Raw genomic sequence first — 72,089 nt, forward strand, 5'->3', positions numbered from 1 at the left:
TTGCATCTGCTGGCTTCATTGGCAGAAACAGATTCACATGCCGATTGGCCTTCTCTGATCAGCCATGGTTTCTGTGGATAGATGTGTGTGTGCAAGAAACAATTACCCTGCAACCATGGTGACAGCATTATGGTCTGGGGAATGTTTTTGTGGCGTTCTCTGGACCCACTAATCCATCACACACACCCAGGGTCTTCCCTAGTGAGCATGGGATCTTCCTGCAAGATAAAGGCAGCTGGCTGATAAGAACTTTGTGCCGCTGCAGGCGCCTGGAAAAGCTGGATTCAGTCCCAGTTTCCCAGGACTGGATCCAGCTTTTCCAGGCACCCCAAGTAGAGTGACACAGAGTTCAAAAGCAGCTGACTAATAAGCGGATTGCTGAGCAAAGATGTGCTTGTGCATTTTTTACTGTAAATTTACTCATCTCTAAATGTGACATTTCACATGGCTAGGAATCAACCCTGGCACCCTAACTTCTTAGACCTGAACCAAATTGCTCATCTGTGGGTCAGCCACACTCTATGGATTCCCCCTCAGACACCCTCAAGCAGTTGTGGCATGAACTGCAGTCAACATGGCTCCAAATACCTGTGACCACCTACCACAACCTTATTGAGTCACTCCCTGCTATCAATGATATACAAATTGTGTATGATGTGACTAAGCTATGTATAAAGATTACCATTTATTAATGTTAGCCATGACATACGAAACTAGTCAACTAGGTCTCATAAATAACACCACACATTTCCAGACAATAGTGTGTCTCCTCAATAAACAGGTAACAAAACTCACAACTAAGAAGATGTAGGCATCCGATTGATTTCTTTAATTTTCCAGTTCAAGAGCATAGCAACAGAGTAGTGCAAAAATAATTCTTTGTTACAAAACATTGTAAAAACTGTACAAAAAAAGGAACAAACTTTTGTCCAGCAAATGCATCTTTTGACAATGATCATTCACAGACGACAAGAGTACATTGTTCATCTAAACCCTTGCTTATTCACACATATTGTTAGAGATGTTACATTCACTGATGACAGGCAGATTGGTAATCAAATACAGTTGGCAACACAATATCATTTGGCACCAATGTAACAATCCTCAGGATATGGTGACATTTTTCTTTTCTCTGAGTGTAATAAATAGAATGCTGAAAGTCCATGGAGTAAGGTTGTATCTACTATCTACTAGAACATGACTATGGATAGATACGTCCTGGGATTCTAAGAGAGCTCAACCCCCAGTAAAGAAAATGCAAGCCATTGCAAATCCAAGTGCTATCTGTTACATAATTTGACCTTTTTTCAATAGTGGAGACTTTTTGTCATTGGAACTCCAGCCAAGTTTAAGAGGCTGTGGCCTCTTTATAAAGCTGTACCTATAGAAAGTACACTGGGCAGCGGCTGTACCGGTGTTGCAGGTTGTGCCATTGGCGTGGAATAAAAAAAAAATTAACTTTAGAAAAGCTGAATGTTTAGAGCAACTAGAATGTTTTTGTACATGGCCAGAATTGACACGGAATGAAAGCAGATCCTATAATGTGAGTATTCAGGAAACCAGTAGTTCCTGCTTCCAACCCCTTGCTGCTCTCATCCTAACACAAGGTAATGGCAGCAAGGACAGAAGAGAGACTAGCAGCCAGAACAACAGGATAAAAATGTATTGGCACCGCCACTACATTTTCCTGCTTAAGCCAGTCTTGGCAAGAGCAGCGACTATACTTCTCTCATTTTCACATTACTCTGCCTCACAATAACAGCGGAAGAAGCACACAATAAGATGGTGAAAAGACAGGAAAGATGCTCGACTCTTTTCAGAAAAATAAAAAAAGGGGGGGGGGAACCTCAAACTGAAATATGTTCTACCAAGGAATGCCAAAAACTGCCGCCACTGGATTGTAAACAAGCAGGAGATCTTATTGGCAGAGACAGGGGGGAGTCTCCTAAAAAATATAGCATGCACACTGACTGTAAAATCGCTCAAAGAAGCATAACATTCCATTTGAATAAAGGGAAGTAAGGTATATTTAAAAAAAATAATAAAACAATAAAAAAAATAATACCCAAGTTCTACTTGGTAAGGGAAAAAAGACAATATATATGCTTTTAATTTAATTCATTAATTTAAACCTTTGACTACCACAACATCCAGCAACATACTGCTCTGCAATATACTCTAGATGCCTCTGACAGTCGAAGAAAGAAAAGGTTGCATATAATGAAGAAATAAAGGAATAAAATATTTTTAAAAAAAGTCAGACCAAATGCTTCTTGTTGGCAGTGCAATGTCATTAACAGGGAACACTCTGTTAATAGAGGGAAATCAAAAGGCCATTTGTTTTGGAGCATAATAAGTCACATTAACACATGAAAACATTCAGAAGGTCAAAATGTAATTACATCTTCAGGATATGTACTGTACAAGGTTTTCCCATCCCTCTAAAGTCTAAAGCAATGTTTGCTTGGGCTTCCATGTCTGCATTGCAGTTTTAGAATTCTCTATTTCCTTCATACATGCGTGAAAAATGGGGCTGAGTAATTACATAAGATGTATTGTTAATAAAAACTACTAGATATCTGACTTTTCTGCAAACTGTTGTTAGGAAAGATTGTCTCTGGTAACAGAGACACCGAGGTGGAACACAGGAAGTGGGGGTGGGGCTTAGTAGTGCTATGTGCAGAAGTGAAGCCTGGACTGTGTGAATGCAAACTGAGCCCATTTGCCTCCTCTGAAGGGGCCACATTGTGTCTGAAAGGTAAATCATGGCCTCCCTATTATCTTTTACCATCCATAAAGTTCAGGGCAGCTTTCCCTTGTGTTGCCTGACCTCACCAGCAGGAATTCACTGCGGAGCCAATGCATGAGCACCCTCTCCTTCCTCCACATGCAATCTAAAGTAATGTACTGTAAATCATTCCCAGCACAGTGCCAGCCTGTTCAGTCCAGTGCACATTTTCCAGAATCATGTAATGGCATAGCAAAAGGAAGTACGTGCTGTCATGCAGTGGGCCAGAGAAAGGAAGTCCAGGTGCGAGTACTGCTGGCAAACAGCCCAGCTCTGGTCCTGACCCTTCAAATAGGGAGAATGAGAAATCGCTGTGCACCATGGTGATGCCTCAATAATAACAGTGACACACTGTCACCACTCTGAAGGGTTAATTTAACAAAACCATGCCATTTAAAAAAATATATATTTTGCAAGTACAGGTACTCTTTAAATTTCCACAGACAGATTATAGAGTCGTGATAAAGTTATTTGTTACCTAAACAAATGTAACAGTATACTTTCATAACCAAGGAGCACAAGCTTCCTTTATATGAAAGGCAGCATTTCATGCACCATGCAAGGACTGAGGCTGTTTATGTATAGAAAAAAACATGCTAAATCAGTAATACAGTGACTCTAACAGAATGCATGTATAGTTTGTATCTGCAGAATTCTGCAACTTTGATTCTTTACTATAATCTCCAACTACAGTATAATGAAGTTGAGTTACCTTAAAAAATGCAATATGATCCAGTAGTATCCAGATCCATAATCTGCACAGTCAACAGGTAGCCAAGAAAACAAACCCTGTGCCATTCACTTTATGGTGGCCTACAAAGTAAACCCAACCATACTCTGCATCCTACCCTAGCCAGGGGCTATTAGAGTTCTGTTTCATGCTGCTTAGGTTTACCTTTGAAAAGGCAGAAATACCTATTTCCTACACATCATAAAAAGACCTTGATAGATACCCACTAAATATGACAGATAACTTACCAAGTAAATCTTGCCATTTACATAGAACACATTCACCAAATCTTAATTTTACATAAGTAAAACATAGGAGATTCTTGTAATATTTAATGCAGACAGGCAAAAAGATGCAACATGCTTCTGGACAAAACTCATACTAAATACACACATAATCCAGGCTATATCGTTTGTGCGTGAAAGTATCTTGTCAAGAGGCAATGGAGGGCAATCCTTATGACTGTATTCTGTAATAACCCACATTGGAAGGTCTTGATGGTTAAAGGGAACCTATAAGCTGGGATCACGGCGCCTAGCCCGCCCGACACCCCCCCCCCCCCAGCCCACCCCTGCCCGTGGAGCGCCGGATACCTACCCTTTCCTGCAAGTCCTGCTCCAGGGCCAGGTCCCGGGACGGAGATCTTGCCGTCAGAAGCCGTGCGCGCACTCAGCAGAGATGAGTCTGATGCCCATAGAGAATCTCTGTTCCATTAGTATACAGCGCGCCTTCCGGCGCCGATATCTCCGTCCGGGGACCGGTTCCAGGAGCAGGACTTGCAGAAGAGGGTAGGTATCCGGTGCTCCATCGGAGGGTCGGGCAGGCTTGGTGCCGTCATCCCGGGTTACAGGTCCTCTTTAAGCACTAACTGCAGGATTACAAAAGTTATAGATTCACCACAGCAGGATATAACAAAAAATATTTAAAAGCTTAACATTTTAGTTTCAAGAGACATCCCTCTTATACATGACAACATATATTTTAATGAAGGTCTTTTAGGATCAGGTAGAGGAAAAATGATGGAATCACTTAATGGGGAAAAATATGAAATATACTTATAATTTGCATCCTTACAAGTGCTGGAAAAAGTGAAAAATGCCAGGTGATAAGGGTATGTTCACACTGAGTAAACGTGGCGGTATTCCACGGCGGAGAGATGTGAATGTCAATTCTTTGCACGGGGAGCGGCAGGAGCGGAGGCGCACGAACCCTCTCATAGACAGGCTATGGCACAGTGAACAGAAAGGGTATAACAGGAAAAGGAAAAATATATGGGTAGACAAAGTAATTCATCAAGTGTCATGATCAAAACTCAAAGCAAGATGTCTAAACCCAGACTAGGCAATCCAAACATGCACCAAAGTTATTGAACAAACAGAGCCTCTTTAATAAGTCTGCCGAAGAGGGAAGATGGCTATCATTACCTTAAAGGGTTATCCCCATGTTAACAGGCTCATCTGTGGGGGTCTAATCGCTGAGACCCCAACAATTCCAAGAACATGGATAAAATTGTCCCTGGAATAAATAGTGTGCACTGTGCCTGCACAGTACGTGCAGGGCTGCCAAACTTTTCCAAGCAATGTCCGGCAGAACCATTAGAGAATTAACGGAGCACTGGCAATGCACACACTGTGTGCTACAGGGTCCAGCAAACAGTCCAGATCTCAATGGCACCGAAAACTTAAGGTGGAAATTATTATTAAACAAACAAACAAAGGAGCAAAGTACCAATAGTGTTGTTTGTTTGTTCATAATTTTCCCCTCTACTTGATCAGGGAAAAAAACATGCACTTTAAAGAATGTTAAGCTATTAAACACTTGTTTTGATATATCTGTGTATTTGCTATAAAGTAAACCAGTTGAGTGACATTGTCTATGATCCCATACCTTTTTCCAGAGGTTATAATGACTTCCAACCATACATAACGGTTGGACAGAGATTTTGGGATCCACAGAACGGATCCTCACTGGCACTGTAGTTTACTTACTGACATGTTAGATAGAAATGCATCAGTAATACTTAAACTGTTGCTGGCATTTAGTTTAGGCATTTTTGTAAGAAGAGTTTAATAAATTTCACGGTATCAGACAAGATATTTTTTTTTATTCAAAAGATCATGGTAATGCCAACTCCTACACTCCAACAGAACTACCCCTTTAAAAGCAGCCTTACAGCACTATCACCTTCTGCAACGAAGGGTCAGTGTGAAAAACTTCATTTACTTTTGATCATTCAGATTCCAATTGTTTACATTGTTCAGCAAATGCCTCTTTAAACATTTATTTGACTAATCTTCTGTGCTTTAGTGATGCATAAATGTTCGTACATTCTAGATTATAAAAACACTGCAGGGGGTAATGCATTAAATACACATTGTACTCAGTATGTTGGAATGTTAGATGAAGTACAGGGAACAGTCATGCTCACCTGGAGGAGTCACCGTTATGCTCTTTATAAACACCTTTGCCAACAAAGGTTATTTATCATAGGTTTTCTTTATATTTTACCATCTACTGCAGGATATAAAAGTTATTACACATTTCCATTCTCTTAAAAAGCAGGATGGCACCATGAAAGTATGCTGCTGCCAGGAGAACTGAGTTTATTCAATTCTTTCCACATTCAAAAGGCAAAAAGGCCGCCCATTGTGTCCCCCACCCCAGAGTCTTCCAACAAAACCGGATGCCAAGTCCTCTGCCAGCAGATAGGCCATGTGCTTTAGGCTACAAAGAGAAATCGGTCGTAGGCTTTCCGCCAAGATTCATAGATTACTTTCAACACTACTGGTCCTTCAGTTCTGTACAAAAAGCATTCGTGTAATTTACAAATATAAAAAGTCTGCAAGGCTGGAAAAAAAATCTTCAAATATGTATAAATAGGTTTGGGGCAGATCTTCCTATAAATACCATAATAGTTAAAAAAAAAAAAAAAATAGAAATATCCTGCTCATATAAGATATTCCACCAATTCCCCATCTGTAAGATCTTGGCCCAGGGACGGCATGGGATTTTTTTGATCCAAGGTGCTGGATTGAAAGGCTGTATCTGGGTAGAAAAGGAACGAAATTCAATTCAATACAAAAGGAACAAAAGTTATAAAATATCAATGCTATTTACAGGGGTGTTTTAACTATTTTAAATCTTGGGATATCTGGATTTGTCTTTTCTCCTCTTTGGTATTGTTACAGAAAATGGGAATAGTAGATAAGTATTTTCTAAGCAGTGTTTGAGCATACCTTTACCTTGTATTGCACCCACTAGTAGGCAATAAATGTGCGGGGATATACTTTGTTTTATTGTAAATATATCTACTGGCGCGTTCAGATTTGAAATCTTTTGAATTAATGGCTATGGAGAGCAAAAGACTTTGCATGAAGAATTACTATACAGCCTTTTTGGTAGCTGCCATAATAACAGACATCAATCATTATGGGGTTCACATTTACCTGTTTTCTCAGAGCTATACATAGGGCTCGGAGTGGCCAGCCTCCCCGGGCCTGGAGATGCACTGACTGAAGGGGCTTTGTTCTGCTCATTATTTCTATCTGTTTGTGTGCAGCAGTCTTTGCTACCAGACTTTGAATGTCCAGAAAGTTGGGGTGTGGATGGAAGTACAGGTGAAGGAGTGGATGAGATGGACTCCGAGCGATATTCTGTTCCTAGCAGAACACCTATAAAAAAAATAAACAAATAAAACACATTTTTGGGCGGAAAGTGGCCATTTGCGAAAGATTTTATTCGCAAATGGCAAATTTGCGAATAAAATATTCGCAAATAGGCACTTTCCGCCGGGTACACCGGGGGTGTGGAGGGGGCAAAACGGGGGGGGGCGGACTCAGAGTCCGCGCGATTCATCATTGTTTCGCAGAAAACCCACTCCAGCTCTCAGCTGGCGTAGGTTTTCTGCCGTGCGCATCGGCGCCCAGGGGATTTATGTAGAGGCAGTCCGCCTCTCCGCTTCTACATAAATCTCCGTAGTGCTGGAGCTGCGGGGACATTTTAAGGTCCGGCGCAGAAAATGTCGGACTCAATAAATGTCCCCCAATATGCTCAAGCAGCAGCTGGTGATACACGACAATGCAAATATTCTGTTCCTCATATAACATTATATCTTACCCAAGCTGCCCTTCCAGCTCTTGTCCTCTCGCTTTTCTTCCAGGATGGGGGTACTGCTGAGTGTAGAAGAATGAGTGAGTAGCCCAGAGCCGGCATTTGAGATAGACATAAGGGACTTTGAGGGACGCATTGAAGATTGTTGATCTGTCTTGCTGGGGTCCTTACGAGAGCGTTGCTGAAGCACCTTGATCATAGCATCCTTCTCAATTATCTGAGCATGGAGGGTCTTTATCCTGGTGTGCATAAAAAGAGACGCTTTAGGTCTTTACATTTAAACTAAACATTCCAGAGGTTAAAATACTACACTGTAAAACTGTTCATTTTAAAGGGCTTATCCAGGGCTACAAAAACATGGCTACATTCTTCCAGAGACAGCCCCTCTCTTGTCTCCAGTTCAGGTATGGTTTGCAATTAAGCTCCATTGACTTCAATAGAACAGAGTCACAAAACCCCATCCAAACTAGAGACAATATGAGGTGCTGTCTCTGAAAGAAAGTGACCATGTTTTTCTAGTGCTGGATAACCCCTTTATGGCTGTTCAAACAATGTGTGAATGGCCGTTGTTTAACACTACCTACAGCCAGAATTAATCCTCATGTTCATTAATTCCAGCAGAAGGAGGTGTTAAACAACGACCGCTCACGCAGAATGGCCATATCTTTTTCTAGAAATCTTTATTGACAGAACCAAAAGAAAATGATGCAGACTTAAAAATAAGTTGGGAAAACTTGCAACCTGTGTCAAATTCAGTGTGTGAACACACCCTTACTGTATGTGTATATTGTTTCCATAAGCAGTATTACAGTTTATTTTTGTTTAGCAAAATAGCATGTTGAGGAGAGAGCACCAGGCACCTTAGTGGTCTCTAAAAAGTCAAATGTTTGCTGAGGATAATTAAACCAAAGGATATTCAATGACTATTCCAGTATTACCAGATGTCTTCCCTGTAGACCTCACCTTCCCTCCATATCCACACATCTTCTATTAGCCAAAAGTATCTCTTCCTCTTCTTTCTGGATACGGGCCTCCAACGTGGTATCAAAGCTTGCACTGGGAGAATGGCTTATTGAGCCGGTGTCCCTGCAACAACAAGTAACAAAAACTGACGTCAACAAACGTACATAGCTTCCATTAAAGGGGTAGTGCGTCATCTTCGGGAGGCCGGCCAAACCTCTCCAGCCGTTCCCCTCTGCCAATCATGCATAACTGTGCTCAGCCAATCACAGCTAAGCAGCTAATGATGCGGCAGAGGTGGCACGGCATGAGGGATGGCTGGAGTGGTTCGGCCGGCCTCCCGAAGATGACGTCGTCGACACAAGATGGCGGCCAAGGTCGACAGCGAACACGTAAGTATAATGCGCCAACACTTCCGGGGTGGGGTGCAACAAGTATTATAAAGAGTTGTCTGGCATTTATAAACACATATATAAAACTTCACATACCCAGAGCATACACGGCTGAGTAATTAGCCTACACTAGCTGGCTCAGAACTCCCGATATGTCGTTTTACAACTTTCAGCTCTTCAAACAGCTATGTCCCTGAAATAACTAGTAAATTCCAACACACTCCTGAGAAGAATATGCCAGGAGATAAGATAAGAGGAGAATGCACACTACACCAAAGAACCTTCTATAGGGTCTTGGCCACATTTTCACTATATCAGCACAGACTGGGATTTGCAGGCTACACTGTGTGAGAATAACAACCTCCCTAATGGTAGAAACGGGAAAAGGCACAACTTAAAAAGGAGAATTTTAGATGGAAAATGCAGCTTTAGGCTAAGTTCACACAATGTATTTATTCAATTAATAACGGCCATTGTTGCAGATTGCAACACCAGCCATTATTAATGAATAAATACATAGCACTGACTTTTATGGAATCTCAGCCGGAGTGTATACACATAGTATACACTCGCGCCAGGATTCCTAGTCGCCACACTTAAAACCGACATGTCAGTTTCGTACTGCCGCTATTCATTGAATAGCAGCTGCACAAAACTGACAGTACACACAATGTGAAGTGCGGCTCAGGACGCACTTTACATTGTCTGCTATGGGTAATTGGAAAGCGGGCACACCCGAATGCGCCTGCATCCTAATTAAAAAGAAATGAAGTTCATCCGGCTGGTACTGCAGTACCGGCTGGGATAAACTTCACTGACACTGGCAGTTCTATGACAAGGCCATGTCACAGAACGGCTAGTGTCATACATAGGGCCTTTGGCACATTTTCCAGAGACTTACTTATTTCCAACTAGTCCTCCATTTCTCTTATTGCTTTCAGGTTTTCTTACTAGACCTCTGCCTTCTACCAGTTGACATCTACTAACTATTCCAGAAACTGACCAAGCACAGACACAAGCCCACGAAATCTGACTCATAGTCACCTCTGAGCAGCCACAGTAGCGGCAGCATCCAGTGCAAACTGTCTCATAACACTCTCCTCCAAGTACTTCTGCTCCCACTTGGTCATGTCTGCCTCAAGGGCCAACACTCTCTCCTCTTTCTCCCGAAGTAGCTCCATGAGGGCAGCAGCGTTATACTCAGAAACATTGGTGGACTGAGAGTTTCCCTGGCGCTGTAATAAAGGATATAAACTTTAGTATGACTTAATATTATTAAAGACATCAATTCTATTACACACGTACATTTGTTAACTCCTGACTGCAAAAAAATAGATAAATAGATAAATCAGAGTTTGGATGTACATATTATAATATAGGTCAGGATACAGGAGAGATAGTTGCATAATGTATTGGAGAGCAGAACAATGAAGCATTGATATATTGAAGAGACTCATCACATGTAAGCATACGAGATACAGTGAATCCAGCTGACAAGTCTGGTCTTCGAAGAAGCAGCTCAAGGGGAGCGGGATTAAGTTTTCTTTCTGGACACAACACACAAACAAGGCGATTGTTTTGCTCACTCTCTGCAGGAGCTGCTGACCACAGTTCACCTCTGCTAGCTTTTGCAGGACTCTTGGAAGGCTGGGGGTTTGCAATGACCTGACTGTGCAAATAATCTCAGAGTAATGTGCACACACAGCACTTTGCTTGGGCCAAAGAAAGAACTAAATTTATACTGGCTATTCCTGGGGCGTCTGTTGGTCTGCTATATGAAGGCCAATGTATATTTAATATGTATGTGGACTATGATAATACCATAATACAAAGAGGGACATTCAGAAAAGCTGGAGACCCACACACAAAAGCTGGACAGTGGCTTTAAGCATCACGTTTCTAAACACTGATAACACGGTTTTTGTGCACATGGCAGACTTGGGCTCCGCTTGTATCACACACACAAACAAGATATCCAGCATTATTTGAGCTTGCCCAAAATAGACCTCAGGTAAAAGAATATATCATCCTGCTCAGCAATTCATGCGCCATAACATGGTGCTGATAGATTAGATATGGTTATGTGACAGGTTCCCTTTAAACCCTTAAGGACCGGGCCAATTTTCACTTTTGCGTCTTTGTTGTTTCCTCCTCGCCTTCTAAGACCCATAACTCATAATGTGGGGGCTTGTTTTTTTCAGGAGGAGGTGTACTTTGTAGTGCAGCCTTTCAATCTGCCATAAAATGAATGACGGAACCCCCAAAATATTATCTATGGGATGAATTTGGGTTAAAAAAAAAAAAAAAACAGATTCCGCAAAGTTTGGGGGGGGGGGGGGGAGATCCATGTTTACGCAATGCACTTTATGGTAAAACTGACATTTTAAATTTTCTCTATAGGTCAGTCTGAACACAGCGAAATGCATGTTTACTAGGTTTTCTAATGTTTTACTATTTTTATTAGCAGTAAAACTTTTTTTTTGCAAAAAGGTATATTTAAAATGGCCCTATTGTAACTCCTATAGCGCATATATTTTTTCCCCTACGGGGTCATATGGGGCATAATTTTTTGCAACATGATGTCTATTTTTTATTAGTAAAATTTTTTTCTAGATCAGACATATTAATTGCTTTTTATTAAAAAATTTTATACATAAAATTACATTTTATAAAAAAAAAAAGCAATCCCTGCATTTTTTGTACTGCTTTTTGTTCACACCGTTCACCGTGCGGGAATAATATTGTTTTTAATTTTAATAAATCAGACAATTTTGCACACTATGATATTTAATATGTTATTTAAATTTATTATTTTTATTTGTTTTATGTATAATGTGGGAAGGGGGGGTGATTTTTACTTTTATTGGGGGAGGGGCTTCAGGACATTTTTAAAAACTTTTATTGGCTTTTTTTTACACTTTTATAGTCCCCTTAGGGAATTATTATATACATTTATTGGATTCTATACACTGATCACTGCTAATCCGTAGCATAGCAGGGATCAGTGTTATTGGCGATCCTCTGATCAGAAGAGTGAAGACCAGACTGCACGGAGGAAGGTAAGAGACCTCCAGCAGTCAGGCCATGTGATCGGGACCCCTGCAGAAATGCTGCGGTGGTCCCGATCGGTAAGTGACAGGAGATGCTCCTGTCACTTAAACTTAAATGCTGCAACGTTTAAGGGGTTAATGGCGGGCGGCCGTACGATCGCTGCAGATAGCAGCCAGTCCTCACCTGCTATTGAGCGAGCTCAGCTCCTGAGCCCGCTCCATAGCTCGGTACTCCGGCAGGGCGTACATTTACGCCATTTGCGCCAAGGCCCAGGCAGTGGGGTTTAAATGTTCTGCCCAATGTCGTTAAGGGGTTAAAGGAGAAGTCCCACCATATTGAAAAAAGTCAGACAGGCAGGGAGTATGGGAAAAAATAAACAAAAGTAAACGTACCTATCCTCATGCCCCGTAGTACCGCTCTCTGGTCCAGCTGATAGCGGCCAGTGTCCTGCAGCTCTTCTGGCTGCAATGTCAGGTACCCAGGACACCGCCTCAGTCACTGACTGGCTGAGTGGGCAACCACTCAGCTGGGTTGTGACATTGCAGCTGGAAGTGTCAGGAACGTGACATACCCAGTTTCCAGATAATTTTCAGCAGCCCAGGAGCAGCGCAATAACGGCATGGAAACTGGCGAGTTTACTTTTTCATTGTTTTGATGTTTTTCAATTTTGTGGAACTTCCCCTTTAAGTGTTTAGCTGTTCTCCAGTCCAGGACTCTACAAAAGCTGGCGAGACAATTCTCTTTAGTCTTGGGCCTATTTCTTTACTACATATCTACAGTCCTGTACAGAGCATTTTTCATCTAGTAGATTTCATTTAAAGGGGTTTTCTCACCACTAACCCCTTGCCGACCACCCACTGCCTTCTGAAGGTGGCCGGTCTTTGGTGTTGCTGCAGTAGGAGTTTTGAGTCTCTGGTGCTGCACTTATGCTAAGAACCTGATCTATCACTACAGCTCCAGTTCTTAGGCATCCTTCGGAGTACAGGCAGGATCAGAGGATCCAGCACATTACAGACAACAGCATGAAAAATCAGACAAGACCACATTTTCAATGGGAAATTTCTAACATCTTTTCCTGGAAAAAAGTTGCATAGAAAAGGGCAATAAAATCATAAAATCCCAGCTAGTGGTACCTGTTGCATTCGCAGAGATTCCAGTTCTCGTTCCAGCCTGGTGCGGAGTCTATGTTCCAGTTGTTCACGCTTCTCACAGGCAGCCTGAAGCTGAGCCAAGGCCTGCTGCATCTTTTCCACTTTATCAACATAAACTTGCTTCTTCTTCAACTAGAAAAAAAAATGGAAAGTGCAGCATTAGCAAAGCTCCCTATGTGCTGTGTGGGTCTCACCATTAAATGGCCTTCAGCCTTCCATATTCACTCAGATTTTATATAAAATCTTAGTAACCCTGTTTCAATGTTTTTGGCCCATTTCTAGCTATTCAATGTGCGCTTGTTTCCATATCACCAATATAGCTCAATTCACACCAGTGGAAACAGGCAGTGATTTATCTCCACCATATCATGGCCACATAAACACCCACAAGGAATCATCACATGACTCAGACTCCAGAAATATAGTGAATTGTTTACTTTTACTCTCCACAATCAGATGACCAGATCCATCTATATAAAAAAGCTAGTTCCGGGGTACTGCAGCTCTCCTCTAAATCTGATCCATATACCACAAATAGGTTACCTGGGGAAGGCACTACATCGTACCCACCCAGACTGTGCTGGGGCCTAGGGTGACACATGGTCTCTGGACATCACAGCACTCTGATAAGGAAGCGTAAAACCTAAAAGCTAATCACTAAAGATATACAGATATTCCAATTCCTATTAGTGGCCTAACAGATGACTTATAAGATCATATACAAGACCTGTGCAAAGCATTATACCAGTTTGACAACATTTTTAAGACATGAAAGTTTTCTTTAAAGGGTTTTTTCCACACAAACAACACAGAGAGGTGGACAGAGATGGAGAGACGATAGTGTTGTTAATGGGAAAACCCCTCTATGCTACAAATTTATAAAAAAGACCCTTTTTTGAGTCAAACGCTTCTCATTTATTTAGCATTTTCTTCTCTTACAGGAATAGATGTTTAGATGTTTAGAAGATGAATTCTGACATAAATGTAAAGCTGAATGTATAGAGTAATGGAAATCGGCAGTGGTGTTCCAACATTACACTCTGGTGCCTTTTATGGTACAGTTCTAGTATGTAAAGAATCTAGTATATCCCAAGCCCTTGCCAGGCACAGTCTCTCTTAGATTGCACTTGACAGAACTATGAGAGGAATCCCCTGTGTTAATACTCGCTGCTCAGGATACCTCTTTATGGTATAATGTTGGCCTGAGATACCAGTCCATCACAGAGTCATAATTGTCATCACATTCAGCAAAACAGAGAAGATGGCCAAGAACTTGCCACTAAACTCCTTTAACCCTTGTAAACCTTAACAATATATTATTGTGCATGTACCACATACCTCTGTATTAGCTTTGTCCTACCAAATCTTACTGCATTGCACCACACAACTAGCAGGCAGGCCATAGAAAGAACAGAAGTACTAGGCAATGCACTAATAATTTATTCTAGTCTTTAGCTTACACTGCTTTATTATATGAAGACACTTTATTACGGTTAAAATGAATTGAGTGGAAAAACAAATGTGTTCAATATCTCAGTACCCAATAATTCTATCATGCTGCTAAAGCCTAAAAAATAAGTTCAGTACTTTTTTTTTTTTATAAGCTTAGCCATAAGATTCTGTTAAAAGGGATTTGCTTAGTGTGAACATTAGAGCACACTAAGTAGCGGCAGTGTGGGTCGTTCCACCGGTCTTCCAGCCTGATCAGCAGCGTTCCTCTGTCTCTTAGGAATGTTACAAAGTGCCTGATATTCTCCAGAAAGTAAAAGAAAAAATGTTCCATCTTCATTTACTAAAAATTCCTTTCCCAGACACTGGCCAGACTCTCAGCAGGGTATATAGTATAACTAGTCTCAGTTCAGAATGTAATGGTAAATGAAGCGGTTAAAGTCAAAGCGGGCAATCTGTGCATCATTAGGAGCCAGGGGGGCTGAGAGTTTGGGGAATGTTGAGCCACTTACAGAAGCATGAGAGGTAAAACTGGGCTGGAATGTGCAGGGTGAGGAGACACAGGGTTTTTACTGACCAGTAACCAAGACTGAAAAGCTGTATGCAGAGGATTAGTGGTAGACTGGAGCCACATTTCAGGCGTACAAACCTAAAAATTGTTTACCCATGTCGTCATCATGGAGTCATGAATTAGGAATATATATATTATATATATATATATATATATATATATATATATATATATATATATATATATATACACTACCGTTCAAAAGTTTGGGGTCGCATTGAAATGTCCTTATTTTTTAAGGAAAAGCACTGTACTTTTCAATGAAGATAACTTTAAACTAGTCCTAACTTTAAACAAATACACTCTATACATTGCTAATGTGGTAAATGACTATTCTAGCTGCAAATGTCTGTTTTTTGGTGCAATATCTACATAGGTGTATAGAGGCCCATTTCCAGCAACTATCACTCCAGTGTTCTAATGGTACAATCTGTTTGCTCATTGGCTCAGAAGGCTAATTGATGATTAGAAAACCCTTGTGCAATCACGTTCACACATCTGAAAACAGTCTAGCTCGTTACAGAAGCTACAAAACTGACCTTCCTTTGAGCAGATTGTGTTTCTGGAGCATCACATTTGTGGGGTCAATTAACCGCTCAAAATGGCCAGAAAAAGAGAACTTTCATCTGAAACTCGACAGTCTATTCTTGTTCTTAGAAATGAAGGCTATTCCATGCGAGAAATTGCTAAGAAATTGAAGATTTCCTACAACGGTGTGTACTACTCCCTTCAGAGGACAGCACAAACAGGCTCTAACCAGAGTAGAAAAAGAAGTGGGAGGCCGCGTTGCACAACTAAGCAAGAAGATAAGCACATTAGAGTCTCTAGTTTGAGAAACAGACGCCTCACAGGTCCCCAACTGGCATCTTCATTAAATAGTACCTGCAAAACACCAGTGTCAACATCTACAGTGAAGAGGCGGCTGCGGGATTTGGGGCTTCAGGGCAGAGTGGCAAAGAAAAAGCCATATCTGAGACTGGTCAATAAAAGAAAAAGATTAAGATGGGCAAAAGAACACAGACATTGGACAGAGGAAGACTAGAAAAAAGTGTTGTGGACGGATGAATCCAAGTTTGAGGTGTTTGGATCACAAAGAAGAACGTTTGTAAGACGCAGAACAAATGAAAAGATGCTGCAAGAATGCCTGACGCCATCTGTTAAGCATGGTGGAGGTAATGTGATGGTCTGGGGTTGCTTTGGTGCTGGTAAGGTGGGAGATTTGTACAGGGTAAAAGGGATTCTGAATAAGGAAGGCTATCACTCTGCAACGCCATGCCATACCCAGTGGACAGCGCTTGATTGGAGCCAATTTCATCCTACAACAGGACAATGACCCTAAACACACCTCCAAATTGTGCAAGAACTATTTACAGCAGAAGCAGGCAGCTGGTATTCTATCATAGGTAATGGAGTGGCCAGCGCAGTCACCAGATCTGAACCCCATTGAGCTGTTGTGGGAGCAGCTTGACCGTATGGTACGCCAGAAGTGCCCATCCAACCAATCCAACTTGTGGGAGCTGCTTCTAGAAGCGTGGGGGGCAATTTCTCCAGCTTACCTCAACAGATTAACAGCTAGAATGCCAAAGGTGTGCAATGCTGGAATTGCTGCAAAAGGAGGATTCTCTGACGAAAGCAAAGTGTGATGTAAGAACAATGTTATTTCACATACAATTCATTATTTCTAACCTTGTCAATGTCTTGACTCTATTTTCTATTCATTTCACAATTTTTGGTGGTGAAGAAGTGTGACTTTTCATGGAAAACACAAAATTGTTTGGGTGACCCCAAACTTTTGAACGGTAGTGTATATATAAATATATATATATTTAAAAAAAATGTTGCTAAGGTCTGACCGAGTGCGAAGACATCTGCTGATCAGCATCATACAATTACCATATATAAATGGCGTGTATCCACTACACAAACTTGGCCCAAAGGCTAAAAGTGGCCACACACAGAGCCATCAGCTGAATGCCCGCATGACTGACTGCTAACTTTACAGATATCCCATATACTTACCTATTCAGCTCTACAGACATGTGCATGAATAGACAGAGGGGAGTAAGCCACAGACACCAATACTGGCTGACCTTCTCTGAATACAAAAGACTCTTAGGCCTTTTCCACACGTCTGCATAAATTCTCAGTATTTGCAGATGCATGAATACGGAGTACTTTGTAATCCTTTAATTCATATGGTGCAATTAAAACATCCTCTATTTTTGCAGATCCACAATGTAAAATAGGACTGGTTGTAGTCTGTACCATACTGCACTCCGCAAAACCATCCGCAATTCTGTGACATCACCATGTAAGCTGCTCCTGGCTGGTTGGGACCGCTAGTGACATCATTTTATACCACCCTCCCCCCCTTTTTTTTTGTGGATCCACAAAATACGGAGCACAATACTGATGCACTACAGTTGATATTTTGAGGATTGTGGAGATAAAAAAAATGCTGACCACGTGTTTCATTCTTAAAAATATACTGACGTGTTAATGTTGCCTTATTTTTTTAAATCCACCTGACTAATCATTTAGTTCATACACATTTGCTGGTCAGTAATAATCTCATGTGTATGGTCTGCTTAAGAGGACCTCTGTTCCACAAATACAAGATTATAATTTTGGGGATGCATATTCTAGACCTATATCAAACACGACAGAATGTCTATACTTACTTCTTCTTCCAGCTTCACCACCTTGGCCTGAGCATTGTTGAGGGCTTGGTCTCGGATCTCAATATGCCTTCTTTGGTCCTCATTCATGGAGCGCAAGGAGGATAACTCCATTTCCAGCTTCTCCTTTTCTCTTTGCAGGTCTTTATCTGCAAAGATAAAAATAAAAACATAAATTCTTCTGAAAGCTGAAATACCGTAGACAGATAAGAAAGCAGAAGTTATGTGCCACATGAAGACCTCCCCCACCCCCAATCTACAGCTTGTGATAAGCCCTAACATACTATTTGTGTATGGGGCTATAAAGAACATTTAAAATCACAGATGGATGAACCATAAAGTCATGTGATGCTGTATGGAAAAAGAATCAGAGCCAATGTATTATGGTGAATCATGTGACAGCCTTCTTAGGTTATCTGAATGATGTCTCTTCCCCCATAGGAAAGATGAACTTCAGATATTACAAGTGACAGCTTCCTGACCTCTAATACATAATATTCATATTATGCTACAGACAGCAGAGCGATCTTTAAATTGCCGTCATTGTTCCTACGGTCGCTCCCTCATTGCTAGTGCCAATCCTTTGACTCATGCAGTTAAAAAGTAATTATAAGCAACATCACCCACATCCCTCTATTCCCAGCTACGCACAACAAACATCTGGGCGTTGCTGGAGTGATGGGTGTATTTCTGTACAGCTCTCTAGGGCATAAATCAGTGACAGAAACACAAGTTGTTAACAGGGCAAAATGTGGGTGTAGTTTCACCAAGAAAATGCCATCATACTGCATGAAACGTACAATGAAGGTTTGTGATGACTCCAGCATCCAGTATGGGCTATTCAAATTCAACATACTAATAGTATTTGATCAGTTTGCAAGGAAAAAGTAAAAGATGTAAGAAGTGTGGACAGTGTAGGGTTTAGTTCTGTGTCATGGTTTTGTTTTTTTTTAGCATTGTGAGACAATATCCCCACATCTAAGGAAAAGGTTTCACCATCCTTAAAAATAGGGATTCTTTACTGTAAGAGCAGTAAGACGTGTGTGTGTGTGTGAGCGGGCACTCTAGTCACTGGATGTGCAAACACGGGCTATGCAGGCAGAACCCACAGTCCATCACGCCATCGGGGGTGCTCTGCTGCAGTCACAATTCATCAGTCCAAACAGAAGAAGTAAGCGGCACTCACCCATAGGTTCTAGATGCTTTATTTCAACAAAGGCAGGTCACAGACAAATACATTGCAATCCACAAGAAGAGCTACGAATCATTTGGAATTGATTTGTAGCTCTTCTTGTGGATAGCACTGTATTTGTCTGTGACCTGCTTTTGTTAAAATAAAGCATCTAGAACCTATGAGTGAGTGCCGCTACTTACTTCTTCTGTTTGGACATTTTTCAAGCAATGTGAGCAGTAATTTGAACAAGCAATTTGAGAGGATACGGCATTTACTCCGATATTCATACTTGTAGCTGAGAAAAAAAACTGTCCCCCTGCTGTGGGGCAATTGCCATCTGACTTACAAGGGTTTTTGGCCTTCCTCTGGATCAACAAAGTAGCGTCTAATATCTTGTAAGCCACACACTGATTGATCAAGTTCATGGATGTTTATTTACACGAATCAAAGAATATATTAGTTATATTTTAGTTAGTTATTTTACCTGTGCCATTTATACGTTACAGGGGACAAACTGTTATAAATATGATGTTATACGCAGGATTCTGAGAAGGAAGCCTCAGTTTTCAACAAATGCCAATTTCATCGAAGAGTATTTTTTTTCATTGCAATGCGTTGTACGAGATTTTAGACAGATGGACAAGAGAAAGTCATAGAGAAAGGAATTACAAGGAAGCATGACACTGAGGTAACCATTAAAATAATTTCAGATGAGATTATGACAGAACGAGACTGGGGAAACTACAGACATTGCTAAATTGTAAGTGACTGGTAACAATAACTAATGAGAAGTTCTGGTAACAAGAGTCCCTGCAGCCATTACCACCCAGTCACCGACCAGTAAAGCTGCATTCCTGAACCAAGGCCGTGGGAGGAAGGTGAATCAGGGCAAAGGTTTACACGTGAACAAGGCTCCAGCAAAGCCTGCCACTTGTAATGAGCTCTAAGAGAGGCTTTCATCTCTGTGCATCTACGGAAAATGTAACACTGAGACAACTAATTGCTGTCTATACTGGCTTATAGGAGCGGCTGTGGGAAAACGGGGTAACGTACCCTCCACCTGCCAACCTGACGGTAAGGACTAAGGATAAAATAAAAAAGGTACATTACTAGATTATAGGGACTGTGTCATGAAGACAACCCTCCTTTCTATGAAAACTGGAGGATCACCATGTGTCCAGCTTCTCTAACCATATCTGACCACACATTTCCCCACTACATTATGTGGCGGTTGTTTGATGAACCCATCCATACAATATATTGATGACCATTCATTTAAAGTAAGAACCGCTCTTATTCTAATCACATGGTTAAATACTAGATAGAAGATACTACCACAAAATCAGCGCTGACTTGGATGTATTTGTTTTTCAGCACAGCTGCCCTGTGTGCACCCTTCAGTACAGGAGCTCTGACGCCTGCTACTCTATGGGTTACTCTCCTGGCTCTCGTCAAATTCTATGTGCCCAGTTGATGGCCACTTTATAGTAAAATAGTAAAAAAGTGTACAGTATTAGTAAGTGTACTCACTGCCCTTACTGACTGCAGCTCCCTGTGTACCTCATAGAGCTAAAATCAGACTCAGAAAGACGTCCATTTACCGCTGCAACCATAAATATGCCAGCGTTATAACAGGGAAATTTAGTCACTACACCTCCATAATAAAGTGGTGAAGGGTGAAGAGCCATGCGGTGAACTCACCTGAAGGCAACCAGGGAGTAAACCAATGTCCAAAAGCAAAGCATGTTCCAGCACTTGAATCTTTAAAATCCAATTCTTTCTTTAAGAAATCCAATGTAAAAAACAGCGTTTTCTGTTAGATCTGTTTCAGCTTCACTGTAGTTTATAGCCAAAACCACTAGCAAAAAATATTTTTATTTTTTATAAAATGTTTTATACATTGGATTTCATAAAGAAAGAATTTATTTAAAAAATTTAAATGCTGGAACACACTTTTCTTTTGGACATTTAAATCAGACTCCCCTCCTCCAGAATATGCCATCTTGCTGGCAATTCTGTCCTTAGAATGGTCGAGCATGGAGGAGCATGTGACCATGTCCCTTTCTCTGTGTCCTCTGTAGGCATATTAAAGGCTCAGTGGAGGAGAGGCATGGTCACATGCTCCTCCATCCTCAGCCATTTTATGGACAGACCAGGACTTACAACATGTCCCTAAAAGGTTGTTCTGCTGTTTATCCAGGTTTAATGACTAATTGTGGTTCACTGAATAATGACTGCTGAAGAAGTTGAAGAACCAGGAACATGGGCTACAAGCCTCCTGTTTGGTCAGGTCAAGGCAAATAATGTTGTTTAATGGGTAAGACAACTTTCTCCACATCTACATCTGAATAAAGGATATGGCCACATCCATCTCATACTGTTGGCTTCGTCATACAAGTGGGTAGCTTATTTACACATGACATACCCTTTGTAATTGAAAACTAAATGTATAATGGAAGGTTGGGTACTCTTCAGGCTTGTCTAAGTGCCCTAGAGATATAACTCAGGATGTGCTACCATTACGGGGTTTCAGGTGTGGCTCTGCTACATGTCTTAATGGTCCCATTAGACAGCCCGATATGGGGCAGTCTACGGAAGCAAATGAGTTCTGATCGGTGAGATAGGCGCTTGTTTGCAGTGCCTTCAGAAGGCACCATTAATAACACTGCCAGGCCGTGCTGACGATCCTGCTTTTGTTTGTGCAGCCATTTAAATATATTGCTGTCAGCCACACATCCCCTGTTTACACAGAGGGATGTTTGGCCAATAGCAACAGATATTACTGCGCCATAAAAGAAGTGATCAGCCAAGGATCAGGAACTTTCCCGCTTCTTGGTCGATCGCTGACATTTTTTACACAGGCCGATTAGCGGCGTTTCTAACAACATGTAAAAGGGCCTTAACACCATTGTACAGCAAACATCTCGCCACTTACCAGCACTCAAAAGCAAACAAGTACACTGGGTATTACAGAAAGGTAACACCCACAGAAATTTAGTTTTAAAAGAGAAATGAGGCGACTCCCACAGAAAATATGGTCTGGCTGGTGAACGCCTACAGAAAATATGTAAACACCTTTAATTTGCGCAAACAATTAGCTGTGCTTTAAAACAAGATCGTCTGCTTTACTGTAGCTGGAAATTCTTGTAATTTTTTTCAAAAGCTTGGCTACATACAAGGAACCACATAATATCATCCCTCCTTCCAAAGGCTGGGAAAATAAGAGATGAAAGCCTCCAACATCAAACACAAGGGATCCAGATGAAGTAAAGAAGGAAAATACACATCAGACCGCAGATTAAGACATCAATACAAGGAATTTTAGAGTCCTTTGTTTCTACAAATTATTAAACACAATGACATTTAACCCAAACCTCCACAAAACACTCATTTAATGTAAGGGAAAATCCCCCTCCCCTCGGCCAGCTACAAATCATTATCCACGCTCTTCATTTTACTTGTATTGTTTAAAAGGGAAGGAATCGATTTACACCAGAGCATGGCTGAACCCTATGGCTGCTTTCTTCTTACATCTTACTTCACATCACTTGAGGGCACAAGATCATGAATACGCACGTGTGTAGCAAGAGCCATGCCAAAGGGCTTTTCCCAAACTTGCTTTCCATAGTATAATATAAAGGGGCTCTTTAAATCAATCAGTGGCATTGATGAATGTTGCCCCATATTACAAACAGGCCAGGAAGGATTCTCCTGTATATCAATAGGTACATTCCTAATATTTTTTGTCTCCAGGATTTCTTTTTGGTGTATAAGGTCATTACATTTATAATGGAATAAGAATGAACAGCTTCTCTATACACCCAAAGTGGACAGTATAAGAGATAAGCTATATTCCCACAGCCATATTGCATCTGCTCCTGGACACCTAATCTAAACCTTGATGCAGAAGGCAATAAGAGATTGGCAGAAACGAGCAATTTAGTATCATGGCAAGTTCTGCTGCCTTTTCTTTATGAAATGGCTTGACATGTCATAAAGATGTAAAAAGTTTTGACCTGTGGGGGTCAGACATTAAGACCCCCCACTAAAATGAACAGCCCTCCCTGCAAGGGATGAATTCTAAAAAAAAAAAAATCTATGGAGCCTGTCTTCTCCCTGTTTATTCTAGTGATGAGTGCAAGTCTCAGCACCCAGAGCCCAACTGACATGTCTCTATGAAATATCAGAAATATTTTTTAATTGGTGTGAACAGTACCCAGTACTACATTAAATTAGCAGCTTCCTCCCCTAGTAAAGCGGTTTGCCTGGGTTTTAGGAGCCGGACCAGCAGTGGTCAGCCTGTCTGGTGAGGCAACCAATTTGGCAAATATATGAACAATCCAAATAATAGCAAGGTATTATCAGGCAGCGACATTTCCACTGAAGCCCTGTGGTTTGTAAGTGTAGGTAACCACACAAAGATTTGGTTAATTTGGTTTGTTCAGAACTCAGCAGTGTTTGGACTTCCCATAGACAGCAAATCGAGCAGTGTATAAGCATGCATGCTTGCTGCTCCATTCACTTTAAGGCCCTATTCCACGGAACGATTATCGGCCGTATTCGATGCAACGATCAGCCGACATCGTTCATGTCGGCTGATCGTTGCAGTCGCTTGTTTTTCAACATGTTGAAAAACAAGCGACTGATATAGCACCGATCTGCTGCCGTCGCTCCGTTGAATAGGAGCATCGGCAGCAGACGCTGCTATATCCTATGGGCTGCCCGGACGATCAGCGATCACCCGGGCAGCCCCCCCACCGCCCCTCCCGCACTCACCCGCTGCTGCCACGTAGAATAGCGGCGGCAACCAGCGCTCGTTTGCTCTTCTAGACGGCCCGTGGAATAGGGCCTTTAGGGGTCCCTCACCAATCACCTATTTATTCCCTATCCTGAGAGTAGGGGATAATGTTTAATTTTTGGATGACACCCTTTAACTCGAGGCAAAACATAGACACCAAATAATAACAGAAGAGAACTCACTCTGTGCTAGGAGCTGGGATATGGTCTTCCTGTTGTCTTCTGACCCCTCAATCTCCTTTGCTGCAAGTTGTTTGTTTGCAGTTTCCATTCGTTCTTAAAAACAGAAGAGGAAAAAGGATATATTTATTGACTAATACAGTAAACTATCTATATTATCAAGAAAATAGACCTTTTCAAATTTCCTAAGTTCAGCATATTAGTGAATTATAACAGACTTAGTACCACCCATCCGGCATCGTGCATCATTATTATTTATTATTACACATTTTATATATCTATATCTATCCATCATTACAATATATATATATATATATATATATAATGTGTAATAATGATGGGTTTGCTATATCCTAAAAAATCATGCCACAATACTTTACATACAATGCTGAATGCTGCTGACCTAGTACATATGCATATAAGCATTCCAAGGTGTTCATGTCTTGTAGCAGACAAAAGAGATAAACTCCATTCCCCTAAAATATCAAGTATCTGCTTGTTATTACACTGCATGCTTTGGACGGCCATTGTGCTACATAATACTCAATGAATAGGATGCACAGATTAAGGCTATGTTCACATTACATTGTGCCGATTGCAACAACGGCCGTACTTTTGGCACGGTGGAACAATGCTTTACTTTCAATGGGATCCCAGCCGGGATCCCATACGGGGCCGCAAATAACTGACATGTCAGTTTTCTGCGGCCGGAATTCAGTGAATTCCGGCCGCAGAAAGCCCTGTCAGTTCACACAGTGAAGCGAGCGGCTATGTGCTATGGGAAGCTCTGATGCGGGCACGCGCTAATACGCCCGCATCAGAGCTCTGCGGCCCGTACTTAAGTACCGGAACGGCCGGTCTCTTACGTAGTGTGAACATAGCCTAAAAGCAGATTACTCTTAATTTCTGCAGGAGTAATGACAATAATGCAAAAAAAAAAAAAAAAGTATTTCTAAAGGAAGGGCCTCTAATACAAGAAACACACAAACAATTTGTGGAGATTGCTGAAACGATTGCTAAATAGTCATGCGAATAAATCCTCCTCATAATATCACTTCCGAAAGGAAATCATTCAGTTACCAACATTCCCACAGCCCGAGAGGTAAAGTGGTAATGCAAGCTTCTCATGTATCAGATGTCAGTATGGAGTATCTTATATATATATATATATATATATATATATATATATATATATATATATATATATATATATATATATATATATATATATATATATATATATATATATAGTTAGTGTGTGTGTGTGTGTGTGTGTGTGTGTGTGTGTGTGTGTGTGTATGCATGAACTTCTTTTCGAGTGATCACAGATGAGTAACTACTGTAATAGTTTGTAATAAGACAAATCCACATGGAAGTCTCCTTTTCTACAAAGCATTACAGAAATAGAAGTGTCTGATCGGCGGGGATAGAACCGCTAGTGCCACGAGCCATGTACAGATTTATAGTAAGGTTGTAGACTTTGATATTTGATCTTTGGAGTGGATCAATTATTCCTGTGTTTGAGCCTTTAATAAAAGGGACTGTCTGGATCATCTATTTTTATGTGTTATAGACTTTCTATGGATCTGTACACTGCTGGAGCCAAGTGATAATAAGTAAATTGGCCTAGTGCTCAGATGTGCTCTTCTGCCATCAGTGATAGTTTCACACCTAGAACCCCACCAAAGACATAATAGAAGTTTTTTCTTTAAGGGTCTGTTCACACGCACAGACTCGCTGCGTAATATTTGCACAGAACTTGCGAAAGTAGCTGCGTTTTTTGTGGTGTTGAACTTGCCTATGAAAATCAAAACTCGCATGTAAAAATCGCACCAAACACGCAGCGAGAATACACATACATTGACTTGATAGCAATCAGTATCACTGTGGATTTATGTGCGAGAAACTAGCAGCGATAAATACGCAGCGAGTCTGTATATGTGAACAGACCCTAAAGGGGTATTTCCACTCAAACATAATTTTTGATATGTTGCTGCCCATGGTGTGACTAACAATTCCTTCCGTACTAGTTGTTATCTATTCAGTCTCTTTCTCCCAGTTCTGAGCTGCTGCTTTCTGCTAAAAAAACGGGGTGTAAGCTTTTCTCTCTGTCTCCCTCTCCTCCCCCCTCCCTTCTGAGACAGCTTCTGTAAGCAAGTCCTTGACTGGCTTCACCTGCAACATTATAGCTTCTTTGTAATGCTGGGAGGATTAATCACAGTGAGTTCATTAGCATCTTGACCTCAGAATAACACTCCCGGCATTACAAAGAAGCTTCAAAGTTGCAGATATAGCCAGTCAGGGATTTGTTTACATCAGCCATCTCAGAAGAGAGGGGGAGAAAGAGAAAAGGGCTCACACTCAGATTTTTGTGTTTTCAGCAAAAGCAGCAGCTCAGAACTGGGGGAAGAAGACTAAATACATAACAACAAGTATTGAATTAATTATTAGTCTAACCATGGGCAGCAACAGATCAAAAGTTATGTTTGAGTGGAATACCCCTTTAAGTGACAGGTAGGGCTGGGCTATTTCATTAATTCGCCCTTAGGGGGCCTGACAATAAGATAAAAAAAAAAAAAAACACTCCTGTGCCGTCCAATGTAAAGGACGGCAGTGCAGAAGCGATGAAGCAGAGTGGCCTGAATACTATTTTGAGGCACATAGGAGGAGATTTAAATTATGACTTGCCCATAATGTTAAACAATACATGTATAATTTTTGGCCATACACATATCTAATTGGAGTGGTTTGATCGAAATTACCCAATCTCTTAGGAGCATTGTTTCGTTTTTTCACTTAAACAATACCTGCCACTAGTGCTGCTAGCACTACCGTGCTACCGTACTACCGTGACAGCACTACCGTGCTCCTAAGAGATTGGGTTATTTTCCACCAATCCACTTTAATAAAAAGTATTAGATCTGTATGAAAACATAGGAATGCTTTGATTTTCACACTGTACCTCTAAGGTCCCGGTTAAAGTCATGAATCCTTCGGATCTCGCCTTCTAGTTTTGTTCTCATAGCTTTCTCCAATGTCTCTCTCTTGGATGAAGATTTTACAAGATTTTCATATGCTTCAGAGACTCTCTGGATTTCCATCTCCATCTAAAAATGTGCCAAGAGAACGTCATGAGGAGCATGGCCAACTCTACACTCCCTCTGTAATGACACACTGCACCTGTTTCCTCCCTTCCCAAATGGGGAGATTTCAGTCTTATAATGATATAAAAGAAAATAAGCATATGCCCAACAAAATACTGCAGCTGCTTTGTAATACATTGTGTAATACATTTTCTAAGAAAAAAAAAGGTGGATAGAAGATATGGTAAAATAATGGACCCATTTTATCAAACAGATTTTAAAAATACATCTTAATTACTTTTTGAAATCTTGCCACTTTGTCGTAGCATCCTTCTAGCTCCTGGCGCAGAGACCGGTTTTCTTCAGAAAGAACAGCGACCATCTGCTGTGCCCGGGAAACAATGGCAAATGGGTCACCCTGCATCTGGGAATACGGGGAGGGTAATGGAGGAGGTCTTGCCATGTCCATTTGTGGTGGCTGCTGTTGCTGCTGCTGACTATAGTATGTCTGAGGCATGCGGTAAAAATCTCCATGGTGGAACTGACTGGATATTTGATGTGGCCGCGGCGTCCCAGAGAAGAATTCTCCATGGCTTGGCGAGGGAAGCTGGTGTTGAGACGGTGACATACCAGATGGTGGAGGGGACTGTATGAGGGTCATAGATCCCAAGGATGTAAGAGAAGAGGTGGGGCTGTGGTAGTGTGGGGATCGCTGCTGAAAATGTTGCTGCACATCCTGATTTTGCCTAAAAAATTCAAAAGATACAAAAAATTATAATATGTTCCCTTTTACTGATGTAAATTATGGTACCAATAATATAAAAAATACTATTGTCAGTGAAATGATGAAAGCAAGAAAATATTGTACCCTATCCACCAAATGCATCCAACAGAGGGACGGCAATAGCTTTAAAAGTGCCTTCTACCATTGCGCAATCATTCCCATCACTAAAGCACAAACAATCCACATAAACTGAACATTCATGGTATATACTTCTAACAGTACATAATGGATGCTTGTCCAACACACGGCACAAAATAATATACTGTGGTCACACAATGCCTCCCCTACTAATGATATTTCAGATGAAACAAGGAATAAAAATTATAATATGACCATGCATTCATAATAACACTACTACATGCAATAACATTTTTCATGTGTGTCATGTTATCAGGAGAACACCCTTAGGACTCTTTTACATTTGCATAGTATGTGTGCTTGCATAAAGGTTACAGACTAGAGTCAATACTACCAGTCTGGCAACCCAAACAGTAAGCGTATGTTCACACTGAGCAAATTCTGCAGAATTCCACGGCAGAGAATCCTGCCTGCCTCAGTGTCAAAGGGGTCTCTATGGGAGGGCCTGCGCACTTCTGCCCTCTGCCCAAAGAATTGACATGTTTCTTGTTCCCTTATGTGTTAAGGCAGTCTAGTGACCAAAAGCTAGTTACCACTGTATAGTAAATCTGTTGGATGGTTTTATAACAGTGCTAAATAGATAAGGTGTATAGTCATCATCTTATTATATGCTGTTCACTGAAAAAAATGGCCTCTATGTAATATATATAGACTATGTGGCCGAAGGCGAAATACCTAACTTGCCCCAAGGTAAAAGGCTCAATCCATTATAGCGCACAGCACTTTGATAGCTGCTCGCTTCTCAGGCTCACAGAGGGGGCTTTAAAGAGATTATACCTTCTAAGATATCCATATCGCCTAAAAGAACATATAAAAAGGTGGTCTTCATGTGATGTCCACCATAAACTGTTAGGAAACATTGCACAAAGCATTCGTTTTGTCATGTTAAAGTAACGGGAGCAAATTCTAGGAATCTGCCAGTAAACCCAATGCTGAACCCAAGTAACTGGGCGCTTCCTCCTACCTCTAGGGTGCACAACGTACGGAGCACTAACATAAGTCACATACACACATGACCGACACAGTACACAGCTCACCAACCATTACCAATGCAGAAATAGCCGCACGGAAGGAAGAAAACAAAACAGGGCACATTCATTCACACTCTATTTAGACAGCCTAAAGCTAGACTGGGCACGGAGAAGATATGCCACACTGTGGCTTTACTTTAAGGTGTATGGGGGGGATGGGGGGGGGTTGGTTTGACTTTAATATTTTGTGCCAAAATTATTGAGCAAGTCATTAATAAATCAGAATTTTAACATTTTTTTGTACAAGTTAAACCAGAAATTTGGCATATTTTGTTTAATATACATTGTCCTTTTTGGATGGCTGTCTTTTAATAATGTTCATGATCATTATTTTTGGCTGTAACCACTTTATACGGGACCCCCTAGGGCTCCTTCCAACTACAACTACACTGATATGCAGAACCATCGGGGCATGGTCAAGTTGCACTCATCTCTAATATTAGAAGGTATACTCCAGCCCAACTTACTTCCTGAGCAGCTCTGCTGCCGGAATGTGGCGTCACAGCGCGGCTGTGTTCCGTGACGTCAGCTGCCGTGGGAATCTTTTCCTCGATGTGCCGTATTGTCACGATAAGTAAAAAGTACAGCACAAAAGCATGTGAAGATGAGGGCAGCACACAAGTGTCTGAAGCGAGAGTATGGCTTTTGAAAATGAGGGGACACATCGAGAAGCCAACGTCCTATCGCTGGAATGCAGCCGTGACAGGAGTAAGATGGGCCGGAGAATCCTTTTAATCTCCTGAGACTCATTCACACTTTCTTAAAGTGAATGTACCATCAGGTACATATCTTCTGTTTTTTTACATTAACGGATAGTCGCCAGCGTGTGGATGCCTGCAGTGCAGCCCTTTTTTTGAAGAAGCTCTATTGATTCTAATGAAGCTGCATTACAGAGGTGAGATCATCACAATTAATGTAAAAAAAAACAGGAAGCGATGTACCTGATGGTACATTCCCTTTAAGGTCCCCATACACCTTAGATGTGGCTTACCCCTCCTCTCCTCATAGAGAATACAGGAACACTTGGCCGTGCTGAACAGGTGGTGGACGGGAGAGATAAATAACGACCAAACAATCATTCAGCCGTCAGTTACTGAAAGTTTATGGGGTCCTACAGACTCATAAATCACATCCCCTCAGCCTGATTCACATACTTTTTTAAAATAATGATCCTTTCTTACTATGCCATTAGGAAAACTAGGTCTAAACTGATGCATTGCGTGAAATTGAACATATTTCGAGTGTACAAGCATTTCTGAAACTACACTGTTTAAGAGATACAGACTTACTAATCCCCCATGTGCCCATTTTGTTTATATATCCGTTGGTTGTTACCCACTAAGGCCCAGTTCACACAGAGCAAGAGGGGCGGAATTTCCCTGCGGAATTGTCCACCGCAGAATGCCAACAGCCTCCGTGTCATAATGACACTTTATGGAGGCTTGCGTGCTGCATCGCTAAGAGTCTCTTTGCGCTGAAGAATGAACATGTTCATTCTTCAGCGCCGAGAGATGCAGCGGTCGAGCCTCCCATAGAGTGCCATTATGACACGGAGGCTGTCGGCATTCTGCTGTGGACAATTCCGCCGCGGAATTCCGCCCCTCTTGCTCTGTGTGAACGGGGCCTAAGGTTGGCCACACATGCTCAGTTCAACTGCAATCTCAAGGAAGTACAAGCAGTTGGTCTTCATTGCACATTCAAGCAAGAGGGATTGTGGGAAAGTGTGTCACAATTCAGAGAGGAAACCAGAGAGTGGTCAGATAAATAGGAGAGAAGAACAGTATAGGGAAGTTACTATGCTCAAAACAGAACATTATACATATACACATAAGGTATACGCCTGAGCTACAACCCTTTATGTAGAGGCTAAAATAACACAAAAATAAATATTACTTCCAAAACAAAATGTATAACGTATGTATATACGTAATGTATACACACACACACTGTCCAAGTTCTAGAAATAAAAATTAAAAAACGCACATGAAAAGCAGGCACAAAGCCCAAGTATACAGCAATCTCACAAGTTATCCAGCTCTCTCCAGATTACTTGGCGGTCCCTCCCTTCTTCATCCTACAGACGTGACGGCTCATTTTTCTGCAAGTCCCAAAGCATATTCCAATCTCTACAGTGGAGCAGGCCAGGCTGTAGTGAGGCAATGTTTCCAAGTAGGCCTTGTAATGTAAAGCCTTATGGAGGACACTTGTGCGATGTTGGAAGCCTTGTGATGTTGTGTGTGAGTGAAGCTGCTGGGACCAGTCAGTATCACAGCTTCTGCCCACATCCAGAAGGTGGATCTATACATGTGTCATTACCAGGAATGTAGGTCACATCCCTCACACTCTCTATTCACAGGTATAATTTATCAGCCATCAAGAATGTAAAGGACTGGTTTCCCTACCTCATTTCACTACCTCCTTCTTCTGCACTAATTCAGACACATGCTTATTAAGAGATTAAACTCCGGTACAAACTATGTCACTGGCTATGGCAGTATGGTATCATATTTGACTAACAAAAGTGTCAGCATCTGAGCAATGCACATGCACACAAAATAAAGGAGAAACTGTCACACTGACATTATATGGGTATGTACACCAAAACATGTGTCCATCTACAATATAAGAGGAAAAAATTAAAGACGTTTTCATGAAGTCTTTATTAAAAATATACTACCATTTTCGGTCTGCAGCACCCATGCAGTCCAATGCGTCTCAATGGTTACAGGCTAAAAGAAAACCCAGTGCTTTCTGATTCTGCAGTCATATTCCCTTCTCGCTGGGACAGATGGTGAAGAAGTATTATTACAGACCTAATACCCCCGTACACGTTAAGATAAAACATGAAATCTGTATGGTTGGCCAACCTCTTTTTAAACACAAGGCAATAACACAAAAACTGACTGCAAGGGCATACTTACCATTTATGTGATACTAAAATAATGGCAAGTGTATTACAGATTCTCCTAAAAATTCCTTGTTGACGGCACAGACATATAAAAGTGAACATTTGGAGTCAATTATTAAGAGTCAATTAAATAGTTGCACAATACATGGCTCCCTAACCTCATGAAATTATTGAAGTTGCTCCCTTAATGCAACTTTCCCAGCAGGAATGCCAACAGAATACAAGCAAGTGTATATGACGTTCTGTGCAGTGCTTACAGAATAGGAGAGATATGGTAAAGCTTGTGGAGGGGTTGACCGTAATGTCTGCACAACTACTGCCATCACTGCGATAGGTGCCATTGGTAGGGAGATTTGGTAAAAGGGGGTGCATATAGACAGCTATCAATCACTGTGTAGGGCCGCCCCCACTTGACTATTTAGCCCAGAAGGAGCAGAGTTACAGCGTTACAGGAATAAATGACAAATGGTCCTGGAACTTTTCCCCCCAAAAAACTAAAAATTAATTGGCTCAGCTTCTCCTCCTCTATAATGTGATGCCTGCAGAATGGACTGAATTTTTAATGTGCCAAGTTACCTTTCATAGTAGCTATGATATAAGGGTGTTAGAACACAGAGTGCATCACAGCTTACTGTGTATTGGGCTGTGTCCATGCTGACCCATGTCCACCACTGAAAAGACATCTATAATACACAATAATATCTGAAATAGACCATGAAGCAACGGAACAAGGTGTCTTGTAGGGTAGCTTCACACATACCTTTAATCACCACCACCACCACATCCCGCTACCCGCAGCTCCGGCCCAAAGCATACATTACCTGCTCGGTGCCGCAGCTGTGTGAAACTCCCGGCTCCCCTCACTCCCTATCAGCCAATCAGTGCACGGCAGCCCTGATTGGCTGATGGGGTGCAAAGGGAGCCGGGAGCTTCACTGCAGCCGCGGCACAGAGCACATAATGTATGCCTGGGGCCGAGGTTGCGGGCGGCGGGATGCAGAGGGTTAAAGGGGCCGGATTACATATCTGCAGTGGAATGGATATGTAACCCTCATAGACCTTCACAGTACATGGATCAGCAGCAGATTCGCTGCAAACTGGCAGCGTGAAATCCGCTGCGGATCCAGTACGTGTGAAGGCACCCTAACAACATGTGGATGGCTGTGTGTGTGCGTGTGTGTGTGTACACTGCATAACTGGGCAAGAGATAGCACTAGAATACATTGTGGAAGGAAGGCAAGTAAACTTCCTTATAACGTAAAGTATTCCCTTATAACAAAGTTCTCCTTCAGCAGGATAAGGTGCCCTCCTGCATTGCAAAAATTGCCCAGGAATAGTTTAAGGAACATGACAAACCTAAAGGGAATCTGCCATTGGGTTTTTGCTGCTTTAAATAAGCACAGCAAAAAGGTTGTGATAGAAAAGCTAATTCAACTGCACAGTACAATGTAAGTGATACATCACTCTGTTCAGCTTCTCCGTCACTATTTTATTCTACATTGACATAGGACGGCATAAACCTGCTGACAGAGTCCCTTAAAGGTTGATAACACCATGATTTGACAGGTGAGAATTGTTTCGGCGGCACCAGGAGGACCAACACAATATTAGCCAGAAGGTTTTAAATTTTAAGGCAGCAGTGGACTGCGGGACTTCAAAAGACAAACATTCTGAATTTCCAAAATGCCCATATGACTCCAAACATGGAGGTGTTAGACTTCTGAAACAGTTCCCAAACAAGTAGAGAGGAAACAAGGAAACAGCAGCCTACCTGGATGAGCCATACTCTGGAGGAGGCTGGTAACGGAGCATTGGGCCATCTGAGCGATTCTGCTGGCTGCCTCTAGGATCCCCATAATGATGCCCCATCTCCTTGGCTTTGCCTTGAGAAGGTAGAGTGGAAATGTTTTTGAATGGGTAATCTGGAGGCGGTCCCCTGAGTTCCATCTTTTGTCCACCACTTTGTGATTGATTCTTATATACTTCATTTGATCCAGAGGTTTTGTAGAAGTCTCCTGGCTGTGGTGAAAGAGGAGCACTTGTAACAGGGGCATGGGCTTTTACACCACTAGTAGCCAGTGAAAGCTGCATGAGTCGTTCACTAAGGGACCGTACATGACCCTGTTTTAGGTCCTTTAGGCCATCATCCTGATGAACTTTGCCTGTATTAACCCTCTGAACTGTGGGGCGACCCTCTGTCCTCATTTTCTGATTGCTCACACCAGTTACGTAGAAAGCTGCTCCAACACTAGTATGAGGTTGTCCACGGAAGTACTGAGATTGCACCTTGGCCTCCTCATAAGTAGGAAGCTCTTCACTGTTCTGAGCTCTTAACGGTATCTGCTTCTCCATCATATTCTCCACCTGGATCTCCTGCCCTTGCGGCTCCTGGCGGGCAGCATGAGGAACTAGCTGGGAGTCTTGAGGATTCAGTCCCTCGTTCTGAGACACCTGCCCGCCACCATAGGGGGGCACGTTCCCAGTAGCTTGTTGATGCAAGGCCAGCAAGTTACGGTTGTCATTAGGATTCCCGTAACGTAGCTGCTCCTGCAGCAGTCTTTGCAACACTGTGGTGGCTGCTTGCTCTTCTGAAGTCCTCATCTCCAACAGCGTCACCTCAAAACTGGAATCCAAGTGACCTGCAACAGCAGCAATTGTGCATTAGTTATGTAAACCATCTGACATTAATAGATCTTAAAGTGTTGCTGTCGTTATAACTTTCCAAATCTAAATCAACAGTAGATGTGATGTAAAGCAAGTTTGCAATTTACATTCATTATTTTTTTTTAGTTATCATGGAAAACACAGCACTTCCTGTTTTATGACTTTTTTTTTTTTTAAACAGGAAACAGTCAGAAAACAGGGAGTCTTGTGACTGATGGACACATTGAGCCGTGACTCTCTGTACTGGCCGGAATTCCTGTGTTTAGTCTGTTTTTTTCAACGCGCACAAGTCAGAAAAATCTGCCTACAGGAGACTGGACCGGGATTTCTGGTAAGTTCGGCTTTGTTTTACACCATGATAACATAAAAAAAAAAATAATGTATGTATATTGCAAACTTGCTTTATTACACATGTACTGTTGATTTAGATTTTGAAAGTTATAATGACAGCGACACTTTAAAACCTGTAACCAAACTAAAATCTGTGCAATAACCTGCTTTAGCAAGAGCCTGTTCCATGCCAGAGATAGACTTAATCTGCAGTGCAGAAGTATAAGTGTGACTAGTAGTAAAAGCTAACAATGTGCAAAAACCAGTGGTAACTAACATGATGATTTGTTTTTCAGTAGGATAACAGAAAATAAAGTTCATATTTTTTTTGGATGGGGTTCACCAAATCTTCATTTCTAAATCTATAAACCTCAATTTGCAAATAAGTAATTTTACCTATTTCTGTCTGGTGAGAGTTGCTGCCCACCAACGCTGTGACGTGTTCCTTCTCATGAGGAGGCTTGTGGACCTATGAGGAATATTCTGCTGTCTGTCACCTTCTGCAGTCTGAAAATACATGTAAAAGTCATATTAAATATAATTTAGCTACATGAAGTCAATATGATCTACAAATAAATGTAGCCATGAAGCCAATAAGTTTAATAAAACTGTACCGTTACAGCATTCCTCTATCAGAAATACTACGGGTGATCCAAGATTGTGGGGAACGCCCTGAATATTGACCACCAGGCTGCACATTTACAGTCTATACGTGGTTGATGGCAATATAATTAGCCTATATTTTGTGGAGGTGTCTGAAGCAAAGTGTTTTCTGGCATTTAGCAGCCATAAAGCTGAAAAATAGTACATATGGTACAGCAAGACCATACAATACATTGACAGTGCACAACCACTGCAGGCTCCATATAGGAGCAAGACCCAGATTGCAGTTACCAGAACAAAATCCCCTTCATTTGCTGACATACCCGATATATTTAGTTATGGAAATGCACCAACACAACAGCAGTTTTTGTAAAAAGTAAAGCACCACCAGACACCTAAATAACAATAACCCCATAAAGGGATAGGTTGGATCATAAAACTAACAACAGCAAACACCCACTTCACATTCTTTGTAGATGACAAGCTAGACGGCTGTAAGGAAGTGACAGACAGGTGAGGAAAAAGACAGCAACTTTAAGCAGGTAGAATGGCCCAAGCAAGTGATCGAATACATCCTGCTGAACACATAAAAAAGTCACAACAAATAATTATGTACGTGTGTATGTATATATTATTTTTATTTTTTTTAGATACAGACACATAGCAAAGCAATTAGGGAAAGTTCACTTTAAATACAGATTATGCATCCAAATCAACACAGATCTGTATTAAAAGCATCTCCCATTGACTTCAATGGGAAGTCCCAGGCTATGCTGAAATAACTGTATTATCTCTTTTCTACACATTTCATAATGGATTCTGAAATTAAGGAAGCTTTAAAATCCGATTGCATTTCAGATACAGATTTTGAAGCAGAATTTTCCACCTCCTATGTGATTTTATCATAAGCAAATTACTGTAAAACGCAACAAAAACACGAATGTGATAACACAACCTTGGAGGTCCAGGTTACCATTCAACAACAATCTTGGTGGGGACTCTTGGCGCACATTCATAGACAGCAGACGCCCTCAGACAATTGTTACATTATAGAGGAATGGACAGTTCCGTTCGGCATTTGAAATTGTTGCCCTTTCATTACACACTTCATGTGGCAAAGTCTAGCTAAATAGTGTTTACGCCAAAGGCCACTACCCTAGGATATGGTTAGTAGCATGTACCATAACAGATACTATACAGTATACCTATAAACAATCACTAAGAGAAATATATATGCCTGCTCTGTAAGGCTGCGTTTACACGAGAGATTCATCTGACAGCTCATTAAAGCCAAAGCCAGGAAGCTTTGGCTTCAATATTCTGTCAGATAAATCTCTCTGTGTAAACACACCATAAGTACGTGTGTATCACAAATGTGACGAGCCCTTCATTGTTTGACTTTGAAGATCTGGTAATATGAATGTATTGGATAAGGATTCCCTTTGAAGTTCACTTTTGGGGTTGCAGGACATTTGGCTGGTCACTGACAGATCTCTGCATCCTGACACTACAATCTGAGGGCACAAATAGAGTCATTTCAAAGCAACACTTTGCAATTTCCTTTACTCAGATTACATTAGAAAATGGCAAAAACCCCATCAGGTTTAACCTCTCACCTCCCTGTCTGACAAGACAAGGTGTGTTGTTTAATATCACATGACCTTTACCCAGATTGTAATGCAAACACTATAAACTACAGGACTGTGCAGGCAGAGATACAAGTGCGGCTCTATGGGGGGGACTTCTTCCCATTTGTAGCAGTGTATTATAAGGAATGTGCACATATGTCTCTGCTCTAGTCCCTTGGGACCATAGAGAAAGAATGAATAGTCCATTCTGCTGAGGCTCAGGGGCTGCCTAAAGCCGGTCATTACCTGTAACATTATACAACAATAACCAATTGGGATTTCATCTGCACCGACGGTAATCTGTATAGTGTGATATTGGAGCGTTTCGGAGACAGATCACATCAGGTTCCAGTATGACTTCTCATGTAATCAAACAATAAAAAAAATAAAAAATAAAAAAACCACATAGTAAGCGTACACTCATAACATAGAAATTTATTACTAGGGACTAAGGAGTGTTATAAAGACCAAGCATCAATATTCATGGGTTAGCATGGGTATAACCCAGTAATAGAAATGATGGACTGTGAAAACGTCCATCAACGTATGAAAGCTAGCAAGGATCTGTCTCTTCCTCTAGTTCAAGCGATATTGTTTTCCATTACACGTCAGAGCCTGCATGATGTTCCTGGCTGTAGGCAGCTCTGGCACCTGTTAGGTAAGGATGTTTTACTTACCCCTACCTAAAAAAAGGAGGGTCTTACAACATACCTGACGCTTACTAGATTGCTTCATGCTAAGGTTGGGATCACATGCCTGGCCGGAACTGAAGCAATGGAGGCAGGCTGCCTCTCTGTGACTTGGCTCCATTAGAATCAATGGAGCCATGCCATAAAGGGGTAGGAGTCTCCTCTCACTGGGGGTGGGGGCCACCCTTCAGTGTTTCAGCCAGGGCCAGTGCCCGGTAATAGACCAGAGCCATGCATGGGAACCAAGCCACGGTTCAAAAAAAAGTACTGCGGCACCAGCTTCCCCGTGCCAGAGTTATTCTATTGATATGCTACACCTTAAGCAAATGTACCTTATGGTACATTTGCTTTAAGGCCCTATTAAATGTAGCGATTATAACATGAAGATACGCTAGAATGATCGATCGCTAGCAAAAACTAGTAATTTAGTAGCAAACAATTCTGACATTGCTGTTGTGAACGATCGTTTTTGTGTTGTTATATGGTTGCTAATTGTTCCCACACAGCATGTTTTATCTGCGAAGGACTTACTAGACAAACAGATATGTAAACGATCGGCAAAATACCAATGATAATTTTTCGACGTGTTGAAAGACTATTAAAGATTTTCCGTTTGTCATTTGTCGTGGTATTACATGGACAGATAATTGCTCTTCTTCAGTCGTTATAGCACATTTTTAAACAATAATCGCTCTGTGTAATTGGGCCTTTATGCTGTGTTCCCGATTTGCAGTTCTCAGATGCGTTCTTGCAACAGAATAATGGAAATTTATGTATCTCAGGGTCAGAGTTTGTCCCACTTCAACTTCAGTTTTCACCATTTCCATTTAACAGATCCGTTAAAAAAAGTACGACAATGCAGATGGGAATCCAGCCTAACCTCTGTGATGATAAATTATATCATCTCCTTCTAGCAACCTGACTGTAAAATAAAGATTCACCTTGTAATACTTTAGGACTAACACAGAACCCAGGAGATTATATAACCAAGCACTACATGTCCTCCACCTGAAAATGTGGTCAAAAAACATCACAGGAAGCAATTGGTAAAAGAGGACATTTCTGAAAGCTTGTGGCCGCTCAGGAGTGTTTCCTCAGCAAGGTTTGCCTGTATACACAAGATATTCAGCTGTAAAATGGGAGATTACAAACTGCAGGAAATCAGACTGGATTGTGAACTTCCTTCCAGATCTTGTTCCTTGTAGAGCGGGGCTAATGGCAGCTATTAACTCATTGTTACTATGTTGTCATACCTGGAACAATGGATGTTCAGACAACTATACATTTCTGCATTTAAGTTCCTTGCATTCTGCTGGCATTTTTTTTTTTATTTATAATCTCCATTAATTTGGTTAAAACAACTAGTAGCTAAATAAGTCACCCAAAATCCATAAAATAACAAAAATTATATACTTACCTGTCTAAGCCGGAACAGAAGTTGGGGTAGCCCAGTCTCTGTTTACCTGTAGCGTTATTTGAACTGTTCGCGTTCGGCAGCGTTCTCAGAACCTAAACACTCGCCCCTTGAATTCCCGTGTCTGGAAAAATTACATGCCGCCCTAGGGAGTCCTGGAAAACATGGATACAGCCATAGGTTGTTCCGAACAGTTGACCACATGTCATACTACTGGCATCACCGCTCAATAGAAGCCTCAGTGGTACGACACATCACCACTAGGGCCACCAACTGGCTGCAAGTAATGGAACACACTAATGCTGTGTTTACATGGAGGGATAATTCGCCCAAACGAACGATTAATGATTTCGAAGTAACAATGTGTTTTTTATAACGATTAGCATTTAGATGAAACGATATATCGTTCGGAAAATCCGTTAATTCGATCGTTTAAGCCTACCTCACACACAGTGAAAGACTGTTTACACTAAGCGATCTGCGAATTTTCAGTTAACAACCAACGATGATTTGAGAACTTGTTAAAAGATCACAATGAACGATTTGTCATTTGTCGCTTGATCGTCTGTTGTGTTTACACAAACCAATTATTGCTCAAATGCGATCGTTATTGCGAAAATTCAAACGATAATCGCTCTGTGTAAACGCACCATTAGGTTATGCCGTCAACTTCTGACAGATGGAGACCTGCCTAACAAGACTGCAATCCTGAGAAGAAAGGGGCTGAAATGCTAGGGTGGGCCGGAACATTGATGTGCTGGAATAAAATGATATCCCACCACTTTCTGAGGTAATAAAATGCTTAGAACAGTAGCATTCTCCAACCTTAGACATGGGATCTATAGCAACTGAGATCAGAGAAGGTCTCACTGTCTCATTCACGTCACATCTGAGCTTTTTCTACAGTCTTTTGCAATTCCATTTTCTGGGCACTCCATGGTATATATTTTAATAGCTTATTATGTGTATTGTAACATATACATGTGGTGCAGTGCCGACATTAGATGTGAACGCCTCCTAAAAGTGCATGAACCAGAGGAAGCGACCCAGGAAAAGAAAGTGAATATAAACAGTTAAACTAAAACCTGCACATCATACAGGTAAAGCGGGTAAACTGTGTGCTTCAGTAAACATATTCCGGAGCTGCCTGCATTCTTCTGCAATGTAGGGTGTGGTGAGAAGCAGGTGTATGGACCCGAGCCAAGAGCTGACGATCCATACCAAACGGGCTGAGTCACATGAGCAGAGTCAGGAACAACCCTCACCGACAGGAAGACAATTCAACATTTTCCCATAGCCCTAAACCAGGGATAGGGAAGCTTCAGTCCTCTAGTTGTTGCAAAACTTCGGCTGTCCAGGCATGATGGGAATTGTAGTTTTGCAACAGCTGGAGGGCCAAAGGTTGTCATAGCGACCATAGCAAAATGATAGAATCGGATTGTTGGAACCAGTTGCTGTTGGTAACTACACCTGTCTTCTTGTTCTATTGTAAAACTGACAGTTGCTATGGAATCAAGGCCTGTGTTACTATAGTAACAGGACAATCTTTACCTTAACAGTTTTCGGGGGCCTGGAATACTTTGAAGAGACAATATTATCAGATGGGGATAAAACGTTGCCTATAGACTTGGGATTTGTAGGTAAATGGTCCTAACACCAGCAGCAGTGCGGTCCCTGGGGTCCGAGCTCTTGAATGACATCTTGGGTCCGGCTGTCAGATCTTCAGGGGACCAGCTGGGAAGGTGAATTGGCTGATACAAGTGTATTACCAGTTTGCATGTGCTTGCAAACAAAGCAATAATAATAATAAAAGAAAGGCTACATAAGTAAACTGCATTTTTGTCATCTTTATATTATAGCCACATCAAAGCGGTGATAAAATTGCTAAACGTGAAGGTAGACATCTATTTTCTGGCTTATTTCCTTTACTCCCACAGGAAATAAGCTTCAAACAGCAATTTCTGTAAAGGCCCCTACAATTCCATTACTTCCGATACTGACAGAATGGGACGGCATCTAGAGAGACGTTACAGAGAAATAGTATACAGTCTCAGTATAAGGGAGGTATACAGCAATAGACTAAAACAGTATCCCAATGTGCCACTTCTTTCTGTCACATCCAAGACAAAAAAAAACAAAACCTCAGTATGCCTATATAAGAGACCAGAGGCACACAGCAATACAGTATAGGCCCATAGACTTCTATTACTTGCTGCTCAATGACACATATGTACAACTCATAGCTACTGCATGAAGTCCAGTGAGCGCTGCGCTAAGACTATAAACCACAGCCTTATGCACACTACCATATTATGACACTATTGTAATACTGCACCCAGAGAAACCATATGGCCCCCGGTTTTTATAATGGAAGTGTAAATCAAGGTTTGCAGCACGCAAAATCCCTTCTACAGTACTGCAGATAGGAATATTTGCAGTGGCTGCATGTCCTAGGAAGCATACGCACGATCCAATAAAACACAATGCAAATCACACCGTCAAGTTTTAACTTGGCCTAAAAGCAAAAGCTTGCTTTAAATGGCCCATATCATTTTAAACTGGCTTGCAAACCACATTTAACAAAAATGAAAAGTACTGGCTGCTAATTTTTTCTGAAATCTGCTGCTTTGTAACAGTGAGGACAGAACACAGGACGTGGGGGCACTTAGCTACACTGCTAAGTGCAGCGAACAGAGAGACATTCCACAATGTGAAAGGTAAATCAAGGCTTCCCTGTGATCTGACCACTCACTGCAGTCTGTGCAGCTGTCGTTTGTGTAAATACCACTATATGTATACAATGCTGCCTCCTGAATGTAATCTTCCTTCCCCCACGCCCTTAGCAGCAGTTTTTATTGCTTAGTGTATCCCCTGCGCTGCTGTAATTTTTTTTTTCTGCAAACATAGCAAAGCCAGTGCATTAGTAACCCCTTTTCCCTCCCACATACCATCTATAGTAGCACACCATGCAAGTCATCCCCCAGCATAGCACAAACCTATTTATAGTGCACTTTCTTCAGGATTATGCCAAGGAAATGCAGAAAGGACATCTAGATAGTAAGGCTGGGTTCACACTATGTTTTTGCAATCCAATGAAAAACTGATAGAAAAAAAACGGATGCAAGTGTGTGCATCCGTTTTGATCCGTTTTTCCACTGACTTCTATTATTAAAAGAAAAACAGATCTGTTTGTTTTTTTTATGGACACAAAAACGTGGTCGACCTCATTTTTGTGTCAGTTAAAAAAAATGGATCTGTTTTGATCTGTTTTTTTTTTTTTTTTATAATGGAAGTCAATGCAAAAACAGATCAAAACGGATGCACACACTTGCATCCATTTTTTCTATCTGTTTTTCATCCATTTTTTGCAAAAAACTGATTGCAAAAACGTAGTGTGAACCTAATAGTGTTGATAAACAACCCCACTCTGGCCCAGCCCTGTGAAATGGACTGTATGAGAAACTGCTGTGGACCATGAAGGGGACTCTCAGGTGCTTGAATATACCAACAACAGGTCATTTTAATGCTTGTTACTACTACAAAGACAGACCTCACATTATTCCACACTAGAAGCTGTCTTTTTAGGAAGATCATACATGTCTGAGCTATACTAATACAAGGATTCTTACAACATACCAGTCACACACACTGATGGAGCCTTCCTGATACAGGGTATTTTTACTGGGGATAGAAATCTGTTTGCAGCAGATTCCAGAGGGACAGAGAATAATATAAAACCGCGGAATGTAGAACAAAGGCCAGAACTGGGCGGAAATCTGAGTCATTTCAATGCTCTGCATACACTTAACAAGAGGACACTGATCAAAGGACAACTGATACTTCTGATTCTCCAAGGCCTCAGCAAACCTCCTAGAGGTACGGCCATTCAGGAGGAAGACAAAAAGCTACAGCTACCTTTGTACTCCAGGTAGATGTCAGTTAACCCACCTGCTGCCAGAGGCAGGCACAGGACCAGCTGCCACAAGAAGGATGGAGAGATCAATTCACACACAGAACGCATCATATACTATACGCTTGTTGCTACTATCCACTGACCATCTAAAATCACAGCAAGAACGGCCACCAAAGCTTTCTGACCTGGAAGCATTGTGATGTTATTGCATATTGTTTTGTGATACACGTACAGATGGAAATATTCTCATTTCATCGGATCACATAGCAGTTCTGTATTACATTTGGCCAAAAATTGGGGAGATTCTATCATTTAGCTTGATGCCATAGAAGAAACAACAATGGCCCATACTAAAGATTTGGTATTACAACTCTGCCCTATTCAATACAATTAAACTGAGCTGCAATATCACTTATGTCCTGCTAATCTGCTAATGTAAACTAGTAAAAAATTAGGGAGTATTTGTAAGTAGGGGATTATATTAATAGATCAGACTATAAATTGTTACATGGAGTGCATATAGGTCTGCATAAGAGCTATTTCCTCAAAATGATAACTGCAATGCAGCACTATATATTGTAAAATTATTCTACAATCACACAGGGTAATGCTCATCTAAAAAAAAAAAAAAAAAAAAAAAAAAAAAAAAACAGCCTACATTTATACATGTATACTAGCTGAACAGTATGGCAATGTACACCACAGCGTACCCATGCCACATCCATTCAGTTTAATGGTTTGATTGATGTCTACTAGTCACTACATCTGGTCCATCTCAGAGGATATCCTGTTTGTTTGGGCTCTGACATAATACTACATAGTTGCATGTCAATTAATAACAAGTATTAATTTATTGTTATAGTAGATAAATTGATAGCTAAAAATTGATTTTGCATTATACAAGATTCTTTTCGGAATACAAGTTAGCTTAAAAAAAAAAAAAAAAAATTATATCTTTATATTATTGGGGCCGGTGTGAAAAAAAAATGAAAAAAAAGTGATACTCACCTACCCCATTCCCCTGTAGTTGCCGTTCTGTGTGTCAGCTCTTTTACCTGGCGAATCACTGGCCATATATTTAACCCGCCTCAGTCAGTGATTAGAAGTCCTTATAGGTATGGTGTGCCACTCGAACCAGAATGAAGCAGTGATAAGCAGGGACCAGAAGCACTGGGGCAGTAGCTCCAGGAAATCAGGATAAGCGAGTATCACATCTTTTTTATTTTTACACCTTCAACGGCCATATATTTAAAAAAATTAAAAACACGCCATGTTTCAACAAAGTCTATATTATGGTGTTATATGCACTGAGGCACCATTTGGCAACACAAAGTGCCTCATAGTACCGAGCTGCAGAGACTGCCTCGTGCAGGAGGCCTTCCATCCACCGTGACAGCTTATAGAGATTCCACTCATGTTTTGCTGTTGTTCTTACAGTGAACCCTATCTATGTAACCAGAGTCAGCAATTGTTTCCAAACTGATTTTCTTCTGATTAAATACAGATGGGTGTTGGGAAAGTAGTGGTCATGTAGAATGGGAAGGAAGGAAGGGGGGGTAAGGTAAGCTACAACCATTCCTGCGAAGCACACAAATACAAAAACCTTGTGCAGCTCCATCCCCCACTAGGATGCCTCCCCCTGCATGAGCACAGTGATGCTGATGTAACAGCTTGGAGCGGCTGCCTCCTGGCTGATGAGAATCATGTGAGGCTCCACAATTCATTGCAGAAGAGCTCTGCAGCCAACGCTCTGCAAGTCATTAGACATGCTAAGAAATGTTACATCAGCAATCCGCACATTGTGCGCTCTAATCGATAATGGCGGGTCTATAATACAGGACCAGCAAAGTCCCCTCCCCACAGGATCTATGAAACGCTGTGTACTTTGCCCTAGTAAGCAGAGAATTGGGAGAGGTTCCATTTCCTCTGTCTGCTCCTCGCAGGTCTGATGTCATTGTATTCGGCAAGAATTTTCACTTACAATGCCCCCCCCCTCCCTTTTATTGACTGGCAGATAAGCACTGAGTGCATTCATTTCAATAATGCTACAGATTGTTCAGCTTTTATCTCCACAGCAACTTAAGTCATAAAAGTATAACATGCTGCTATAAAGTTTACCCAAGTTCTTGGCAGAGGTGTTAATATTTGTATAGACAAATACTATAACAATATGACTGAGCTATGTAACAGTAAGAATGGTAAAAGTAGTAAGACAGCGATGAAAGTTACAAGACGTTATGCCAAGCACCACTACAGTAATCTGTATCTACAAGTAATACTCTGATAATAGGGAGAAAACTGACCAAATCATTACTTTCTTATACAGGACATTCTGCCACGTGTTCAAAGCAATGGGGTGTCTATGGAGCTATAAGCAACCAGTTCTGCTGCAGATACATGCAGATGGAGAAGCTGGGATTAGGCATGACCACACATTCAGGCTGGGTATACGCACACAGAGTAAATGTTCCGCCCGTCACATAGTCTCCATTTTATACATGGGCAGATTCTGTCATCCGCCCAAAGACAGAGACCGGAATCCACTTGACCATAGGATAGAGTCTATGGGATGGGCAGAGAGCCAAGCGACATTTACTTGCATGGTGTGCATATACCCTTACACAGTGAAAATTAATGTAAAATGGGTTATCACCTTTAGTGTTATGGTGGTTTTACACGGAACGATGTATCGTTCGAATTTGCCCGATAACGGTCGAATTCGAACGATAATCGTACGTGTAAACGCAGCGAACGATCAAGCGACGAGCGAGAAATCGTTCATTTTGATCTTTCAACAACTTCTCAAATCGTCATTGATCGTTCGCAAAAAATTCGCAGATTGTTCAGTGTAAACAGTCTTTCAACGATTTCCCCTATGTGTGAGATAGGCTTAAGCGATCGCAAAACGAATATTCCGTACGATGTATCGTTCCGTGTAAACGCCGATCGTTATAAAAAAAAAAAATCGTTCATTCAAAATCGTTAATCGTGCGATTGGGCGAATTATCGCTCCGTGTAAAACCACCATTAGGGCCCTATTCCACCGGACGATTATCGTTTGCATAATCATTAACGATTAACGATCTCAAACAACTGCTATTGCGAAAGACCTGAAAACGTTCACTCATTTCCATGGAACGATAATTGTTACTTATGATCGTAATTGCGATAGTTTTTTCTTTGCTATTTATCCGCTATTACGTTCGTATCTATTGCGAACGACCGAACGATGTCTTATTCAGTGCGAACGATTTGCGAACATTTTGCGAACGAACAACGATAAAAATAGGTCCAGGTCTTATACAGCAATCAACAATTTCTCGTTCGGTCGTTAATCGTTAACTGCATTTCAACAGAACGATTATCGTTTAGATTCGAACGATTTAACGATAATTTGAATGATAATCGTCCGGTGGAATAGGGCCCTTAGCCAGGGGCGTCAAACTCACGGCGCTCCGACTGTTGCAAAACTGCAAATCCCATCATACCTGGACAGCCAAAACTAAAGCTTTGGCTATCCAGGCATGATGGGAATTGTAGTTTTGCAACAGTTGGAGGACCACAAGTTTGACACCTGAGCTCTATGCTGTTCATAAGACTGCATGTCTACATACTGTGGATATCAACACATTGTATTTTGGGGTTTTTTATTAATTAATCAACATGTATTTTAACTCTAAGGGCACATTGAAACTAAGTATTTTATGCATTTTGGGACAAAGAATATATTAAAATATACAAAAAAACACACCAACAACTGTTCACTGTACAGTATACTGCAATGTACACTGAACTGCAGCACATATTGTTCTCACCACTTCAGGTACAAAGGAATAGGCGACAAAAACACATCAGAAATGCAATGTGGCTATTCTGCATCCATGACCACAAGTAAAAGAGGAAAGTATGTGACAAAAATCTGACATTGGGGCATATTTTCACCTGCATATTTTTCTGCTATTGGAAAAAATACATCATGTAGACATGCAAGCCATACGCACGCAGTGGCCAATGGACTCAGTGGCCAGTACGTTGCGCTGCTATTGGCTACTGCACATGGGCATCATGACTTTTCTGCATCTAGCAATCACAAGGGCTCATACACACGCTCATGGTGGCACCATATTATCACCTAGACATTATTTCTGTACTACTGCATTATAAGGTGTGCTAAAATAAGAAAAGACGCTATACTCCCCAGTTTTTTTCTTACCGAGTCCAATGACACCACTCAGGCCCTTCCTGCTATTCCGTGATAGCAGCAGAACAACAAAAATAATGTCAATGCCGGCTCCCCTGCATGACGAACACTGATGGCAGCTGGTGAACCCCATGCCGCATTTTACAGGAGAAAATAGCGCAGCATGCAGAGCTATTGTGTCCAGGATTTTTAAGAGAATCTGTGACAGAGGCTCCTTACACAACCTCCAACGCACATGTGAATAAAGCCGCACCTGGCTAGAAAGTTTCCATCACTGTTTCCCACCAGTACCAAAGCACTGAAAATAAAAGAAACACGTCAGGCTATAGCACTGCAAATATGGTGGACGTGTTCAGGAAAGTCTTAGCGAACAGCAGCCAAAATCTACACAGGAGCACAGAGATTGATTCTTTTAGGCACATTCACACCTGCAGTTTTGATCCCTCTTCTGCCACTGTGGAAGCAGTTTAAGAAAACCACCATTGTGATGTAATGCTTTGCCTCAATACCACCGCATTTCTGCACAGTGACAATGTACATTCAATGAAAAACCATTCTCAGATACAAGACAATAAGAGGCATGGATGACCGCCAAGGAAACAAGGACTTCTTATTCATATTTCTTATGCAAATACAGAAGACTTGGCTGTTCTAACCAATGGAGGATTGAAGACAAGTTCACACTTGGTGGTATTGATACAAAAGTCTGAATCTATAGTTTTCACATACTAACCCAGCAATCTGCAGTGCTATGTATTAGGAGTGATAGCAATGAAAGGGTTAGTATCTCTGTAACCAGGAAGCCTGGCAGCGTTCTGGAGAAAGGCCACTGAAACGGAAACACTGCACTCGGTGGCCAGGGACAGACAAGGAAAGATCAGCAAAAAAAAAAAGAAAAAAGGTTGCAGGAAATCGGTCAGCATGTAGGAATTTGCGTGTCCTGCTTACCCTTTATAATCATTTACACACCAACATCTCCTAGACTTCAGCCTCCAAAACATCTGAACCTACTACAATGGTGAGACAGAGGCTACCGCCAAGAACACAGCGTGGTGGTATGATGCGGCATCTGTGCAACTGACACAACCGTCCCGATAAGCAATGGGTCACGTGTCTGCTCTGTCAGGTCAAGGAGCTGAATTGTATTTTTTTGCACCTAAGGAAAAGGCATCAAATCACCTCTGCCCAGAAAATCCTTTTTAGGGTACAAACACACACACCGTATACGCAGCAAATATGCAGCAGATTTGATGCTGCGTTCAGTTATTTAGATCTAATCTGCTGCGTATTTGCTGCGCATCGCAGCAGTAAATACGCTGCGTATACGGTGTGTGTGTGTGTGTGTGTGTTTGTACCCTTAGGGTGCGTTCACACGTACAGGATCCGCAACAGATTTGCTACCGTATTCAGTTAGTTACATTGATACCTGCAGGGGCGTAACTAGAAATGGCTGGGCCCCATAGCAAACTTTTGATTGCCCCCCCCCCGACTGACCACTAAACGGTCAAGTGAAGTCATAACTACATAACTGCTAGCTCTGGTCAGGAGTGCTTGCAGTTAAAGGGACATTTGCAAAACCCAGGAGACCAGCAGGGCCACCCCGTGCTGCAAATGATAATGGCTCAGGGGGCCCAGTGTATTGCAGGAGCAGGCCATGGGGCCCCCTGATGCGGCAGGCCCCATAGCAGCCGCCATGGCTGCTATAGTGGTAGTTACGCCCCTGGATACCTGTGCCATTATATCTGCTGCGGATCCTGTACGTGTCAACGCACCCTAAGTCAGGTTAACACAGTTTTTTGGCACTGAACTGCAAAGCATCTTTTTGAGCGTGAAATTCAAATATACTAGAATAAGCGACAATGTCACTTATTTTAGGTGATTCAATGACGGCTAATTATATACACGACAGATGTCTGAGGCTACCCTCAGAAATTCTGCCAAGTATTGTATTGTGTATACACCATATGAACAAACCCTTAAAGCGACTTTGTACCCACAATCTGCCTCCCTAAACCACTTGTACCTTCGGATAGCTGCTTTTAATCCAAGATCTGTCCTGGGGTCCATTTGGCAGGTGATGCAGTTATCGTCCTAAAAACAACTTTTAGGGTGCATTCACATGCACAGGATCCGCAGCAAATTTGATGCTGTGTTCAGTTATTTAGATCAAATATGCTGCAGATCCGCTGCAATACGGTGTTTATGAAGCTTCCCTTAAACTTGCAGCTCTGTGTCAAATTGGCGTGGCCTAGAGTGTGTATGCCCTAGGATTGCACTGCCCCTCCATCCCTCCTCATCACTAGGAACACCCCCGGGCAGGATTTTTCCTATTCATCACCTATCTGCACACTGCACAGATGCCCTAAAGTGACTGTACCCCCAGGCCCAGGCTGAAGCACTGGAGGCGGGCCGACCCACCCTTAGTGGGAGGAAGCCAGTGACCCTCTATGATAGGGTTTCATTGATTCTAATGGAGTCATGTCATGGAGGGGCTGGAGTTTCCTCCCACTAAGGGTGGGTTGGCCCGCCTCCAGTGCTTTAGCCTGGGCCTGGTGGTACAGTCACTTTAACAATCTGGCTCATGTGCAGTGTTCACACAGGTGATGAATAGCAGAAATTGTTCTAGGGACATTCCTAATGATGAAGAGGGTGGGAAGGAGGGAGGGGCGTTGCAATCCTAGGACATGGGTACTCTAGGCCACGCCAATTTGACACAGGGCTGCAAGTTTAAAAAAGTTATTTTTTAGGACAATAACTGCATCAACTGCCGAACGGACCCCGGGACAGGTCTTGGATTAAAAGCAGCTATCCGAAGGTACAAGTGGTTTGAGGGGGGTGTCAAATTTTGGGTACAGAGTCGCTGTTTTAAAGAAAATAAGATTGTGAGAATAAGGCTGGGGTTACAGAGCTGTATCATTGTGCTCACATTGAGGCAAGCAACATAACAAACACACAACACAGCCATCTACAAAAATTCCTGTTTTTGGTCTCAAGATGCGTGCAGCTATGCCATCAATGACTGCAATATAAGCCAACATTCAACTTGCTTACTTTTTTTTTTTTTTTAACATCCAGACTGCAAATCTAACATTCTCACATGACAGCAAATTGATCATGCAACTTAATGTCACCATGCAACCCTTGCCTGCATGGGATCTATTACATTATGCATATAGAAGGCAGCAGAACTGCCCAGAACAGCAGGTCTAACAGATGCTTGGAATCCAGTTAGTCTTTTCCTATAATAAAAGGAAAATGAAGACTGGACTGATGAGAATGAAGTTTTCTGCTATGTCCAGGTAAATAAGTCTCCAGCTCTTCTCATCTGCACAGATTACTCAATATAAAACGCATTGCACATAGGAAAAACATGAGAAAACAATGGCCACATTACAATGATAGACTCACTGGAGCGTGAGCCTGTCCCAAGGAGTAATCCATCTTAGCTGAAATCAATACACTGGTGCTCAATGTCAGCCAACAATATACAAAAAACTATGTATAACAACGCACCATCTAAGGGAGGAATAAAGAACAACTGAGAATGTTCTCCCATCAGGCAATGTGGAAATGACACACAACACCACATAATAATAATCATACACCACAAAGCGTAATTGTAATAATAATCAATCCTGTAAGGTACGTGTTTCCATAGGAACCTCATCTAAGCTATGTACACTTGTGTGACCCACTCCTAGATGCCTCCTCCACAGTTTTGCAGTTGCAGGAGAATTATAAAAAAAAAAAAAAAAAAAAAAACTCACAGAGGCCTTGGCCAACAGGGTCAAATATTCCCTTTAATCTACAGCCTCTTTCACATTTGATAGGCTTTAATCCTCTGACCCGGTAACCCTGCATTCCTCCGTATCTCTGTCACAAACGGACCATTCACAGGAGGAAACTGCGGCTCTATTATACAACAGCTACTGCCCCACCACAATCCCATAGCTGTTCCTAAATATGTGCAATGTTACCTACATCTGTTCACACAGCCCGAGCCCCTTAGATGAGCACAGGTGCTGGTCCTGGCAGAAGCATGGAGGGGATGATCCACTAACCTGCAGATGCAGAGAGCGCCGTCCATTCAGCCTGCCTATGCCGCACCTACATACCAGTAACGCTCATATATATGTGATCGCATTATAAAGGACATGCAGAAAACAGCAGACGCAGCAATCTTAGGCATCAGTCACGCTGCGGTTTCTGTCGGGTGTACCAGCAAGGAGTTCCATGTTTGCCATGATCTACCCAATGGACTTTAACTGACTGAACATGGTCTTCTAGTTGGCTACATTGGGTCCTTTAAAATCAATGGGCCCAATTTGCACAAAGCCACACGATCAACAACTGTATCCTGCTTCCTGGAGAAGGTGGATGCTGCCCGAGTATTCCAGGCAGTCCTCGGGCTGCATTCACTTTCCCCAGGCAGCGGGATTCAAATGCTGATCGATCAGGTCATTTCAGGTCAGCAAGTTCGCTTATTGCTAACGCTGGGTACATACTAGGTTTTTCCTATCCCTTTAACGTATCCGTTTTTATCTGATTACGTTTAACGTACAGGAAATGTGGTCAACCCTATATTTGTGTATGCATCCGTTTTGATCCATTTTTTTTATAATGGAAGTCAATGGAAAAATGGATCCAAAAGGATGGCACACAATTGCATCTGTTTTTTTTTTTCATAAAATGTATACGTTAAACGGATAGGAAAAACACAGTGTGAACCCAGCCTAAATAGTACATGGAAAAACACAGCAAAATGCTGCATGTGATCCCAGCCTAGTACTGGTCTTTCATCTATAGGTTCTACTTTATATGGATCAGCAACCAAAGCACCAGATACCCTGGCTGTAGGTGTATAGGAGAATTCCTGCACGGTGTACACAGGCATGCTGACGGTTACATCCTATGTGTAAATAAGCAGCTCCGGCCATGGTCCGAATACTCATCAGGAATAATGGGCCGAGCACCAGAGAAAGGACACAGCAGCCGGCAGATGGTCATCAGCTATGCAGCACTGCTCCAGGACAAATGACAGAAGGACACAGAGCGTCCTGCTCCTGCCAGGGAACTCCGTCACATCTGCCTGAAGCTCTGTGCTCCAGGACTGAATGCAGCAAAAGAGAAGAACCTGAACGCAGCTCCACACATAGCGCTAGAGGAACCATATTGTCTTTATAAGTATCGATAAAAACACCACAAAGACAGTGTAAAGACTTAGGGTCCTATTACACTGAGCGATTTTTAACAATTAACGACTAACGATAAACGTTCGCAAACAAGATTGTTTATTGTTAACCTGAAATCGTTCACCACATTACACAGAACGATAATCGTTAGTTACGATTGTTACTACGATCGTTATTGCGATCGTTACTATGATCGTTTACTCCGTCTGATCCCAGAAAAACAATGAACAATGTGCAATTACACTGACCAATTAGTCAAAAAATGCGGAACGATTTTTCGCACGATAATCGTCCTGTGTAATGGTGCGTTTACACGTAACGATAATTGGCCCGATTGTATGATTAACGATGTCAGAGTAATGATTTTTTTTTCATAACGAGCAGCATTTAGACGGTCCGATATATCGTACGGAAAATTCGTTTTGCGAACACTTAAGCCTATCTCACACATTGGTTAAATCGGCGAACGACTGTTCACACGGAACGATTTGCGAATTTTTTGTGAACAACGATTTGATAACATGTTGAAAGATCAAAAAGAGCGATGTATCATTCGTCATTTGATCGTTTGCTGCGTTTACACGTACGATTATCGTTCGAATTCGATCGTTATCGCGCAAATTCGTACGATAATCGTTACGCGTAAACGCACCATAATAGGGCCCTATTACACGGGACGATTATCGTGTGGAAAATCTCCATATTGTTTAAATTTTAACGATAATCATCCTGTGTAATTGCAGGAAATTATCAAAAAAAGTTTGTGTCATTGATTTAGATCTAACGCTAAAATCATCGTTAATCGCTCGCTAATTATTCGGTCTAATTCCACATTTGTCCGCTGTAACGATTGTGACTAACGACCATCATTCTGTGTAATATGGTGAGCGATTTCAGGGTTAACGATAAACAATCTTGTTTGCCATCGTTTATCGTTAGTCGTTAAAAAACGATTCGTCTTATAGGATCCTAAAATGCCTCAGAACACACAAGGAGCAGAAACAACTTTGTCAGATGAGATAATAGATTGCAGCATCATAATAATCAACAAACATAAGAACGTTCCGACTAGGCATACACAGTGACGCACAACAGTCGTGGTGTCGCACAGCAGTGAGTCACATGTTAGCTCAGTGATCAAAATATTATATTATAAAATACAACTTTCTGTCACATAGGAAAAGTCCTAATGAGCAAATAAAAGAACAGAGAAGAGAGCGAGTGCTGCGGCCATCTTTGCGGTGCGTCTGTACAGTTGCTTAGTGACTGGGCTCGTGTATCCGTGCTCGGCTCCCTGGACATTGTACAGCAGGGGGAGGAGAGGGAATGTGGTACTGCGGTTTCCTGGAGACAGGAATCTCCTGCTCCCACCCCAGGTCTCCAGCCACGTAGGAGCCCTCCCTGCCAAACTCCACTCCTCCCTTCCTCTCTTCCCTGGAAAGACTGGCCAGAGGTGACTGACAAGGGGAGGAAAGTGAGAGGAGGGACGCTGCAAAGAACAGGTGGTGGATGTCACACGGAGACAGGTGTGCTGCACTAGAGAGCATCCTGCCAGTGCCCAGACTATGTGCCATCCTGCCAGTGCCCACACTATGTGCCATACAGCCAGTGCTCACACTATGTGCCATGCTGCCAGTGCCCACACTATGTGCCACCCTGCCAGTGCCCACACTATGTGCCATACAGCCAGTGCTCACACTATGTGCCATGCTGCCAGTGCCCACACTATGTGCCATCCTGCCAGTGCCCACACTATGTGCCATCCATCCAGCCAGTGCCCACACTATGTGCCATCCTGCCAGTGCCCACACTATGTGCCATCCTGCCAGTGCCCACACTATGTGCCATCCAGCCAGTGCCCACACTATGTGCCACCCTGCCAGTGCCCACACTATGTGCCACCCTGCCAGTGCCCACACTATGTGCCATCCTGCCAGTGCCCACACTATGTGCCACCCTGCCCGTGCCCACACTATGTGCCACCCTGCCAGTGCCCACACTATGTGCCACCCTGCCAGTGCCCACACTATGTGCCATCCTGCCAGTGCTCACACTATGTGCCATGCTGCCAGTGCCCACACTGTGCCACCCTGCCATTGCCCACACTATGTGCCATCCTGCCAGTGCTCACACTATGTGCCATGCTGCCAGTGCTCACACTATGTGCCATCCTGCCAGTGCCCACACTATGTGCCATCCTGCACATGCCCACACTATGTGCCATGCTGCCAGTGCCCACACTATGTGCCATGCTGCCAGTGCCCACACTATGTGCCAGAGCCGAAACATCAGTGCTGTGTGAACTGGGCACAAAGTCACAATACAACCAATGGAGAAAGTTGTTGATTCATGGCACATCATAGAGAGGTGCCCTGTCCTGCTACAGAGCGGTCGGGCCAATTAGATTGTCAGCTCTATGGGTGACATAGAGGAAATAAACACATAAAGCACAGGTGATCAGTACAATGGACACACTGGATATTATAATAGGGGGAGATTTATCAAACATGGTGTAAAGTGAAACTGGCTCAGTTGCCCCTAGCAACCAATCAGATTCCACCTTTCATTCCTCACAGACTCTTTGGAAAATGAAAGGTGGAATCTGATTGGTTGCTAGGGGCAACTGAGCCAGTTTTACTTTACACCATGTTTGATAAATCTCCCCCATAAAGCACAGGGGATCAGTACAATGGACACACTGGATATTATGTGTCTACACCGAGGATCTCCAATCATTGACTCTAGCGGCTGAAAAACTACAACTTCCAGCGTGCCACTATGAGGTCATGCTGGGAGTTGTAGTTTTACAACAGCTACAACTTGGGAAACTAAGCAGAGGTCCAAAACTACAGCTTCTATCCTGCCTGCTTCTGTGCATGTTGGGAGTTGTAGTTTGGAGACTGGTTTATGAACGCAAAACTACAACTCCCAGCATGCCCTGACAGATAAGAGAGCTGTAGTTATGCTTTTATGCTTATGTTCACACACCAAAACAATCCTTCAAACACATGCTGTATTTTTGTCACTCACAACTGTCCATTCACTTAAATTGCTGAAAACTCAAAAAAATATAATACAATTCCATTCACTTTAATAGGATTTCTCTCCTACACCCAAACCGCAGCATGTGAACATTCATCACCTGCCTCCAGCGGGTACCGCAGCATGTGAACATCACCTGCCTCCAGCGGGTACCGCAGCATGTGAACATCACCTGCCTCCAGCGGGTACCGCAGCATGTGAACATCACCTGCCTCCAGCGGGTACCGCACCTCAATCCATCGCAAGAATAAAAAAAAGTTAGTAGCCTATGCCTAGATGTTCCCACAATCCCAATAGTAAGGGATACTGAGCCGCCAGCAGGAGGGTGACAGAAGTACACTGGTGTGAACAGTGCCCATGTCGCACACATGACATCCCGGCAGCACACATGTCACAGGAGCGGTACCGCAGCCCCGGCCGTCACTAGTTCAGCTCACACAGCACTGACACCCAGCACAGAGGCGGAGGGTGACGTCCCCGGTGCCAGCACAGCTCATACTGACCATATGGCCGCCGTGTCCCCGCAGTCCCGGTGTAGCGGCCGCTCTAAGGACTCGTACAGACTCCGCGTCCCCACAGCTCAGCCCCAAGTCACTCTACACGACTTACTGGCCGGGAAAACGCTCAGCTCAGGCTCTAGCCCCGCCTCCACACCTTCATTGGACGATTAACACACCACCTAGTCTCTCATTGGAGGAGAGAGTTGTCGGTCACGGGCACACAGGCGTCTATTGTGCTCCCAAGGTTTATTCAGGGCAAGGTTTAGTAACTCTTGCAGCGCTGTAGAAAATGCAGGAACAGGCTCCGCAGAGTATCGTGATGTGTGCAGTGAGTGTGAGTGTGAGTGTGTGTGTGAGTGTGCAGGCTGTGAGGGGAATTAGTAAAAGTGCAAGGGAACGAGTAGTCGCCAATAGCAACCAATCAGGTCTTTGTTTTCACTTTAGAAAAGAATACGTTGCTATGGGCAACAGCTGCACTTCTCTCTTCCAAGTCTTCTAAAGTTTCTTTTATTCAATATTTACATCTGTATGATAAGAGTAATATTAGAAAGATTAGTTTGGATATTATTAATAACTGTATATTAAGACAAAGAGGGGGACTTCTTTGTTTCTCTTTATTGCCAATAGCAACCAATCACAGCTCTGCTTTCATTTTGCCAGACCAACATAAAAAATAAAAGCTCTGAGAGTTCTCATAGAGTTCTGATCGGTTGCTGTGGGCAACGGAGAGAGTGTACCCCCGAAACGTACATATAAAGGGGAAACAGTAGTAGGAGCAGTGGCAGCAGACCGCCACTATCCCCTAAGGGCTGCCCAGACGATCTAGCGATCACCCAGGCAGCCCCTTACCACCACCACCTCTCCGCGGCCTCCTCTGCACTTACCTCCTCGCCTCTATTTCGCCCTGTGTAATAGCGGCTTAAGCCTATGCTCCTAATATGGAAGCCCTAATATCACTGCACTCGTCTAATAAACACAATGAAGTCACCTTAGGGCTTGTCCCCATATGTCTGGCAATCTGGTGACGCTTCCCCTCCAGCTCAGTAGAAAAACAGCAAAGGGAAACTGATGCCAGAATGATCCCATTGTTGTCTATGGGGTTGTCCCTGGCATTCGGCGTACCATATGTGACACAGGACTTGTCCAGACACCAGGTAGGAGAATGTGTCTTCCAGTGCTTTTCTATTCAGCACTGATCTTTTTGCGTTTTCATCAAAATTTAAAAAATTTCCATCATGCCCGACCCCCTATGGCCACCAACATCATTAATATAAGGTATATGGGGGCCTTAAAGGGAACCAATCAGCTGATATGGTTCCCAGCAGTACAGTATAGATCTACTGTGCAGCTCGTAGAGCATACCAGCCGCAGCTGCAGCAGTAGCTTTACAAAGGGGAAAAAGATGTTCTGTTAGACCGCACAAGGCCAGGAGGGGGGCAGCAACTAGTCATTTGGGTAAGGAGCCGTCTGTGACTAGTCACGGCTCTCTGCCTGTCAGCAAGCAATGCGGGGATGATTGACAGGCAAAGACACCCATTAGTGGCACTGCTCGCTGACAGATGACTAGTTGCCGCCCACCCAGATGACTATTTGCATTTTTTCCAATGAACTTTAAGGTTGCTTGCATCGATTTTCCTGACCGATCCCCCTAATAAAGTTACTGACTGAGTACAGTGAAGGAGAAGACGACCATTTGGTTTCTCCCAGATAATCCATCTGATCCGGCAGAGTCATGGGAAGAGAAACCTTTTTTTATGATTTTCAGTAAGTACATAATGGAATAACATAGGCAATGGAATGTAGTTACAACATGGCTCATAAATATTCCTATTCAATAACTAGACCTCCTTAGGTCTATAAAACCGAGACCTATAAAGTAGTATTTACTACTCTGCATATGTACATACTCAATGTAAGTTCACCTTAGACATCCATTATTATTTGGTCTTTATTATAGTATTATGTGGAAGGTTATCCTGCATTATGTAGATGTAATGGGGTAATAACCATAAGTGCAGACACTGCAATATAAACTAGGTTCTAATACCCTCAGGGTAGGGTCTCATGGGGCGCAGAGATACGTCCGCAATGCAGTTAAGGACCATGCAGTCATGCTATTCTGTGCAGTTTTCTATTAAACATTAATGGTTGCATAGTTTTTATAGCTTTTTCCTGCAGTATCTTGCGGCCATTGATGAGGAGACATTTTTTCCACACAATTTTGTAGGAACATAACTACGCAGCTATTAGCTGCCTTGCTTCAGCACTGACTCACAATGAGGTTTTTCCACAATTAAAACTTATCCCCTATCCTTAGAACAGAGTGGTGGTTACCTACACTCACCGGCCACTTTATTAGGTACACCATGCTAGTAACGGGTTGGACCCCCTTTTGCCTTCAGAACTGCCTCAATTCTTCGTGGCATAGATACAACAAGGTGCTGGAAGCATTCCTCAGAGATTTTGGTCCATATTGACATGATGGCCTCACACAGTTGCCGCAGATTTGTATGCTGCACATCCATGATGCGAATCTCCCGTTCCACCACATCCCAAAGATGCTCTATTGGATTGAGATCTGGTGACTGTGGAGGCCATTTGAGTACAGTGAACTCATTGTCATGTTCAAGAAACCAGTCTGAGATGATTCTAGCTTTATGACATGGCGCATTATCCTGCTGAAAGTAGCCATCAGATGTTGGGTACATTGTGGTCATAAAGGGATGGACATGGTCAGCAACAATACTCAGGTAGGCTGTGGCGTTGCAACGATGCTCAATTGGTACCAAGGGGCCCAAAGAGTGCCAAGAAAATATTCCCCACACCATGACACCACCACCACCAGCCTGAACCGTTGATACAAGGCAGGATGGATCCATGCTTTCATGTTGTTGACACCAAATTCTGACCCTACCATCCGAATGTCGCAGCAGAAATCGAGACTCATCAGACCAGGCAACGTTTTTCCAATCTTCTACTGTCCAATTTCGATGAGCTTGTGCAAATTGTAGCCTCAGTTTCCTGTTCTTAGCTGAAAGGAGTGGCACCCGGTGTGGTCTTCTGCTGCTGTAGCCCATCTGCCTCAAAGTTGGACGTACTGTGCGTTCAGAGATGCTCTTCTGCCTACCTTGGTTGTAACGGTTGGCTATTTGAGTCACTGTTGCCTTTCTATCAGCTCAAACCAGTCTGCCCATTCTCCTCTGACCTCTGGCATCAACAAGGCATTTCCGCCCACAGAACTGCCGCTCACTGGATGTTTTTTCTTTTTCGGACCATTCTCTGTAAACCCTAGAGATGGTTGTGCGTGAAAATCCCAGTAGATCAGCAGTTTCTGAAATACTCAGACCAGCCCTTCTGGCACCAACAACCATGCCACGTTCAAAGGCACTCAAATCACCTTTCTTCCCCATACTGATGCTCCGTTTGAACTGCAGGAAATTGTCTTGACCATGTCTACATGCCTAAATGCACTGAGTTGCCGCCATGTGATTGGCTGATTAGAAATTAAGTGGTAACATGCAGTTGGACAGGTGTACCTAATAAAGTGGCCGGTGAGTGTATATGCTCCATTCATTCTCTATGGCAGCTGCCAGGGATAGCCAGGTACAGCGATCAAATATCTCTGACCATGTGCCACTTCATTCTGACTGTAGATTTGGGTCTGTGGGCTCACAGGGGGTCCCAGCAGTTAGACCCACCACCTGAGACTAATGGCACTTTTACACGGTGCGATAATTCGCCCGATCTCACGATTAACGATTTTGAATGAACAATGTTTTTTTTATAACGATCAGCGTTTAGATGGAACGATACAACGTACGGAAAATTCGCTATGCGATCGTTTTGCGATCATTTAAGCCTATCTCACACATAGGGGAAATCGTTGAAGTTTACACTGAACGATCTGCGAATTTTTTGCGAACGATCAACGATGATTTAAGAACATGTTGAAAGATCAAAATGAACGATTTCTCACTCGTTGTTTGATCGTTTGCAGCGTTTACACGTATGACTATCGTTCGAATTCGACCATTATTGTGCAAAAACGAACGATAATCATCCCGTGTAAAAGGACCATAAGAAATAACTTTTAATTGTGGAACAACCCCTTTAAGTTATGACCATTTAAACATGCTGTTTGCTTTGCCATTGGATAGTGTAAGGATTCACGCCCACAACGCCTTTTTTTCCGTAATTTTCCGTCCCTCTTTATGAATGGCCGTCATTTTGGGGCAGGAATATGTCCGCATTATGCGCATTACAGTGGTAATTTGCACAATGCGGACGTACTTTGGCACCAAAATGATGGCCGTCTAAAATGGCAGCCGTAAAACAACTAAAAAAAAGAGGCATCGTGGGAGCATAGCCTTATTTTGCCAAATATATTCCATTTCTTTTATATAAAAATGTATTAGGTATATATATAAGTATTTTCAGATGGAAGACTTTCCGGATGCAACTATAACACATGGTATGACTATAATATGAGAAGGTCTGTCAGCCCATATGACAGGATGTGCAGTCTAATAGCATTGATCTGCTAATTGCATTTATAGGCGCTCCCAAAGCTGATCTGAGGATATGAGATTAGTATGTAGGCATGTCAGTCATTTGGACTGCAGATGGTGATTTTTCATGTATTATCCAATAATGGTAGAAATGTTGGTGAGCAGGTTTTCAGCTTTAGATTAAAAAAAAAATATATATGCATAGCAGGAATGTAAAATGCATTGATACCAGACATTCTTTTGTTACTATAAGTAAAATGGGAAATTTATTGCACAAAAATGACATGTTTCTGTTTTCTGGAACTACCCCTTCCTCAGGTTAGTCCACACGCATTGATTCCGACCCAGAAAGGCGCCTGCCAACTTCATTTTACTTACTTCATAATACTCTGTATTATCCTAACAGGTCATCAGGAAAGCAAAAGGGAGCCCAAACTCCACCTTGCTGTACTATTGGAAGCATTTCACATAATAAAACTAGTAAAATATATACTGATTGTATACTATACACGGCGCCGTATCAATTTGGCTGTTAGTACGCTGCTATATTGATGCGAAGTGGGGATACCCGTAGTTCCCCGTATTTATAATTATTACTACTTCACATAATAAAACTATATAATTCATTAGCTATTTAAATAATTCTATTATATATTCTAAAAGGTTCAGCAAGGTTCAGCCAATAATATAAGATTACTTTCAGATCAGCTGGAGCCAAGAAGCTACGATGCATCAGAAAAAATGCTAATTCTTGGTCTCCTTTATTTTTACAAGCAGCATGCAGCACTAGCACTGCTGCAATACAAAAAGGTGGGGGAGGGGGATGACTGAAATAAGCCTATTATGAAAAGATTACAACGGGTACGTCCTGCAACTGCGAGTAGACTACAAATGTTCCTAGAACAACTTCTATTGAGTATGCAGCATTGTGCTCTGTGAAAACTGCTGTGGTTGAAGGTGAAGTTAAAGGCATTGTCTTAATAGGACAATCCTTAGGCTGTGTTCACACATTGCAGTTTTATTGTGTTACTACATCATTTAATTGCGGTACTGAATTTTAAGTTGCAGTACTGTATAATTTCGTTGCATTACTGAAAAAAAACCCTCAGGGTGCCTTCACACCTACCGTATCGCAGTAGAAAATCCGCTGCGGATCCGCAGCAGATTTAACTAAATTAATGAACACAGCATTAAATACGCACTGTCAAATCCGCTGCGGATCCGCAGCAGATTTGTAAGTGCGGTTTTGATGCTGTGTTCATTCATTTAGTTAAATCTGCTGCGGATCCGCAGCGGATTTTCTGCTGCGATACGGTAGGTGTGAAGGCACCCTCAAAGTGTATTTACCTATAAGCCATATTAGGGTATTTGGGCCCCTGAATGGAACCTTCTCTATAAGCCAAAAAAGAAAGTCCCTGAAAAGTAGTGTATCTTGTTCTGGCATACTGCAGCCTTCCACATAATACATAGACAGCTTTTCTTGGTAGAAAAAGGTTGTCTGGCAAAATTATATATTTTAATGGGGAATTTCAGGGATCCCATAAAAAATAAACTGCATTAAAAAAGCGTATAGGTTCACTCCCACCGATTGTTTGACACTTTTCTCACTTGCCCACGCTGCTCCTAGCCCCAGATTCAAACTTTTATAAATGATCCCAGGACATCGCACCTCAGAACCAACTGCCAGGTACCCGCCCCTGTCTTGTAGTATCTGCCCACCATCTGCATCTACTTTAGAATGCGTGCACACTACGGAATCCGCGCGTATGACCCGCGGCGGATTCTGTCGCTCATACCCACACGAGGCGGCGCGCATCTCCGACCGTGCCATAGACACTATTCTATGCACGGGCAGATTCCGCATTCCGCCGGAAGGCCCCATTCACAAAGAGCAAGAGGGGCGGAATTCCGCCGCCCTCCGTGTCATAATGACACTCTATGGGAGGCACACACACGCCACAACGCTGAGCGCCTCTCAGCACTGAAGAATGAACATGTCCATTCTTCAGTGCAGTGAGATGCAGCGGGCGCGCCTCCCATTGAGTGTCATTATGACACGGAAGCTAGCGGCATTCCCTGGCACACAATTCCGCCCCTCTTGCTCTGTGTGAAAGGGGCCAAAGAACTTACATATCAATTCTTTTGGCGGAATGCGGAATCTGCCTGTGCATAGAATAGCGTCTATGGCACGGGTGGAGATGCGTGCCGCGGCGTGTGGGTGCGAGCAACGGAATCCGCTGTGGGTCAAACGCACAGACTCTGTAGTGTGCACGCACCCTTACACAGTAAACACAGTATCTAATGTCTTTCTGTCTACATCGATAGATTAGAGAAAGATTCAATAACAACTTCATATCCCTATACTACTCAGGAAAGGCTGTTGTTTCCCCGCCCATGGAGAGGCGTGAGGTCAGTGGTGGGTAGAGTTACAGATGAAGTGTTACAGCTTGCCTGCCAACAGAAAAGACAGAGATCATGTGACCTAGGTCTCATAAGGAAGGGGGAAGACAGAGGAGTGAAGACAAAGTGGACCAGGAAGAGAGAATGTTCAGCAGCTTCAGAGTGTTAGGATTTTCCGCAGACAAACGGAGCAATTTGACATCCCGCTGCGACTATATAAGCAGACGGCCCCGTTAACCCCCCGACCCCCCCTGCTGCGAGTATGTCTGCCCATAGACATTACAGGGGAGGGATCCACAGCGGATCTCGCTGCGAATTTGCGGATCCATCGTGTGTGTTTGGACCCTTAAGAACTTTACAGCTCTCCTAACATGTCACATGGATTCACATAGTGTAACTAATCACAGGACCAGGTAGGGGGTCAAAGACATTCCTAGCTTTAGAGTTGCATAAAGCAATTTGCATATTTTTTCATCTATGCAAATATGCAGCAAGTGCCCACAGGTGGGGCTGATCATCCCAAATGGCCAGCTTTTCTGCTATTTGCATATCTCTAAAAAGCAGAAATACCTATTTTTTGTGGTCTACTGTTCTTTTAAGTACGGCAATATGAAAGTATATGTTCAGAAACAGACCGGATATAGTAGGTAGCATTTTATTAATTCGCTCCATGTCTACCACAAATATACAGCTCTTTTGGGTTGTGGACCTAGCCTTATGCTGCGTTTACATGGAACGATTATCGTGCAAATTTGCACGATAATGATCGCATTCGAACAATAATGGTACGTGTAGAACGATCAAGCGAACGATCAAGCGACAAGCGAGAAATCGTTCATTTTGATCGCAAAACGATTTTTCCATACGATATATCGTTCCGTCTAAACACTGATCGTTATTAAAAAAAATTGTTACTTCGAAATCGTTAATCTTACGATCGCGTGAATTATCGCTCCGTGTAAATGCAGCATTAAGTGCAGTGGGAAGGAGGGACCTAAATACTGATGGTCCATCCTTACATATCAATGTTTGTTCAATCGATGTCCAACTCCTCAGAACCTCAATCAGCAGACTGAAAGGGTCGTGGCTGGGAATAGGCATTACACTGTGTAATTCCTGGTACACGACCTAAGGGGTAATGTATAATGCAGGGAATGTCACTTAGGAATGGCAACTTACTGGGCATAACACAGTATATCACTATTACCCAAAGTAATCGTACAGGTTGTATTGCAGCCCTAGAACCATGTACAATCTGGATACGACCCATGGTTTTGCAATGCAGTTCTAAACTAAGGAAATATATCAAATGAAAACGTAGCTACTTTGGTTGTGAACCTAGCCTAATATTGATATTTTTATGGTTAATCATTTATTTGAACAATACTACAGAACTGTTCCAGTTGTCCCCTATCTCCTCGGTGATCGCAGTCCATCTGGCCGGCATTAGAGGGTATGTTAGAGTTGTGTACACATTATAATTCCGCTTTTGCTGTGTTTGTACAAACTTAACAGAGGGGCGGGATCCTTCTCCATAACTATGACATCAATCAGCAACATGTTTAGTTACTTGGAGAGTCTCTTTCATCAGCTGCATACATGTTGGGACTGTGTAATCGCTGGATAGAGAGTTGTTGAGAGTGAGTTCTAGTATGTGTTTACAAAAGAGAATGGCATTCAGGTGAAAAGAAACTAATACGTTTGAGGTCCCATCATTTTGTCACAAGGTTCTTTCTAAAATGACAATGAGACTATAGCCAGAGCAATTGTCTGCATTTTTACCAGCAATACACACTGGGAAAAAAGTTTTAAATAACAAACACAGCAGAACTGTAGCTTAAAAAACATAAACAAAAACTAGTAATATATTTATTATGTATTGTTTGTTATGTATTTTAGACCCTTTTTTCTCAACTAGCAGCCTAGAAAACTGAAAGCACAGATATGTATACGTCCGTGCTGTCAGTTTCCAGATCACAAGCAGCAGTCTATACATACCGGCCACGCTGCTTATTATCCGGTATCTGGCTCCGGCTGTATCTTCAGGCCCTGTCTTCTCTAGCTGACACTTATTCTGGAGGAGGCGGCAGCCTGACGATACAGCCGGAGGACGAAGAACCAGATGCCGCATCACAAGCAATGTGGCTGATAAGTATACACCGCTTATGATCTGGAAATTGACAGCACAGATATATACATATCTGTGCTGTCAGTTTCTTTTCATTTTTTTGCGGCCACACAAACCCCTTCTTACACAGGGAGGTGTGTAGCTGAAAAAGAAAAATGTTTGAGCATGAACAAAAGATGCGATCAGCCGATAATCAGGCATTTGCCCAGTCTTCGGCTGATCGCTGCTCCTTTTACAGGCCAATCATCGGTTGCAGGAGTGTCTCTAGCGATGCTCCTGGCCAAAAGGACCATTACTTTGCAACACATTTTACACACCTGCCTAAAACTTTTGAACAGTACTATATATTTATGGTAGTATAGACACAAATGGCTAGAGCTTTATCTAAAGGGGTTGTCCAGCGAAAAACTTTTTCTTTCAAATCAACTGGTATCAAAAAGTTATATAGATTTGTAATTTACTTCTATTAAAAAAATCTCAAGTCTTCCTATACTTATTAGCTCCTGTATGTCATGCAGGAAATATTTTATTTTTAGTCTGACACAGTGCTCTCTGCTGACATCTCTGGCCAAGACAGGAACTCTGTCTCGATTTTCTATGAATCCCTATAGAAAAACTCTCCTGCTCTGGACAGTTCCTGTCTCGGCCAGAGATGTCAGCAGAGAGCACTGTGTCAGGCTGAAAATAAAACAACACTTCCTGCAGGACATACAGGAGCTAATAAGCAGGCCCGGACTGGTAATCTGGCAAGCCGGGCAAATGCCCTCTGGGCTGGCCAGATTACCAGTCCGTGGGCCGCTGGGCTGCATCATAAAAAAAATGTTATTTAAAAAAAAAAAAAAATCACGGGGGCGGCCTGTTTCTCTTCCCGGTCCACCTCTACGCTCTCCGGTCACCGCAGCCCGCTCGGCCCGCCTCCTGTCACCGGAGCACAGCCTCTGCCCGCTCCGGTCACCGCAGCCCGCTCGGCCCACCCCTGACGTGCTTCTCTAATCCAATCAACGTGGAGCAGCGTGGGGCCGCTGCGGTGCACGTAACGCGCGCTCCACGGCCGGCCGCAGCGGAGGCAGGCCGAGCGGACTGCGGTGACCGGAGCGGGCAGAGGCTGTGCTCCGGTGACAGGAGGCGGGCAGAGCGGGCTGCAGTGACAGGAGGTAACAGGAGCGGCTGCGGTGACCGGGGGCCATCTATAACAGAGGGGGGAGAAGAGAGAGGGGGGCCATCTATAACAGAGGGGGGAGAATAGAGAGGGGGGCCATCTCTAACAGAGGGGGGAGAAGAGAGAGGGGGGCCATCTATAACAGAGGGGGCCATCTATAAAGGGGGGGGGGGGGGGCGAGTGAGGGAGCCATCTATAAAGGAGGGGGGATAAGAGAGAGGGGGGCCATCTATAAAGGAGGGGGGAGAAGAGAGGGGGGCCATCTATAACAGAGGGGGGATAAGAGAGAGGGGGGCCATCTATAACAGAGGGGGGAGAAGAGAGAGGGGGGCCATCTATAACAGAGGGGGCCATCTATAAAGGAGGGGGGGACAAGTGAGGGAGCCATCTATAAAGAAGGGGGGAGAAGAGAGAGGGGGGCCATCTATAACGGAGGGGGCCATCTATAAAGGAGGGGGGAGAAGAGAGAGGGGGGCCATCTATAAAGGAGGGGGAGAAGAAAGAGGGGGGCCATCTATAACAGAGGGGGGCATCTATAAAGGAGGGGGGAGAAGAGTGAGGGGGCCATCTATAAAGGAGGGGGGAGAAGAGTGAGGAGGACATCTATAAAGGAGGGGGGAGAAGAGAGAGGGGGGCCATCTATAACAGAGAGGGGAGAAGAGAGAGGGGGGCCATCTATAACAGAGGGGGCCATCTATAAAGGAGGGGGGGCGAGTGAGGGAGCCATCTATAAAGGAGGGGGGATAAGAGAGAGGGGGGCCATCTATAAAGGAGGGGGGAGAAGAAAGGGGGGGCATCTATAACAGAGGGGGGAGAAGAGAGAGGGGGGCCATCTATAACAGAGGGGGCCATCTATAAAGGAGGGGGGGGACGAGTGAGGGAGCCATCTATAAAGAAGGGGGGAGAAGAGAGAGGGGGGCCATCTATAACAGAGGGGGCCATCTATAAAGGAGGGGGGAGAAGAGAGAGGGGGCCATCTATAAAGGAGGGGGGAGAGGAAAGAGGGGGGCCATCTATAAAGGAGGGGGGAGAAGAGTGAGGGGGCCATCTATAAAGGAGGGGGGAGAAGAGTGAGGGGGACATCTATAAAGGAGGGGGGAGAAGAGAGAGGGGGGCCATCTATAAAGGAGGGGGGAGAAGAGAGAGTGGAGCCATCTATAACAGAGGGGGCCATCTATAAAGGAGGGGGGAGAAGAGAGAGGGGGCCATTTATAACAGAGGGGGCCATCTATAAAGGAGGGGGGAGAAGAGAGAGGGGGCCATCTATAAGGGAGGGGGGAGAGAGAGGGGGCCATCTATAAGAGAGGGGGATAAGAGAGAGGGGGCCATCTATAAGAGGGCTACATAGAGGGATGCATATACAATAAGGGGGTCACATAGAGTCAGCCTACCCACTAAATGAGGGTGTAAAGGGGCCAATACAGATGTGCAGTTATTATAGAGATGAGGATGGTGTCAGAGTGAGGAGCCTAATATGTCTGTCTGGCAGATTCTGTGGATTCGTGGCTTGGAGAAGTTTTCATAACGACCCAGGACGGATGGAGAAGAAAATGAAAAGGGAAGAACTCTGATCAGAGAAGACGTCCCCTGTGAGTCACTTGATGTTACTGCACTGTAATGTATATGGTGTACAGAACCTGTGTAGAGCTGCGTCCACCTCTATATGATTGTATGAGATGATAGTGATCTGTGTACAGGGGATGTTATTTAGTAGCAGTGGTGGTATTAGTCAGTATGTGATAGTATTAGTATGCGGTGGTATTAGCCAGTATGTGATGGTATTAGTCAGTATACGGTGGTATTAGTAAGTATGCAGTGACATTAGTCAGTATGCGGTGACATTAGGTATGGAGGTGTCAGTCAGTATGCGGTGGTATTAGTCAGTATGTGGTGGTATTAGTATGTGGTGGTATTAGTTAGTATGCGGTGGTATTAGTTAGTATGCGGTGACATTAGTCAGTATGCGGTGGGATTAGTCAGTATGTGGAGGTGTCAGTCAGTATGCGGTGGTATTAGTCAGTATGTGGTGGTATTAGTCAGTATGCGGTGACATTAGTCAGTATGCGGTGGGATTAGTCAGTATGCGGTTGTATTAGTGAGTATGTGGAGGTGTCAGTCAGTATGCGGTGGGATTAGTCAGTATGTGGTGGTATTAGTCAGTATGTGGTGGTATTAGTCAGTATGCGGTGACATTAGTCAGTATGCGGTGGGATTAGTCAGTATGCGGTTGTATTAGTGAGTATGTGGTGGTATTAGTCAGTATGCGATGGTATTAGTCAGTATGCGGTGGTATTAGTCAGTATGTGGTGGCATTAGTCAGTATGCGGTGGTATTAGTCAGTCTCTGTACACTGTGTAGTGGTGACGACCTGTAACTGCAGCACCGTTACATAGTACAGAGACAGAAGCTTCTGACCCCATTTACTGTGTTATTATCTGTAATTCCAGTCATGGCCGTGATGATACAACATGTGGCCGCGCTGCACTCACATCATCCCATAACTTATCACCGCATGGCGTGTGGGCCTGTGTGCTCGGAAATGCCAGGGCTGATTTTTAGTCCCAGTCCGGCCCTGCTAATAAGTATGGGAAGACTTGAGATTTTTCAATAGAAGTAAATTACAAATCTATATAACTTTCTGGCACCAGTTGATTTGAAAGAAAAAGATTTTGGTTGGACAACCCCTTTAAAATACTGCGTATTTGTAACTTCTGACATTTAACATAGGTTGCTATAAAAGTAGATACTTAGCAGTGACCGCTGTTAAAGTGCCAATTTCCTTCCTGTACTGAGCATCCTGCCCACTTCCCTCCTGTCCACATTCTTAACCCTGTACTTAGGACAAAGCATTTGGAAATGTAAATGTAGGCTTCTTGGAAGAGAGGCATATGCAAGTGTCAAGGGACGGGGCAGCAGCCAGCTTGTAAAACTGATGCTGTTTTTTGTTATCCAGGAACTAAAGGAAAAAGATTCTGTAGCGTAACATTTGGGACAAATACTGTATCACTGCAGATAACCTTTCTTACACGGAAAACTGACACTAATTTGATTAATGCCAGTGACGTTTTCCTCAGGGACCCTACAGACCTATAAAACAGACATAAGATGCGTGCCAGGTCTGACCTGTCGTACATGTGCTTGGTTGTCTTCAGACAATTTCTGGCTCTAGACAATCATAAATATGTCTCAGACACACCTTTACACACCTCTTTTAAAAGACAATAGTCACGTTTTCAAGTTATTTAAAAAATCTTTAAAAAGAAAAAAATCCTGCAGATGTTTGTCGCGTACATCACTGGGAACAATTTCTTTCCATTGGTTTTTCAATTGAGACATTGATTAATTTACTTCAGCATCTGCTGCTAGGAAACCGTCCCTGGACACTGCGGACAACATTTCCAGCTAAATTGATGATTTAGACTGTTTTGTGTGTTTCATTCTTTTATTAGATTTGTAGAATTTATATTTGTAGACTTATCACTAAGGGTCCTATTACACAACGCGATTTTTAGTTTAAACCCATTACTGGTAAACGGTTGCAAACGAGACCTGAAATCATTCACCATTAATACACAGAACAATAGTCGTTAGTCACAATCACAATTACAATCGTAATTGCAATCGTATGTATACTGTAGTATACAATGTTCATAATTACAGACAAACGATGTGTACATGCGCCGAAAGATTTGCAAACGATTAGCGAATGATTAACAATGATTTTATGGTCAGCTTAAAAGATGTGATCTACAACACACCAATTTTTTGTTACTTGTTTGGTCATTGCCTGCATACACATAAAAACATTATTGCTTAAATTCGAACTATATAACGATTTTTCGCACGATAATTTTTTTGTGTAATAGGTAGAGATGAGCGAACCTGCCGAGGTTCATATGAACCTGAACTATCGGCTTCTGACTGCCACTGTCTGCCCGCTCCGTGGAGAGGATGGATACAGCTGGAGGACCGCCTGGAAAACTGGGATACAGCCTATGGCTATGGCTGTATCCCAGTTTTCCAGGCGGTCCTCAGGCTGTATCCACCCTCTCCACGGAGCGGGCAGACAGCAGCAGTCAGAAGCCGAGAGTTCAGGTTCATATGAACCCTAACCTCGGCAGGTTCGCTCATCTCTAGTAATAGGGCCCTAAGAGGAATGACTTGTGCCACTGTTAGCTCATAACATATTGCCTGCATTGATACTTAGTGCCATTTTTTAGTGGTGCAAATTTTGGTGCATGCAATATTGGCAAGGCCACGGTCTCCCACTGACCTAAAGACTTACCATAATATATGCCTATTATTGGCATGAATTATACTGCAAAACTGAACCTGCTCATAGCACTGGAGCTGGTATCCGGCAGCTCTGGTCACAACCACTTCTGGGTAGGGATCTGGAACGTGACGTGTTAGGCCCACTCAACCAGTCAGCCACCGAGGAGGGACTCCGCTATGGCCACTGACTGCCTGACTGGGTCTGGCACTTCACATCCCAGGTCTCCATTCAGACCCAGAAGCAAGCATGACTGCAGCTGCGTAATACCGACACCAGCGCTGGAGCAAGGGAGATGAGGGCATGGTACTTCTTTCATCCTTCCCCCTTCAACACTTCACCCTAGCCCTCAGTTCTCCTTTGAAAAAAAAACTATACAAATTTGGTATTGCTGTAATCCCAGTGAAACAGAGAATATAACATATTTATTATGTTATTTTTACTGCATGCTAAATAGCATAAGTTTAATATAAAAAAAAAATAATAATAATTTTTCATGATATTTGGATGTTTTTCACAAAAAAACACACAAGATAGTGACCAAATTTTGTCACTAACTTAAAGTACAATATGTTGTGAAAAAAATGTTTCAGAATTGCTAGATATGTTATAGCATCACAAAGCTATAACCGCAGAGAGAGAGGTCAGATTTAGAAAAATGACTGCTCAATAAGGCTCAAACTAGCTGTAGCACAAAGGGGTTAAATGGGTGTTCCCATCTGAAAGGTGCATCCGGCTCTCCTTGGCAAGGATTTCGGAGTCCACCTTCAAGATCAAGGGGTGCCCCAGTGGTTGGACCCTTTATGAACTCTCAGCTATGCCATATCCATATCCATGTGCATAGGGCATGATTACCCCAGCTGGGTATAAGCGTTTTATCCTTTCTCCTAAGACTTATGTTATGTTAAAGAAAACTCCAAGGCATTACTCTAAATTGTTATGTGAATGGAGAAGCCAAAACTGGTGCATGTATACTTATGTACTGTAAAGGGAAGAGTGGGTTTGCACATCATTCCCTATTAAAGGAGTTTTCCAGGATAAGTAAAATATGACGTCTTTTTTCCAGAAACAACATCACTCTTCAGTGGCTTTTGATATTGCAGTGGTATTGCAGCTCAGTTCCATTTATGTGAATGGAACTGAATGCAATACCACACACAACCTGGAGACATGGGTGGTATGTCTTTTCTAACTTTTGATAACCGTCATTACTTTCTGGTTTCCCTGGTAGACGCTGAAGAAAATCGGGAAATATTTGCAGGCAATGAATGGTTTCAGGAATTCCCCTGAATTTTAAACAGAGGAGGAAGCTGGCAGGAAGCCACGCTTTCCTATATTTTGCTCTAAACTGATGTTCCAAAATCTTATTTCCCATTCAACATTTTTTGGACAGCCAACTTTCCTTTCAGTTTCCGATCAGAACTTTACCAAATATGGCAGCGGAGTAATTAGGATATCCGTTATTATTGAG

The 72,089-nt window shown here is 42.6% G+C and overlaps 1 protein-coding gene across 3 annotated transcripts; it reads right to left on the reverse strand.

The window, feature by feature from the left end:
- Positions 1-4,100: 4,100 nt before the first annotated feature.
- Positions 4,101-56,264, reverse strand: AMOT (angiomotin). Of its 3 annotated transcripts, XM_069942778.1 has the most exons (13): positions 56,154-56,264; positions 35,365-35,475; positions 33,746-34,613; positions 27,413-27,860; positions 26,994-27,138; positions 24,035-24,127; positions 17,884-18,029; positions 13,165-13,314; positions 10,025-10,215; positions 8,592-8,714; positions 7,635-7,867; positions 6,965-7,189; positions 4,101-6,563 (listed from the first exon to the last, which is right to left on the reverse strand). In XM_069942778.1, the coding sequence occupies exons 3-13, from the start codon at positions 34,573-34,575 to the stop codon at positions 6,466-6,468; spliced, it is 2,682 nt and encodes an 893-aa protein (XP_069798879.1). In that variant the 5' UTR covers positions 34,576-34,613; positions 35,365-35,475; positions 56,154-56,264; the 3' UTR covers positions 4,101-6,465. The 3 variants fall into 3 exon arrangements, with proteins under 3 accessions (XP_069798879.1, XP_069798881.1, XP_069798880.1); XM_069942780.1 differs by lacking the exons at positions 33,746-34,613; positions 35,365-35,475; positions 56,154-56,264 and adding an exon at positions 31,092-31,317; XM_069942779.1 differs by lacking the exons at positions 33,746-34,613; positions 35,365-35,475; positions 56,154-56,264 and adding an exon at positions 31,051-31,317.
- Positions 56,265-72,089: the final 15,825 nt, after the last annotated feature.

Source organism: Dendropsophus ebraccatus, chromosome 10 (genome assembly GCF_027789765.1).
Source record: "Dendropsophus ebraccatus isolate aDenEbr1 chromosome 10, aDenEbr1.pat, whole genome shotgun sequence".
In the NCBI taxonomy this organism is placed as follows: domain Eukaryota; kingdom Metazoa; phylum Chordata; class Amphibia; order Anura; family Hylidae; genus Dendropsophus; species Dendropsophus ebraccatus.

Excerpts from the sequence above, each read along its gene's own strand:
- AMOT (XM_069942778.1), bottom strand. The coding sequence starts at position 34,575 with ATGAGGACTTCAGAAGAGCAAGCAGCCACCACAGTGTTGCAAAGACTG. Across the intron at positions 24,128-26,993 it reads CTTTAACCGGGACCTTAGAG|AACGAATGGAAACTGCAAAC; the intron begins GTACAGTGTGAA and ends TCTGTTTTTAAG. Across the intron at positions 7,190-7,634 it reads GAGCTGGAAGGGCAGCTTGG|GTGTTCTGCTAGGAACAGAA; the intron begins GTAAGATATAAT and ends TTTTTTTTATAG.